The sequence below is a fragment of the Oncorhynchus clarkii genome, chromosome 7 (assembly GCF_045791955.1).
Source record: "Oncorhynchus clarkii lewisi isolate Uvic-CL-2024 chromosome 7, UVic_Ocla_1.0, whole genome shotgun sequence".
In the NCBI taxonomy this organism is placed as follows: domain Eukaryota; kingdom Metazoa; phylum Chordata; class Actinopteri; order Salmoniformes; family Salmonidae; genus Oncorhynchus; species Oncorhynchus clarkii.
In genome coordinates this window covers 61,323,746-61,384,693 of record NC_092153.1, presented here as the reverse complement: position 1 = coordinate 61,384,693, position 60,948 = coordinate 61,323,746, and the positions used below count along the sequence as shown (strand labels likewise).

Below are 60,948 nucleotides of genomic sequence, written 5' to 3'. Positions count from 1 at the left end.
ATTACATGCTTTGATTCACACATCCTATTGGAACTCCAATGTTTTAGCATAGCCTAAGCTATGATGATGTTTTTGGGAAGGGCAAAGGCTGAAAATCATGTTTTTGTGGAAGAAAATCAACGTGCATGAATCCAGGCAATGTTGAGGCAAAAATAATCCCCTTCTAAACTGAAATTATCTGTAGTTGAGACAGCTAATTGATATCAACTAAAATGGAGTAACGTTTTCACATTCACCAACATGGCAGACGTGTATACCCATTTTCTCCAATCGCATAGCAGGATTCTCCTCAGGGAGCACATCCGGTGGCGTTTCCTGTGTTTGTAAACTGAAAGAAATTGGAACTCGGGTGACGAGCCACGACAGACGAGTAAAATTAAAGGTAAATAACAAAAAACAACGGTTGAATATCACCAATGTTTTGTATGTTTAGTCGTGCATCAGACGATATTTGCGAAATTCGGCCTCCGCCTCTAAGCAAAAAATAAGTGACACGACTTGAGTTAGCGTAGACAACAGGGGAGGGGGAGAACGTTCGCTAACTACAGTACGCATCGACCATTCCCTATTTATCGCGAAATCTTGCTGTAACTGCTCAGTCTTGTGCCTCGTTTGATAGCAATCCTCGAACTGTTATTTTGTCTAACTAGCTGTATTTATCCGGATCCGGATTAGCGATATCATATTTCGATGTTTAGATGGCAACTCAAGTTTGTACGATTTGATGTGCGTGGAGGCCAACGGTAACGCCGTTATGTTAGCCCGAAACAGCTAGCTCGTATTCGCTCTGTTTTGTTTCCGTGAGTTATGAGGAAATACTTTCATTTTTTGGGTCAGTCAATTAAATATTACATCAAGTAGTATTTCTACCGTGACAGATAACTAGCATGTTTTTCACACTACTTGGTCAATAACCTTGCCCCGTTAACGTTATCTAGCTGCAGTGCAGCCAGGGAAAATAGCCAGCTAACTTTACTATTTGTAATAATCTGTTATGATAATCAGCTGCTAGTGTATCAAGAGGTTGCTGATGCAGTGGTTCTGGTAGAGCACCTGCGAAATTACAAATGTTTATGTAGTGTTGGGAAAATATAGTTGAGGTTTTTCTTGGATCATTAGCTTGCCGGCTATGGGTGCCATTGGTAAAATGTTTTTCAATTATGTGGCTATGGGGTCGTTCCATATGATTAACATCACTTTCTGACTGCACCCCTTTTGATTTGAACAAAACTTTCCATATATATTTGCCCATGGTGTATATATAAGTGGTCAGAAAGTGACTTATTGACCCTGAATGACAAACGATTCAGGAGATGGCGGTGCTTAAATATCCAATGCATTCGTTTTTGTCAATATCAAATATTTTTGGGGTAACGATTACCTTACTGTGATTGTTTTCAAATAAAATGTCCAAAAAGAAAAATAGCTTCTAGATATAGATTAGTCTGGGAGTGCTCTGAGTAGGGAGGGAAAAACTAGCAGTTATTGGCAGAGAGGGTTGGAACTCGCTTATTGGTCTATGATCTAATTTTAACAGGCCAAAACTCCAACCAACCGACATTTCAGGCAATCGTTTTAAGCAGCTATTGTACTTAAAGGGCAGTATTGTCATCTTCACAGTATTATTCCAACCTCATAGTTTGGAAATGTATCTACGGGTTGGCCGAAAACGTGACGACAATGACGTTCCCGGGTAGGCGTGCGTTATGATTTTAGATGGTCAGATAGCTAGCAACAACGACAAGAAGCTGCCTTGTGGGGAATCGTAGGTGGCTCGATTCAGCTCATTGAATATTTAAGCAGCACGGCCAAAATCCCCAAGATGCTTTATTGCTATTATAAACTGTTTACCAGTGTATTCAGCGCAGTAAAAATAACTGTTTATTCATAAACTAGGTGGTTCGAGCCCTGAATGACTGTTGACTGATAGCCGTGGTAAATCAAATAATTTATTTTTACTGCTCAAATTACGTTGGTAAGCAGTTTATAATAGCAATAAGGCATCTCGGGGTGTTGTGGTAAATGGCCAATATACCACGGCTAAGGGCTGTATCCAGAAACTCTGTGTTGCGCTTCAGAACAGCACTTAGGTGTGGTATATTGGCCATATACCACACCCCTCAGGCCTTAATGGTACCATGCTTTGAGGCGTTTTGACTGATGTCTATGCTAATATGACAAATTCGCTAACTAACCCAACAACTGTACAATATATTTGAGATGGGTGCTCACTGTGCAAATGTGTTGGTTTTCAATGAACATTTGGAGACCAAATATAGTTTACATGTTGTCAAAAGTCTATGACTGTCTGTTTTGCCCCACCTGTTGGTTTTGTTGCTAAACAACCAACCCTTCTATTTAAAATGCAGACAAATCTAGTTTTTGACAGCAATTGGCCTTTAACATTAACTCATTTTGCATGTCCCACCCTACAACGAAACCCATGTCTTAATCACTGAAACGGTTGAGATTGAAATAATTTGAAAGCTTACAAACAGGGTTGTCTAATAAAATTGACATTTTAAGCTATACCGTTATGTTTTTTACGTGTCCCTATATACTGAACTAAAATCTAAATGCAACATGAGACATTTTTTTTTTTTTTTTTTTTACTGAGTTACAGTTAATATAAGGAATGATGTCAATTGAAATGAATTCATTGGGCTATAATCTATGGTTTTCACATGACTGGGCATTGGTGCCACCATGGGTGGGTCTTAGAATGTGGTAACACCCACTGGGGAGAAAGGCCCAGTCTATCAGAAAGAGTTTTTACCCACAAAAGGGCTTTATTACAGACAGAAATACCCCCCCCCCCCCCCAGATGATCCCGCAGGTGAAGAAGCCGGATGTGGAGGTCCTGGGCTGACTTGGTCTGCGGTTGTGAGTCTGGTTGCTAAATTCTCTGTTGGGGGCAGCTTATGGTAGAGATATGAACATTCCATTCTCTGGCAACTTCTCTGGTGCACATTCCTGCAGTCACACACCAATTCCACGCTTCCTTAAAACTTGACATCTGTGGCCTTGTGTTGTGTGACAGATCTGCACATTATAGAGTAGCCTTTTACTGTTACCAGCACATGGTGCACCTCTGTAATGATCATGCTGTTTAATTAGCTTATTGATATGCCATACCTGCCAGGTGGATGGATTATCTAGGCAAATGGAAGAAATTCTCACTAACAGGGATATAAAAACATTTGTGCACACAATTTGAGAGAAATAAGATTTTTGCGCATATGGAACATTTCTAGGATTTTCATTTGTATCAGCTCATGAAACATGGGGCCAACACTTTACGGCCCAGTACATCACCGGGGCCAAGCTTCCTACCATCCAGGACCTCTATACCAGGCGGTGTCAGAGGAAAGCCCTAAAAATTGTCAGATTCCAGCCACCCAAGTCATAGACTGTTCTCTTTGCTATCGAACGGCAAGCGGTACCGGAGCGCTAAGTCTAGGTCTAAAAGGCTTCTTAACTGCTTCTAACCCCAAGCTATAAGATTTCTGAACAGATAATCAAATGGATACCCAGACTATTTGCATTCAAATCAAAGTTTATTTGTCACATGCGCCAAATACAACAGGTGCAGCCTTACAGTGAAATGCTTACTTACTAACCAATAGTGCAAAAAAGGTATTCCCATTGCCCCCCCCCCCCCCCAGCTCAGCTGCTACTCTGTTTATTATCTATGCATAGTCACTTTAGCTCCACCTACATGTACAAATTACCTCGACTAACCGGTGCCCCTGCACATTGACTCTGTTGATTTGGTTTATTTCACCTTTATTTAACCAGGTGGGCTAGTTGAGAACAAGTTCTCATTTACAACTGCGACCTGGCCAAGACTAGTGAGGTGACTAGTGAGATTTACCTGCTGGAGCGCGTGCTACGGGTGAGTGTTGCTATGGTGACCAGTGAGCTGAAATGAGGCAGGACTTTACTTAGCAAAGACTTGTAGATGACCTGGAGCCAGTGGGTTTGGCGACGAGTATGAAGCAAGGGCCAGCCAACAAGTGCGTAGAGGTTGCAGTTGTGGGTAGTATGTGGGGCTTTGGTGACAAAACAGATGGCACTGTGATAGACTGCATCCAATTTGTTGAGTAGAGTGTTGGAGGCTATTTTGTAAATGACATCGTCGAGGATCGGTAGGATGGTCAGTTTTACGAGGGTATGTTTGGCAGCATGAGTGAAGGAAGCTTTGTTGAGAAATAGGAAGCTGATTCTAGATTTAATTTTGGATTGGAGATGCTTAATGTGAGTCTGGAAGGAGAGTTTACAGTCTAACCAGACACCTAGTGTAGGTATTTGTAGTTGTCCACATATTCTAAGTCCGAACCGGCCAGAGTAGTAATGCTAGACGGGCGGACAGGTGCCGGCAGCGATCGGTTGAAGAGCATGCATTTAGTTTTACTTGCATTTCAGAGCAGTTGGAGGCCATGGAAGGAGAGTTGTATGGCATTGAAGCTTGCCTGGAGGGTTGTTAACACAGTGTCCAAAGAAGGGCCAGAAGTATACAGAATGGTGTTGTCTGTGTAGAGGTGGATCAGAGAATCACCAGCAGCAAGAGCGACATCATTGATGTATGCAAAGAAAAGAGGCGGCCCGTGAATTTAACCCTGTGGCACCCCGATTTGACACACTGAACTCTATCAGAGAAGTAGGTGGTGAACCAGGCGACGCAATCATTTGAGAAACCAAGGCGGCTGAGTCTGCCGATAAGAATGTGGTGATTGACAGAGTCGGAAAGCCTTGGCCAGGTACAATACGGCTGCACAGTATTGTCTCTTATCGATGGCGGTTATGATATTGTTTAGGACCTTGAGCGTGGCTAAGGTGTGCCCATGACCAGCTCTGAAACCAGATTGCGTAGCGGAGAAGGTACGGTGGGATTCGAAATGGTTAGTAATTTGTTTGTTAACTTTGCTTTCGAAAACCTTCAAAAGGCAGGGTAGGATAGATATAGGTCTATAGCAGTTTGGGTCTAGAGTGTCTCCACTTTGAAGAGGGGGGATGACCTCGGCTGCTTTCCAATTTTTGTGAATTTCAGACGATATGAGAGGTTGAACAGGCTAGTAATAGGGGTTGCAACAATTTCAGCAGATAATTTTAGAGAGGGTCCTGATCTGTACCGGTACCCCCTCTTTACCGGTACCCTGTATATAGCCTCGCTATTATTTTACTGTTGATCTTTAATTATTTGTTACTTTTATTTTAAATTTTTTACTTAACACTTATTTTTCTTAACTGCATTGTAGAGGTCGACCGATTATGATTTTTCAACGCCGATACCGATTATTGGAGGACCAAAAAAAGGCGACACCGATTAATCAGACGTTTTTTAATAAAATAAAAAAAAGTTATTTTTAAAAATGACAATTGCAATAATACTGAATGAACACTTATTTTAACTTAATATAATACATCAATAGAAATCAATTTAGCCTCCAATAAATGAAACATGTTCAATTTGGTTTAAATAATGCAAAAACAAAAGTCTTGGAGAAGAAAGTAAAAGTGCAATATGTGCCATGTAAAAAAAAAAAAGCTACCGTTTGAGTGCCTTGCTCAGAACATGAGAACATATGGAAGTTGGTGGTTCCTTTTGACATGAGACTTCAATATTCCAGGGTAAGAGGTTGTAGGTTGTAGGTTTAGGTTGTAGTTAATCTAGTATTTATAGGACTATTTCTCTATACCGTTTGTATTTCATATACCTTTGACTATTGGATGTTCTTAAAGGCACCATAGTATTGCCAGTGTAACAGTATAGCTTCCGTCCCTCTCCTCGTCCCTACCTGGGCTCGAACCAGGAACACAGCGACAACAGCCACACTCGAAGCAGCGTTACCCATCGCTCCACAAAAGCCGCAGCCCTTGCAGAGCAAGGGGAATAACTACTCCAAGTCTCAGCGCGAGTGACTTTTGAAACGCTTTTAGCCCACACCCCGCTAACTAGCTAGCCATTTCACATCGGTTACACTAGTCATTAGGCTGATAGGCTTGAAGTCATAAACTGCGCTGTGCTTGCGAAGAGCTGCTGGAAAAACGCACGAAAGTGCTGTTTGAATGAATGCTTACGAGCCTGCTGCTGCCTACCATCGCTCAGTCAGACTGCTCTATCAAAGCATAGACTTAATTATAACATAACACACAGAAATACGAGCCTTTGGTCATTAATATGGTCGAATCTGGAAACTACCATTTCGAAAACGAAACGTTTATTTTTTCAGTGAAATACGAAGCCGTTCAGTATTTTATCTAACGGGTGCCATCCCTAAGTCTAAATATTCTTGTTACATTTGAACAACCTTCAATGTTATGTCATAATTACGTAAAATTCTGGAAAATTAGTTCTCAATGAACCAGGCTGCCCAAACTGTTGCATATACCCTGACTCTGCGTGCAATGAACGTAAGAGAAATGACACAATTTCATCTGGTTAATATTGCCTGCTAACCTGGATTTCTTTTAGCTAAATATGCAGGTTTAAAAATATACTTCTGTGTATTGATTTTAAGAAAGGCGTTGGTGTTTATGGTTAGGTACAGTCTTCCAACGATTGTGCTTTTTTCGCAAATGTGCTTCTGTTAAATCATCCCCCAGCGTTGCATCGATTATATGCAACGCAGGACACGCTAGATAAACTAGTAATATCATCAACCATGTGTTATAACTAGTGATTATGATTGATTGTTTTTTATAAGATATGTTTAATGCTAGCTAGAAACTTACCTTGGCTTCTACTGCATTCGCGTAACAGGCGGGCTCCTTGTCGAGTGCAATGAGGTAGGTGGTTAGAGAGGTGGACTAGTTAACTGTAAGGTTGCAAGATTGGATCCCCCGAGCTGACAAGGTGAAAATCTGTCATTCTGCCCCTGAACCAGGCAGTTAACCCACCGTTCCTAGGCCGTAATTAATCGGCCATTCCGATTAATCGGTCGACCTCTCCTGCATTGTTGGTTAAGGGCTTGTAAGTAAGCATTTCACTGTACGGTGAAATATTCGGTGTATGTGACAAAATTTGTTTGAAATGTTGTTTATATTTTTGTTCAGTGTGTGTTGTAGCTAAGACCCTATATGACATAATCCGAGTTGTTTGTTGTGCCTGCCATTAGTTGAGACGCAGTATACTCTTGAATACAGGGTGGGCCAGTGTCATGTTTGGGTTGATAGATTGACTCAAATGTGTATAAAGTTGACATTCCAACTTTCAAATGTTACCACAAAGATGGTTGGAGGTCCACCCATCATAGAATGTTGACTTGAGTGGGAATATCCGTTATAAATTAAATGTTTCAATCTTTCATAGGAAACCTATTGAAATCATAGAAATAGATAATAGAATAGACAAACCCATTCAAGTTGACATTTGACAGTGGGTGGAGCGGCGTCCATCTTTCTGGCACTACTTGGAAGTTTATAGTTTCAATACAATTTAAATGTCAATGCTGTATCAGCTAAATTTCAGGTGTCTGAAGAGAGTGGTCCAGTTTAGGAATTCATTTCTATGTTTGCAATGACACCCACCCTGTATTCAAGAGTATACTGTCAACCAATGACTGGCACAATACAAACACTTGATGTTGATGATGTCAAATAGGGTCGAAGCTACAACATTTGTGAAAATGAGAAATGTAATAAAGCTTAATTTTTTTTTTAATTGTTCAAGATATCAGACTATTTTGAAAACCCGGATTTGTAAGCTTTGAAATGATATCAACCGTTAATTGTTTTCAGTAATGAAGACATGGACGTCTCATGGTATGGTGGGGTATGCAAAATCGGTCGACTTTGAGCACCTCGCTCAATGTTTTGGCATTCTGTTGCAAAAAGTAACTTTCTGGCTACTGTTTCCACCATGGATAAACATGTATGAATTGTTTTGTTCAAATCAAAAGGGGTGCAGTCAGAAAGTGATTAAAATCATGTGGGGGCTGATACTTGCAGTATCAGTCATTTCTTTGTACCAAATGTATTATATATTTATTGTGGTCACACCTGTTCAACAGCTAGCTAACGTTAGCTATGTTTATGTACACAATTGCTATTGTTCTGTATTGGAATTGCTTGAGAATCCCATTTTGGGTATTAGCTAGCTTGTTGTGTTGGTGTGACACTTGAGCGGTTCTTTCAAAATCTTAATTCATAGCCAAGTGACCAAAGGGTTATCCTACGAAGCAGTTATGAGAAGTTAGCGAGGTAACTTTGGTCAACTCTTGAGTTTAACTCAGGATAACGCTTCATAAGAAGGTGGCTTACCTTTTTAGCCAGGTACATTTCTATGGCAACAAATCCTTCAGAACTAACCTGCTCCGGGGCACGCTAACTCCACTTCCTGAAGTGACTGAGCCACGAATTCAGGACCATAAAATCAGATTCCCTCCCTCTTGCAAATATTGTCGTCATCCCCTTCATTTGAGGATTTTAAATATTTTATTGACCAAATGTTTGTTAAAAAATAATGTTAATGTCACATTACACATTTAGTAATGACAGAATGCATTTTAAACTTCACGCACAGAAACTTGTTTGTGTGACTTGATTATTTTGTCATTAGGAGTGGGGGGGAAAGGGGGGCTTGTGGTTGTGCATTGATAAGCACACAAGTCGCCATTTAACAATAAGTAGTAATAAAATAAAGACAGCACTTCTAAAAGCCTATTTCACACCATAGCCTGCTAAATTTGCAAGATAACTTTTCTTTCATTTTGATTTCGGCACATATGAAATTGTGGCATTGACTCGCCCATGGATTGATGTTACGCATTGTGTCATTTAAGATTTTGGCGTCCGACAAGCCGAGTGCTACATGCATGCGCAGTTACAAGCCTGCTTGAGTTAGTGGAAGGCGGACGAGCGATATGCACCGTCGTAATACAGATGAAGCCTGAGATGGAATGTGATGCTAACTGAAGCTGGCTAGCTTTAGAAAACCCTGAGTAGATCTAGCTTGCAATGTAGGATACCCCTTTGGTGACAAAGGCAAACAAGGAGTTAACCAAAGGACTGTCTACAGTTATTATGGGGATGCTTGTTTTTGAGTAAGAATTGGGTGTTGTGTGATTTGGAGTAGTTACAATTTGATTCACTGCGGGTTTTAGCGTTAAATTATTTTATTTTAAAATTATTATTGAATGCGTTTTCATGTTTTGTCCACATCGTCCTCTTCTTCAGTTTTAGTGCTAGATGAGTGAGGTGGGTGTGGCCTCCCATCAGACTGACCATCCTGATTGACGGATTCCTGGATGACCTTGTCCCTGCCCCCGTCCCCGCCCTCACATACACCGTTCCCACTGCAATGTCACATCTGCCCAGCAGCTCAGTCCGCGATCATATGAAATGGGTTTGTTTTCCAACAAAAAATATAACATTTCTACAACCAACATGCCTACTATTAGGCTACATTTATCTTTTGTCACTCAGGATGTTGTCGTCATAAAAGGTGCTGTGTTTGAAAAAAGATTTGATATCTTTTATTGTTTCATACCGTTTCTGGTGTAGCTAACTCAGCCTCTGGAAGTCTTGAGTTTTTGTTTTCTCCTTTGTTTAGCTCCTCTACACCCAGACTGGTTCTATTTGTACAGTGAGCTCTGAACGTATTGGAACAGTGACACATGTTGTTTTAGCTTTGTACTTCAACTCAATGACTGAGGTTAAAGTGCATACTGTCAGCTTTAATTTTCATCCATATCGGGTCAACCAGTTAGAAATTACAGCACTTTTTGTACATATCATCTGTTATCATAACAGATGATAACAGATTGACCTGAAGAAGCGCAGAATAATGAGTGAAAGTTAGATGCACAAATATATCATACCCCCCAATATATCATACCCCCACCAAAAATGAAAACCTCCCCTGTTATTGTAATGGTGGGAGGTTAGCTTGTCTTGGGGGTATTATATTTGTGCGTCTAACTTTGGGACCAAATATGAAACTTTTTACTACTTTATACACAAGTGAATTTGTCCCAAATACTTATGGTCCCCTAAAATGGGGAGGACTAGGCACAAAAAGTGCTGTAATTTCTAAACAGTTCACTCTAATATAGAAGAAAATGCCCTTAAAATAAAGTGGACAGTCTGCTCTTTAACCTCATAGTCATTGTATTATTTCAAATCCAAAGTGTTGGAGTACAGAGCCAAAACAACAAATGAGATGTATTTTCTAAATGTCTGATAGTGGATTTTTTTATTTTTATTTTTTATTTTTTTTCTGTTCCCAGGCAGGGTTGCTTGGCTGTGAGGCTGTTCTCTCAAGTATGGCCCTGATGCAGGCCAGCTCCATGGCCGGTCCGCCAAAGAAGATGATGGCTCCGCTCGGACATGGACCACCGCCCCAGAGGGATGGCCCTGACCGCGGTCCTCAGAGCCACATGATCCTGCCATCTGGAATGAGCTGTCCACCCCTGGTTAGGAGGCGCCGGGGCACTGCAGAGGGGGAGGAGGGGACTTTGTTGTTTGTCATTGTCACTCGCTGAAAGAACAACAAATGAGAAATTGACATATTTCGCATTGGCTAGGTCTCAGCAGTAACTTGCATTTATGTAGGTCAAGCACTTTCTTACTGTTGGCTGCTAATATACCTAAATCATAGTCTTCAGTAATGATTTAAAGAGGCTGCCAGATATGTACAGCAATTGAAAAGTAGGCATGAAGGGAGGTTACCTTCTGTCTTTTGACAAAGCTTTTTTTAATTTTTTTACTCTTATTATTATTATTTTCCCAGCATAATCCCATAAAGAATTCTTAACAATCCTGTCCTTCACATTTATTTTATTTAGAAAGCAAGGAATATATTCTTGTTTTATTTCTGTACGGTAATTCCTATTTGTACGTTTCAGGCTATCAAAAAAAAAAAGTCCAGTCAGGCTGACTCAAAGCCCTCTCTCCCTCTTGTCTGTGCACCCCAGCTTATCCGGAAGGAGGGTGACTTCCACACCCCCCGCCTGCTGGACGAGAAGGAAATGAGGGCCAACGAAGACATGCAGCTGAAAAAGAAGAACAGGAAGTCAGGAACGCCCTGTAAAGTGAGAGAGCAAGACGGGAGGGGAGGGAAGGTCAGTGCCTCTGAATTTTTAAAGCAAAATTGACTTTTTTCTGTGTTTCCGAGGGATTGTGTTATAAAAACAAACTGAAAGTGTGTTTGTGTGCATGTCTGTGGGCGTTTGGTTCTCTGTGTGCTTCTATGTGTATAAGACTGACTTTTGTCTCTAGCTGAGTTGGTGCCTTTGAGTGCACATATTTTGTTTGTGTGGGGGGAGGAGTGGAGAGGAGATGGGGTTCTCTGGAGAGGAAAGAGGGGGAGGGGAACACAACTGTTATTGTGTGAGAGAGGGGGAGCAGTAACATATGGGGGTGGGAGGGGTTAACCCTTCTCTAGGTTTTGGGTACTTTGTCATTTAAATGGCCAAAATGGTCACCTCTAACTTTTTAAAATTTTTATAAGGAGCTAGAAATAATGTATTAATTACCTTTTTAACCAGGACTAGTTGGACAGTACTAGCTTTTCTCATACTGAATAAACCAATGAATCATACATTTCCTTCTATACAAAAGTGAAGTCCAACTTGTAGTGATGATTTAGCAGATTTGTGTATCTGAGTTTTTGTCTGTGTGGTGTTAGGCCTACAATTTTTTTTGACGGGCCTCTATTCTGTCCTATCCTGCATAGGTGGTTGTTGTGGATGAGAATGGTAACTGTCCAATATCTAAAGTGCAGAAAAACTTCATCTGCAATCATTGTTATGGAGCATTTAGGAGTGGATATCACCTGAAGAGACACATCCTCATTCATACAGGTATGTGTCAAGACCACAATTGCCAGCTAACTTCTGGAGGTTCTCCATTACCAGTTAGGGAGATGTTTAAAATGCCTGGCTAATACAGTTAGAAAATACATAAGGCCAGCAGAAACACCAGTTTGGATTAAGTGACTGGTGTTTTTAAGAATATGAGATGGCCTCCTTGTCTAGTGTCAGATTTTCTTTCACCGTTTTTGGTGTTCTCTGTGGGGACCTTTCACTAAAATTGGTACTCTTCGATTTAGGGGAGAAGCCGTATGCTTGTGGCATATGTGACATGAGATTTATTCAGCGTTACCACCTGGAGAGACACAGCCTGATTCACACGGGTATGCGTCCTCTTACCATACCCATCTTTATCTAAACAGGCTACATCTGTAGTGCTGCACTGGAACCCCAGTATAAAGGTGTTTCAGTGTTTGTCATTTGGACAGTAATTTCCAGCAAAGCTCACACTTCCTTTCACCTCAACTATATGAAGGAGAGGGGTTATCATCACAAATGTTCAAATGGTTCTCCCAACACCAGTGAGAGTACAAATGAAAGGTCTGCTTGGTACAAATGTTTATAGATTGTGCAGCCTTCTGTGGTCAAAGGTCCCAGTTTTAGGACAATGTTGCTTTATCTAGGTGAAGGTGTTGCAAGTTACCAAATCAAATCAAATTTTATTTGTCACATACACATGGTTAGCAGATGTTAATGCGAGTGTAGCGAAATGCTTGTGCTTCTAGTTCCGACAATGCAGTAATAACAAGTAATCTAACTAACAATTCCAAACTACTGTCTTGTACACAGTGTAAGGGGATAAAGAATATGTACATAAGGATATATGAATGAGTGATGGTACAGAGCAGCATAGGCAAGATACAGTAGATGGTATCGGGTACAGTATGTACAAATGAGATGAGTATGTAAACAAAGTGGCATAGTATAGTATAAAGTGGCTAGTGATACATGTATTACATAAGGATACCGTCGATGATATAGAGTACAGTATATACGTATGCGTATGAGATGAATAATGTAGGGTAAGTAACATTTATATAAGGTAGCATTGTTTAAAGTGGCTAGTGATATATTTACATCATTTCCCATCAATTCCCATTATTAAAGTGGCTGGAGTTGAGTCAGTGTCAGTGTGTTGGCAGCAGCCACTCAGTGTTAGTGGTGGCTGTTTAACAGTCTGATGGCCTTGAGATAGAAGCTGTTTTTCAGTCTCTCGGTAGCTACCAGTAGCTTTTTGTTTGCAGTATGATATTCTGAATAGAATTTACAGCATGGATATCAAGAAGCTATTAGTTAGGGAGGCAGGGTAGTTTGGGGCGGCAGGGTAGCCTAGTGGTTAGAGCGTTGGACTAGTAACCGGAAGGTTGCAAGTTCAAACCCCTGAGCTGACAAGGTACAAATCGTCATTGAAAATAAGAATTTGTTCTTAACACTTAACTGACTTGCCTAGTTAAATAAAGGTAAAATAAAAGCTATGATTTTCTGAGATATTAAGTAATCTTGGTAAGTAAACTATTTGATGAGTGGCCTGCAGCATCTCCTAAATTGGAAAAGAAAAATATGCTTTCCAATTTTGCATTTTTATTTTGAAATAAACTATTTGCTTTCGATTCTAGTCTTTTCGTTTGATCAAAATCCAGATACATTTTGTACTTAAAAGGTTTTCTAGGTTTTCATCCAATTGGCGACAGATTTTCATGAGAATATAAAAAAAACATCAGCATAAATATAATATGTACATTTTCCCAACAGAGATGTTTCCATGTACCAAATAAAATAAATAAAAGTTAAATGGGTTTCCATTGCATTTTCAACTCTACTGATGGTTTTCTCACCAAAAATCTTCCATTATATAGAAGGGGGGCCACTCTGGTATTGGTATTTAGCAACGTATAGCCTAAATCAGTGGTTCAAACTTTTAATAGTCCCGTACCCCTTCAAACATTCAACCTCCAGCGGCGTACCCCCTCTAGCACCAGGGTCAGCTGTACCCCCTCTAGCACCAGGGTCAGCTGTACCCCCTCTAGCACCAGGGTCAGCTGTACCCCCTCTAGCACCAGGGTCAGCTGTACCCCCTCTAGCACCAGGGTCAGCTGTACCCCCTCTAGCACCAGGGTCAGCTGTACCCCCTCTAGCACCAGGGTCAGCGTGCACTCAAATGTTTTTTGCCATCATTGTAAGCCTGCCACACACACACACTATACGATCCATTTATTAAACATAAGAATGAGTGAGTGTTTTTGTCACAACCCGGCTTGTGGGAAGTGACAAAGAGCTCTTATAGGACCAGGGCACAAATAATAATCAATCATTTTGCTAATAACCATCTTACATATTAAACCTTATTTGTACATCGAAATACACCTGTGGTGAGTTAATCACAATTTAATGAGAAGGGTGTTCTTGAAAGGATGCACATAACTCTGCAATTTCGGGTTGTATTGGAGAGAGTCTGTCTTAAATCCTTTTCCACACACAGTCTGTGCCTGTATTTCGTTTTTAATGCTAGTGTGGGCCGGGAATCCACTCTCCCATAGGTATGTAGTTGCAAAGGGCATCAGTGTCTTAACAGTGCCATTTGCCAAGGCAGGATACTCTGAGCGCAGCCCAATCCAGAAATATGACAGTGGCATCTGATTTAAATAACATTTTCACAGAACCGCTTGTTGCAATTTCGATGAGGCTCTCTTGTTGAGATATCTTTAAGTGGACTGGAGGCAGGGCTTGTAAGGGATAACGAATCCAGTTGTTTGTGTCATCTGTTTCAGGAAAATACCTGCGTAATTGCGCACCCAACTTACTCCTGTGCTTCGCTGTATCTCATTTGACATTGCCCGTAAGCTTGAGTTCATTTGCATACAAACAAATCTTACAATGTTGGAAAGACCTGTGTGTTGTCCTTGTTAATGCAGACAGAGAAGAGCTCCAACTTCTTATATAGTTACGGAGTCCCTATAATCCTAGATTCAGATCATTCATGCGAGAGAAGATCCCTTGTCAGCAAGAGCCTTTCCGTGGATGCTGCAGCGTACCCAAGTGGCGTCGGGAGCAACTGCTTGCACGCGCGTTACCACACTGTATGTGCGACAGGTAGCCTAGAGGTTAGAGCGTTGGACTAGTAACCAAAAGTTTGCAAGATCGAATCCCCGAGCTGACAAGGTAAAAATCTGTTCTGCCCCTGAACAAGGCAGTTAACCCACTGTCCCTAGGCCATCATTGCAAATAAGAATTTGTTCTTAAATGACTTGCCTAGTTAAATAAATGTAAAATAAAAAAGTCTACCTGTCATGGCTTTTACGCAATCAGTACAGATACCAACACATCTTGACCACCAAAGTCCATTTGATGTCACAAAGCTGTCCAGTACTTAAAAAATATCCTCTTCTGTTGTCCTGGTTTCCAACGTCTGTTGACTCATCCAGTTGTAACGCATATAATTCACTGGCTTGTATGCGACGCAGTAATTGTTTCAAAACATCTCCTGCCATGTCACTGATGCATTGTGAAAGTGTTGTTTGATGAAGGCATTGTCTGTATAGTGTTTTTGGGCCTTCTCTCCCAGCATTGTCCCAGCCATATCTGCGGGAGCAGGAAGAATTAAGTCCTCCACAATAGTATGGTGCTTGCCTGTCCTAGCCACTCGGTAGCTCACCATATAAGACACTTCTAGCCCCTTCTTATGGTATCTGTTGCTTTTATACATATCTTACTACTTGAAAGTCATCTTTATTCTCTCTCAAACTTCCGTGGCCTATTTTTTTCAAATTTTGTTTCTAAATGTCTGCGCAAGAGTGAAGGTTTCACCGAGTTGAGAGAGAACCGTTGCACATATAACACACTGTGGCTGAGGAAAGGCACTACTCCAATTATAAGTGAAACCCAAATCAATGTAGTTCTCATCATATTTGCGCCTCTTTGATGGTCCTGAATTAAAAATGGGTTAAATCAACAACAACAAAAAACTCACCCATCAACACACAATTCCCCATAATGAGAAATGGGTGACACTACATTTTGAATTATTATTATTATTTTTTAAATATTTTTTTTATGTGAATCACAATTTTATTTGGAGTACCCCCAATGCCATTGTGCATACCCCAGTTTGGGAATACCTGGCCTACATGATGATTATGGACAAAAAAGTGAGATTGACAAATAAAAAATAAACGGCAGCCAAGACTCGATCATCATGTCACCAGAATAAGACCCTCTATTGGAAAGGAGCATCAAGTTCATCACCTTGCATTTTCACCACCCTGTGAAGTTCATAACTTATTTCATCAAGTTTTAATGTCACATGCACAAGTACAGTGAAATGCCTTTCTTGTAAACTCTAATCCCAACAATGCAGTAATCATAATTTATTTAATCTGTAGCCTAATAAACTGCATGCTTTCTCAAAAAAAAACAAAATGGAAAGACCACACATGTCATCGCGTCACTCCACATTTCCTTCAATATGATGGTTATTATATCAATATTTGCATATAAAAGCATGTTTCCATTAGGCCTGTTATGATATTTATCTGACTTTACGTGCATAAAAAGGTAGGATGGAAACCTGGTTAGTGTCAAGTATTATGTGTGTTCATTTGGCCGTATGTTTATCCTTGTAAATCTAACCAATCTTACTCTAGTTTGAATTGACAGAAATTTGCAATTGGTATAAAACCTTTTTTCATTCTGTGCAGATTGAATAGCTAATATTTTTATGCTCTGTGTGTATAGGGGTGAAGCCGTACGCTTGTTCCATGTGTGACATGAGGTTTTTCCAGCGTTACCACCTGGAGAGACACAGCCTCACTCATACGGGTATGAGTCCTCTTTCCGTACCCATCTCACATAAAACAAGCGACCCATTTTACTCCTGTTTGTCACGGAGCAGCCTCTCAGTAGAAATGTATTGAGTGTAAAATAAATATGTATTTCTTACATGACAGTCTGCCAGCCTCAGGAGCTCACAATGAGACAAATCTTTATGCTAGGACAAAAATTGTGGCATTCATATACACTACATGGCCAAAGGTATGTGGACACCCATTCAAATTAGAGGATTATACTATTTCAGCCACACTCGTTACTGACAAGTGTATCAAATCCAGCACACAGCCATGCAATCTCCATAGACGAACATTAACAGTAGAATGACAATTACTGAAGAGCTCGGTGACGTTCAACGTGGCATCGTTATAGGATGCCAGCAGTCCAACAAGGACGTTTGTCAAATTCCTGCCCTTCTAGAGCTGTCCCGGTCAACTGTAAGTGCTTTTTTTTGTGAAGTGGAAACGTCTAGACGCAACAATGGCTCAGCCGCGAAGTGGTAGGCCATACAAGCTCACAGAATAAAACCGAAGAGTCCTGAAGCGCGTAGCGTGCAACAATCGTCTGTCCTTAGTTGCAACACTCACTATCGAGTTCCAAACTGCCTCTGGAAGCAACGTCCGCACAAGAACTGTTAGTCGGGAGCTTCATGAAATGGGTTTCCATCACCGAGCAGCTGTACACAAGCCTAAGATCAACATGCGCAATGCCAAGTGTCGGCTGAAGTGGTGTAAATCTCGCCGCCATTGGACTCTGGAGCGATGAATCACTTTTCACCATCTGACAGACGAATCTGGGTTTGGCGGATGCCAGGAGAAGGCTAGACTGCATAGTGCCAACTGTAAAGTTTGGTGGAGGAGGAATAATGGTCTGGGGCTGTTTTTCATGGTTTGGGCTAGGCCCCTTAGTTCCAGTGAAAGGAAATCTTAATGCTACCTCATACAATGACATTCTAGATGATTCTGTGCTTCCAACTTTGTGGCAATGCCACCATGCAAAAAGTGAGGTCCATACAGAAATGGTTTGTTGAGATCGATGTGGAAGAACTTGACTGGCCTGCACAGAGCCCTGACCTCAACCCCATCGAACACCTTTGGGATGAATTGGAACGCAGACTGTGAGCCAGGCTTAATCGCCCAACATCCATGCCGACCTCACTAATGCTATTGTGGCTGAATGCTGCGGGGACTTGCTTCCTAAGTACCAACATCTAGTAGAAATCCTTCCCAGAGGAGTGGAGGCTGTTATAGCAGCAAAGGGGGAGGAACTCTATATATTAATGCCCATGATTTTGGAATGAGATGTTCGACAAGCAGGTTTCCACATACTTTTGGCCATGTAATGTGGGTAGAAATGCAGACATACTATATAGTGATATGTATTTGACCATTCTGACACTTAAAATGTTTGAAACTATTAGACTTATGTGGAAAAAGTCTCTTGCCCACAGAGGGAATGGTCTCTCACTCTCTCTCGATGTCTAATCCTTGTACATGATTTACTGGTAGTTGTTCATGGCTAGGTAGCTCAAATGTAATTGATAATGGCTTGAAGTTGGTACAGAATGTGGCTGATGACTATTTTCTAAGTTTTGTAGATAAAAACAAGTTCTTAGCCAAATAGCTTATTTTAATGTGAGTATTAACTGCCTAATTTATAGCTAACGTTTTTGTGGTAGAATCCTGACGTTTGTTGCTATTGAACCCAAATTGACCTTTGGCTTTTGTTAATTGAGCATAATAACATTTTGTTTTTACCTTAAATGCATGCTTGATTGTTTGTCTCCAAAGGTTAAGACTTAATCGGGAAGTAATTGCTCTCTATAGCAACAAACATTTACACCTCTAGCAATATACCTTATCAGTCCTTACATTTTAATGAAATGTATGCTCGTAGTTTGGGATTAGCGAATTGGTATGTGTTCCACTTTATATAATAAGAGCACTAGCTAATATATTGATACTCTGTGTGTGTGTGTGTGTGTGTGTGTGTGTGTGTATAGGGGTGAAGCCGTATGCATGCAACATGTGTGACATGAGATTCTTCCAACGTTACCACCTGGCGAGACACAGCCTCACTCATACGGGTAGGCGCCATCTCACCATAGCCCTTAGAGTAACATTGTAGTGCTAACCAGGTTTCCTCAATGAAGTGAGTTAACATACAGTACCAGTCAAAAGTTTGGACACCTACACATTCAAGGTTTTTCCTTATTTGTATTTTCTAAATTGTAGAATAATATTTTTTGGTTACTACATGATTCCATGCATGTTATTTCACAGTTTTTATGTCTTCACTATTATTGTACAATGTTGAAATAAAGAAAAACCCTGGAATCAGTAGGTGGGTCCAAATTTTTGACTGGTACTTTACATGACCATAAACTCAAGTTTGGGTAATCTTGGTAATCTCAGGCGCTTTGTACAATACTTCATGATTTTAAATGAATCTCCATGTATTTGTCAAATTGTATTAAGTGTCTTCAGATAGAGTCCTGTAGCTGAAAGCCATGATCATACTATTATCATGCTAGAAAAGTATATTCTCTTACAAGGCTTGACATCATAGTGACAACTTGGTGCATTTTTTAAAAACCAAGACGTTGGCAGCTAGCTAAAATATTGATGTTCTGTGTGTATAGGGGTGAAGCCATACGCTTGCAACATGTGTGACATGAGGTTCTTCCAGCGTTACCACCTGGCGAGACACAGCCTCACTCATACGGGTATGAGTCCGCACACCATGCCCTTTTTATTTAGTTATTTATATTAATTTTTTTACAATGGGCTGGAAACACTGATGTTGCACCAATTCACAAGTTTCTAATGTTCTTGCGCACACTGGCGTGTAGCCTCAACAAACTAAAGTTTAAGAACCGCTAAACAATTTGTGGCTTTCAGTTAATATCTCTGTATTCACTGGATTAGTATCTTGGCAATATCGTTGAAAATTGCCCAACCAACCCTTTAGTGAGAGTGCATTAATTAGCTATATTTCTATACTGAAATGACTGCGGTATGCTCGTGTTTTGTTTTAGATCACTTTATAGCCATTTACATATTTTGAATGGAAATCAACTGTGTTGAACACTTATGTCAGTGCAAGTTTGCATGGCTGTGACGTTTAATTGCTGCCAATGTTCTGGCATGTCTGGCTTTCTTTGAGTGTGTTAAGGGCTAGTTTATCAAAGGGCAAGATGCAGACTTTTCTAAAGTTGGTGTTCTGTGTGTGTATAGGGGTGAAGCCGTACGCTTGTTCCATGTGTGACATGAGGTTTTTCCAGCGTTACCACCTGGCAAGACACAGCCTCAAACATACGGGTATGGGTCCTCTCACCATACCCATCTCACATATGTTGGCTACGGATGGAGACCAAGAAGTTGTTTATAGAAGTTCTTTGGACAAGTTGCACCGCTGCCACTACTTTAAAGCCTCTACCTTTACTAGGCCACTGAGTTCCAACTTTTTCATACATATATTGGTGTCTGGCACAATTCAAACCCAGTTAACACATGTTCTTAAAACAAGCCTTTCTATATTCACATGACTGGTGCAGGTACACACACTCTTGGTTTAGATTTATTCTAAAGTTTGGTGCTCTGTGTGTGTATAGGGGTGTATTGACTGGTGCTCTGTGTGTGTATAGGGGTGAAGCCGTACGCTTGTTCCATGTGTGACATGAGGTTCTTCCAGCGTTACCACCTGGCGAGACACGGCCTCACTCATACGGGTATGAGTGCTCATTTACCATCTTACTCTCAGTGCTTTTTTACTGGAGCTGCTGACTCAAAATTATTCAGTTATGAATATTTGTATGGTTAGACTACTAAGTTAGACAGAAAATTCATTGTTGAATGTCCTTGTGTTGGTAAACCCTTCTCAATCTCAGTGAATGGAATAAAGAGGCTTTGTTGGAAACTACTGTCCACTATAAAGAAAAATTCCCATGTTATCAAATATTAGAGTGATGTCATTATGTATTAAGAATGTATTGTTTCATTATTTTTTTTGGTCAGTGATCTCTAACCAAGTTCCTCATAATTGACTATTTGTAACAAGGGGAGAGATTATCACCAGATGACATTGTTTTTTAACTTTAGAGAAAATCATTGTATGATATGAGGAATGTAATTGCTAGTACTCTTAAGGGTAAGGACACTCTTTATCGAAGTATGGTTTTTCATTGTATGTGATTGTTTATACTATTTAAGTTGTAAAGCAGGAAATTGAGCATGCAAATGTATAGAATAGATTAAAACTGCAACAGAAAGATGGCTAATATTTGTATGCTCTGTCTGTTTAGGAGTGAAGCCGTATGCTTGTTCCATGTGCGACATGAGGTTTATTCAGCGTTATCAACTGGAGAGACACAGCCTCACTCATACGGGTATGTGACCTCACTTTGAATCCCTCCCTCTCGCGTCAATCTGGCCTCAGATGCCATGCATGAGCCCCACTGCATTGTGGTTAAATGAGTCGCCCCCCATGTGATGTTGGGGTAAAATTGAATTTAATTGATACATATGGCTGCATCAAACTCGAATTTGTATTGTTAAAGGCATTTTATTTAGAAATTAGACTGCATTTATGCTTAGCCATGTTTCCTTTCAGAACAGGTTTTCTGAGAGAAAGATGTTGAATATTGTTCTACATAGGCAGATGATTTCCAAGGTAACCAGTTACAGAGGACTGATGGATTCTTCTCCAACCCTTAAATCATTGCACAGCATTAGTTAACCAGCATCATATCATGTTTAGAAATTAGGCTTGTTAGTGAAATGAACCCATTTAATCAAGCCCCAGGTCTGATATAAAATCTTTAAACCCCCATCTTGGAGTTGAGCTAGAGTCTGGCTAAGAGCAAACATTTTAGGCAGCAACATCGGTCTTTCAAAAAATGTCCAATGGGAGCCATCTTTGATGTAGGGCTGGTCGGTATACCGTATTTTACTATATTACCGGTATTGATGCACGGACCTGTTTGGGTTTTACTTTACCTAATATAACTATTTTTCTACGTTTGGTTTGTTAAATGTAATACGCAACTCCCAGCGCGTTTCCACCGCTGTGCTACTTTATTCGTCTTTCTCCCTCCTGCTGCACTACGCTTTCCACACTAAGCCCTGCCCACTCACTCGAGAGGGTAGCTGCTCGACCACGTGAGTCACAAGCACTTTCTTGCGGTTAACTCAGTACTGCAGTCTGCATGGTTAAATAGCAAGTTGTGGCTAAAATAAATCTTGTTAGCCGCTAATACTAATATAGCTAGTTAGCTGGCTAGCTAGCGTGCTAAATGTACTAAGAGTCAGTACAAATGTAGCCATCTAATACAGCATGGTACCAGTGCTGGTGTAGGCCTAGATAAGCATGTTTTGAACAAACTATATCTTTTTAAATCGGAGAGGAAAAGGTAAAGCATGAATATGTTTTCTAAGCTACATGATTGAAGAAAATAACATGTAATGTAACATCTAATTAGGGTCAACTGGAAACACTGACTAGTACTTTGGTTCCTACCCTTTCAATAATTCCTCCCTGGTTTATTCTTTGTCGTGTTAAACAACAATATATTCAATTTGCTGCCCACTATATTCTAACTATACAATTAGAACATTAATTCTATTTCCATTCCAACAGTTCACCAATTAACTAGGCTTTGTTTTTTTTCCCCATATCATGCAGCCCTGCATGGCACAATGTGGAAATTAACAAAAAATGCAATGGATTCAACCATATAAAACAATAAGAATAGCGAAAAGCCCATTGAAATCACGTATGCGTTTTCACCCTAGGGTCATGAACTATACTGAACAAAAATATAAACGCAACATACAACAATTTTACTGAGTTAGAATTCATATAAGGAAATCAGTCAATTGAAATGAATTCATTAGGCCCTAATCTATGGATTTCACATGACTGGGGAGGGGTGCAGCTAACTGAGCCATGCCCAGTTCTTCCCTACAAAAGGGCTTTATTACAGACAAATACTGTCCAGCTGTCTGGGTGGCTGGTCTCAGAAGATCCCGCAGGTAAAGAAACCAGGTATAGGTCCTGGGCTGGCATGGTTACACGTGGTCTGCGGTTGTGAAGCCATTGGACGTACTGCCAAATTCTCTAATACAACGTTAGAGGTGGCTTATGGTACAGAAATGAACATTGAATTCCCTGGTGGACATTCCTGCCGTCAGTATGCCAATTGCACACTCCCTTATCTTGACACGTCTGGCATTGTGTTGTGACAACTGCACAATTTACTATGGCCTTTTATTGTCCCCAGCACAAGGTGCACCTGGTTTATGATTATGCTGTTTAATCAGCTTCTTGATATGCCACACCTGTCAGGTGGATGGATTATCTTGGCAAAGTTGAAATTCTCACTAACAGGGATGTAAACAAATTTGTGCATAGCATTTGGGAGAAATAAGCTTTTTGTACATATTTTATTTTAACATTTTACATGTTGTTTTATAGTTTTGTTCAGTGTAGGTACTCATAAAACATTTAGAATTGTTATTATTCAAAACTTAAAATGCCGTCATGTGAAAAATATATGATAGTTTGGCCATATCGCCCAGCCCTACTTTGATGGATTTCAGGATTGAGAGTCGGACGGCTTCAGGAGTTTGTGACGTCACAATAGCATGGCAAAAATCACATGGTTGTGTGAATGTGTGTGATGTTTAAATATGTACCAACTGCCTAAAATTTTCACATCTAATGTTCATATGAACAGCATGACGTGAAGCCATCTGTCCACCAGTATTTTCACCCAAAATTCTAACCTGACTCAGAAATTGCAATTGTTATTAGCTAAACCATTGACAGCGAGTAGCCACGCTTAGGCTACAGCAGATGTTTTGTGGTGTATTATTGCAGTGTATTAGGGCACTACCTTTCTTAGCATTACCCTTTGAACATGGAAACGGCCCAATATGGCCTACTCTATGGGCACTGAAATCGTGTCCCAATTGGATTAGTAGATTGCACCTTTTTGACCAACCACTGAAACAACATTTTCTGTCAAAGTAATTTGTCTGGTGAACAAGACCAAAACTTTGCTAAGCTTATTGAGCTACAGTAAAGTTAAGATCGATCATTTTTGGCAGTTGACATTTTTTATACTGAAGTTGGTGCTCTGTGTGTATAGGGGTGAAGCCATTTGGTTGCACCATGTGTGACAAGAGGTTCTTCCAGCGCTACCACCTGGCAAGACACAGCCTCACTCATATGGGTATGCACCTGCTCACTGTATCCCTGTAATTGAACCCTAGTATACAGGGTTTGCAGGTTTTATGCACAAAAAAAGATGAGCACAATTTTATTTGCAGGTTTGATATCAAAGTCCATAATTCAATTTACCTTAAGGATGAGAAGGGTTAGTTTTGCCACCAGGTGACATCATCAGCTCGTGTTGTGGACAAAAGCTTTGAAAAACACATTTAAAAAATATCTCACTTATTTGGGGGAAACATTTTTTAAGATTTGTTAATCGTGAGTATATTATGGCAAGTATAGTGGTAAACTACCAATCAATTTAACTTCCAAGTATATTCATATCTAAACCTAAAATTCGAGGCTCTGAAATGATGTATTGATGCTCTGTGGGTTTAGGTGTGAAACCTTACGCTTGCACCCTGTGTAACATGAGGTTTGTTCAGCGCTACCACCTGACAAGACACAGCCTCAAACATACGGGTACAGTCCGCTCACCGTACCTATCACACATACAAGCTAGTATAGGATGTTAGTAAAAATGTCACAGGCACACGTTCAATAAAGATGTAAGACTTTGCAAAAATAGCAGTTGATTTGATCAGGTATTTATGATAAATGAGTTAAAGATGAAATAAAAAGTACAATATATTTAATTTTCAAGACATGCTGGACTAGTGATGACTGAAGACGGGCATTTCTATACATAATGATTGTGATTTGCAGTCCTTTACAAGTGAACTCCTTTGATGAAAACGGTAATATTGCATCATTGCTATGTTGTACTTGCGAAGTTCCCAGTAGCACTAGGTCATAAACTGCCACTAAAACCACTTTCTTTTTGCAACTAGGTAAATTGAGCGCTTTAAAAAAGCTTTGAACTACCAGTAGATAATGTCATCAGTTCATCTACTGTGTTGTATCATTAAGTGCAATTTCCTTCATTCTGAAGTCTGGATGGACACCTTGTAAATTGTGGTTCATCATAAATGAATGATGTTTTATTGGCCAATCCAAAATTTGCTCACTATACCAACACCTTTTTGATTAACCCCCAAAACAGCAAGCTTTTGAGTTGGTAGTGTAATCGGATTCTTCAGGATGAATAGCAAGGAAGTCATCGCATGGATCAACATCAGGGTTTTATAAGCTATCAGTTTATGATAATGTATATGCCTGAACTTTAATATTGGAACACTTCAATTTATGAAGAGTGCGGCATAAAATAATAATGTTCTGTGTGTATAGGGGTGAAGCCGTACGCTTGCACCATGTGTGACAAGAGGTTTTTCCAGCGAGACCACCTGCGGAGACACAGCGTCACTCATATGGGTATGGGTCCCTTCACCGTACCCATGTCATTAATCCACACCTGAACCCTAGTATACAGAGTTGGAAGGGTTTAGCCTATATGCTAGCTACTGCGTGAATAAAGGATGGCCAAGAATTTGTTTATGATGAAATAACATTTTAGATTGTTGGATAAATCATGGTTCTAGGGATGTTAAGGGGGGCTACCAACTGAAAACCTAAAATTCTGCTGTTTGAAAGCAGCATGTTGATAAGAATGTTGCGCTATTGATAAATTGTTGATGGTACTGAATGTGGTGTAGTTTATGGTATTAGATCATGAACTTCTCATCATCCAAGTGCAATTTCTTACATTCTCAGCTCCGTGGATGGACGCCTTGTAAAATTGTCTCATCCTAATCGAATTATGTTTAATTGGCCGTCCTTAATTTGCGCACCTTACTTTTTTGATAGACCCCAAAAATGCAAGCTATTGAGGTAGTAGTGAAATCGTATTCTTCAGGGTGAATACCCTGGAAGTTATGGTGCGTTGGAGTGCTGTTGGAAATCCGAAAATATGAGGTCCGGACTCTGAAATAACCATTTGAACGACATTCCAAATTGTTAGAGGTGGGAAACTTGGGCCCCAAATGTTTTGTTTTAGACCAAAATATGGTAAAACAAAGCCATTTACAATGTAGCTAGCTTGACACATTGTCAATGTAAGCAAGCTAGCAACATTGGTTCTTCGCCATTAAGCTTAAATCTCATTGGTTGAAAAATTGTGAGCGCCAACTAAAATAGCACTTGAACGCACTCATGTCATAACGATGACTTCACCAACTGGGAAATACGAGATTCTGAGGACCAGTCAAACACACCACCATTGACATCAGTGGTTTATCCAAATCTATTTAGTATAAATGTATATGCCTAAGCTTAATTTTGGAAGACCTCAGTCAATGGAAAGTGAGACATAAAGACATTTTGTATTTTCTGTGTGTACAGCGGTGAAGCCGTTCGCTTGCACCATGTGTGACAAGAGGTTTTTTCAGCGCCACCACCTGCAGAGACACAGCATCACTCATATGGGTATGGGTCCACTCACCGTACCCATGTCTTTAAGATCAGGGTACACCTGAACCCGAGTATACATAGTTGGCGAGGTTTAAACACTTTAACTCAATAATATTTGAATTAAGCAAGTGTTACCATAATTGGTTTTCTTGCATCTCAAAAACACCTTTAAAAACACTCAATCCTTCTGCTTGAAATTACCACGTTGATAACAATAACAGAGCTAGGTACATCTTTTTTTATCGTTACTGTATTTGGTGTGAAGTTAATGGTAAAAGATCAAACTTGTCATCAATTTCTTACATTCTACATTTTATTGGCCACCCTTAATTCTTGCACCTTGTCAACACCTTTTTGATAAAAAAAAAATAAAAAAAAAACGCACGCTATTGAGGTGGTGGAGTATTTAGATTCCTCAGGATGAATACCTTGAATGTTAACGACATCAGTGATTTTTATACGAAATCGATGTAGTATAAAAGTATATGCCTGAACTTAATATTGGAAGACTTCAATCGATGGACAGTGAAACACAACATAATCTGCTGGTGTGTGTGTGTGTGTGTGTGTGTGTGTGTGTGTGTAGGGGTGAAGCCGTACGCTTGCACCATGTGTGACAAGAGGTTTTTTGAGCGCCACCGCCTGCGGAGACACAGCATCACTCATATGGGTATGGGTCCGCTCACCGTACCCACATCATTAAGATCAGGCTACACCTGAACCTTAGTATACATATTCTCAAAGCACCAGACCCCCCCCCCCCCCCCCCCCCCCCCCCCCCAAAGCTCAGAAGATCTGGTATATACCTGAACTTAATATGGAACACTTCAATCGATGGAGAGTGCAGCATTAATATAATGCTGTTCTGTGTGTATAGGGGTGAAGCCGTTCGCTTGCACCATGTGTGACAAGAGGTTTTTTCAGCGCCACCACCTGCGGAGACACAGCGTCACTCATATGGGTATGGGTCCACTCACCGTACCCATGTCTTTAAGATCAGGGTACACCTGAATCCTAGTTTACAGGGTTGGCAGGATTTATATGCTAGTCATGCACAAAGAAATGTATAGATATATATATATATATATATATATATAATTATTTGTGGATAGGTTGGATAATTTCCCATAAGTTTGTATGGACAGCAGTGGCTTATAAACAATTAATTTAGTTTAACTGAATACACATAATATTGGAAGACTTCAGTGGATTAATTCTGAGAACCAAAGTAACGTATTGTTCTGTGTGTATAGGGGTGAAGCCGTACGCTTGCACCATGTGTGACAAGAGGTTTTTTCAGCGCCACCACCTGGCGAGACACAGCGTCACTCACATGGGTATGTCATTAAGGCTATTGGTGAAATGTTTGCATGTTAGGTTTGATATTCAAAACGTCCATAATTCCATTTCTTCTAAGGACAAGGGCTTATATTACTACCAGATGATGTCATCAGCTCATGTGATGTGTTTTGCTATTTTGGGAAAAACAACTACACCGACTGTTCGATAACTCGCACCTCAATAGCATGCGGATTCGGATCTCTTCCAAATTGTCTTCTATTTTCAAACCGAGACTATTTCAATTGAGCAGGTGTTATCATACTTTTTTTCTTGTAACCTTAACAAGCAGTAGTTCAAGTAATTCTACCATCCAAAAACGGGTCCATTCTGCTGCGTGAAAGCAGCACGTTGATAACACTGTGGTTATTATTAGCTCTATTGTAATTCCGTGTCAAGTGGTGTTTTGGGTATGAGAGAAATCACACTTGATGACAAGTTCACGTTTACATTCTGAACCCAGTGGATGGAAAGCCCTATATTTTCTACCATTTTAAAAGTGAGTTCTGTACAGATGACGTTTTATTGCTCAACCCCAATTCCCACGTAAAACCAAAAAAACGTGTGCTTTGTTCGACTCCAACGACCACCGCGAGTTATCGAAGTGGCGGTGTAATGACATTTTCAGTGTTAATCCTCTGTTATAATTACATAGGTTTACAACAGTGATTAATAAACAATCAATCAAGTATAAACTCATACACATGCTATTCAATAGATTCACACATCTTTGAAGGATGGAGTGTGAAACAGAAAAATAATAAAACATTCTTTGTGTATAGGAGTGAAGCCGTATGGTTGCACCATGTGTGACAAGAGGTTTTATCAGCGCCACCACCTGGCGAGACACAGCGTCACACATATGGGTATGGTTCTGCTCACCGTACTTCTGTCATTATAGGGATAGTTCACCCAAATTACAATATTACATTGGTTTCCTTACCCTGTAAGCGGTCTACGGACAAGGTATAACAGCAGTACATGCTTTGGTTTAGATTCCCTGGCACTGTGTCCAAATACTGGAGTTTTAGCATTTGTGGCACAAATCACATTCAAATCATGGTACCGATATTATCATTTTCAGGCATGTTCACATCATCGGCGTGACTGAGCTGCACAATACATTTTTGACACTTGGATGATTTGGACATGTGCGGAAAATGCTAATATCGGTACCATGACTTGAATGGGATTTGTGCTATAAATAGTAGCATTTTGCGTGCGCAGCGGTCTAAGGCACTGCAGTGCTTGAGGCTTTACTACAGATCCGGGTTCGATCCCGGGATGTGTTGCGACTGGGAGACCCATGAAGCGGCGCAGAATTGGCCCAGCGTTGTCTGGGTTAGGGGATGGTTTGGCCGGCCGGGATGTCCTTGTCCCATCGTGCTCTAGGGGCTCCTGTGGCGGGCCAGGCACATGCACGCTGACAGGGTCGCCAGTTGTACAGCGTTTCCTCCAACACATTGGTGCGGCTGGCTTCCGGGTTAAGTGAGCAGTGTCAAGAAGCAGTGCGGCTTGGCAGGGTCACGTTTCAGGGAACGCATGGCTCTCGACCTTCGCCTCTCCTGAGTCGTCTGTATGGTAGTTGCAGCGATAGGACAAAACTGTAACTACAAATTGGATATCACGAAGTTGGGGAGAAAAAGGTGTAAAAAAAGACATTTTATTAAAAAAAAGAAAAACAAGCACTATTAGCATTTGGAAACCGTGCCAGGGAAATAAAACCAAAGCATGGATTGCTGATGTACCTTGTCCATAGACCGCTTGCAGGGTACGGAAACCAATGTAATTTTGCAATTTGGGGAAACCATCCCTTAAAGATCAGGACACACAAACCCTAGTATACAGGGTTGGCAGGATTTATACGCTAGTCATGCACAAAGAAATGTATTGGTGAATATATAATATTTTGTAAGTTATGTTTGATATGTAATTACCCTTGAGAATTAAGCTAATGTTAGGCTAATATTACCACCAGATGACATCAGCTCATGGGATGTGTGCAAAATGTATTACCAAGAAATTGGCAAAAAAACAAGTACATTGACCACTCCGTAACTCATGCATCAATAAGATTAAAAACGTAGTTGTGGAGATGTCTTCCAAACATGTTTGTATTTTCAAGCCAGACAGTTATGATAATTGTTATTGGATGTTATTGGAAACTGCAGAAACGGTTACAGATGTCTACAATCTGAAAACACCCAATCCTGCTCAGTATTGCCAACTTGGACACTTTACCTTAGTCACTAGATCTAGCAACATTTTGGACCCCTGAAAGTGACTAGGAGTCAGGACGAATTCAGCAATTATTTAAAGCATTCTCGAGCGTTTGCCTCAAGAGTTTTCAGAAATTTGCGACAGGCTATGTAATGATCACATGCCTTGAAAATGTGTGTAATCTAACAACTTCTATTGACAATGTGTAGACAATAGGTTTTTTTCCCCCCCAAAAAAGTTGGCAACACCAGCCCTGTTGCGTGAAGGCAGAATGTTAATAATAACAGCACTTAGTGCATATTGTCAGTCCAGCTGTTATTGTGCCTGATGTTTATGGTAAACCTAATATTGGAAGATTTCAATATGGAGTGTGAGGCATTACAGTAATGTATTGATATTCTTGTGTGTGTGTGTGTGTGTGTATAGGGGTGAAGCCATACGGTTGCACCATGTGTGACAAGCGGTTTTACCAGCGTTACCTTCTGGCAAGACACAGCCTCACTCATTTGGGTAGGGGTCCGCTCACCGTACCCACCTTACCCAAGATCAGGCTACACCTGAACCCCAGTATACAGGGTTGGCAGAATTGATATGCTAGTCGTGCTCAAAGGAATGTATTCAGTGCCTTCAAAGTATTCATACACCTTGAATTATTCCACATTTTGTGTAACAGCCTAAATTCAAAATGGATTTATAGATTTTCTTGCCCATCTACACGCAATACCCCATAATAACAAAGTTAAAACATGTTTGCAGATTTATTGAAAATAAAATACAGGTATCTAATTTACGTAAGTATTCACACCCCTGAGTCAACATTTTGTAGAAGCACCTTTGGCAGTGATTACAGCTGTGAGTCTTTCTGGGTAAGCCTGAGCTTTACACACCTGGATTGTGCAAATTTGTCCATTTCTTTAAAAAAAATATTCTAGCTCTGTCAAATTTGTTGTTGATAATTTCTAGACAATCATTTTCAGGTCTTTCCATAGATTTTTCAAGTAGATTTAAGTCAAAACTGTACCTCTGCCATTCACTGTCTTCTTTGTAAGCAGCACCAGTGTATATTTGGCCTTGTTTTAGGTTATTGTCCTGCTGAAAGGTGAATTCATCCCTCAGTGTCTGGTTTTCCTCTAGGATTTTGCCTGTGCTTAGCTCCATTCTGTTTCTTTTCTATCCTAAAAAACTCCCCATTCCTTAACTATTACAAGCATAACCATAACATGATGCAGCCACCACTATGATTGAAAATATGGAGAGGGGAACTCAGTAATATGTATTGGATTTGCCCCAAGCAACACTTTGTATTCAGGACAAAAAGTGAATTGCTTTGCTACATTTTTTGCACTATTACTTTAGTGCCTTGTTGCAAACAGGATGCATTTTTTTAAAAGTATTTTTTATTTTGTACTGGCTTCCTTTTCACTCTGTCAATTAGGTTTGTATTATGGAGTACAATGTTGATCCATCCTCAGTTTTCTCCTATCACTGCTATTAAACTCCGTAACTGTTTAAAAGTCACTATTGGCCTCATGGTGAAATCCCTGAGCGGTTTCCTTACACTCCGGCAGCGGCGTTAGGAAGGACGCCTGTATTTTTGTAGTGACTGGGTGAATTGTATATTACTTATATATATATATATACACTGTGTATATGTAAATATATATCTCTACCAGTAGCTGCCCTTCTTTACGAGGCATTGGAAAACCTCCCTGGTCTTTTGCGGTTGTTTGAAATTCACTGCTCGACTGAGGGGCCTTACAATTATCTGTATGTGTGGGGTACAGAGAGAAGCTAATTTTTACTCCTGAACTTATTTAGGCTTGTCATAACACATACATTTTAAATTTAGGCTGTAACACATCCACATTTGGAGGAAGTCAAGGTGTGTGAATACTTTCTGAATGCAATATAGGTGAAATATATTCTCTACATTTTAGGTTTGAGCCCCCAAAAAGTTAATAATGTAATTTCACTTAAGGATTTGAAAGGCTAGTTTTACTACCAGATTACATTTGATGAGATGTGTGGTGGATATAAGCGATTAAAAAAATGCATGAAACTTAATTGTCCAAAAAATGATCACTGAAAACACAAGACGTAATGCCTCAATAAGTTTCAAATTGGAATAACTCCCAGTTGTAATGATGTCTTCCAAAATTGTATGTGTATTTTAAATCCAGACAGTTTATGATGTATTAGTTAAATGACAGATATTGGAACCTGCAGAAAGGGTTAAAGATGTCTACAATCTGAAAACACCTTCTCCTGCTCCGTATTTCCAACTTGGCAATGTTGCACTAGTCATTAGATCTTTCAGTCCCCTTCTCATTTTCCCCCCTAAAAGTGGCTAAGGTAAATTCAGCATTATTTAAGGATTATTTTACCTGTTAGTTTTCAAAAATGAAGCGACTTTCCTGCAGTGATTTGGCCTAGTCAGAACAGCAGCGTACACACACACTGTGCTGATGATGATCACATGCCTTACAAATGTGTGTTTTGAAGTTATCATGGAAATCAATTGTCTACTTTATCTACAATTTTTGTAACATTGTGCTGCTAACAATAGCTGGTTTCTTACCCCACAAAAAGTTGTCAACACCAGTCCTGTTGTGTGAAGGCAGAATGTTGATGACAGCACTTGGTGCATATTGTCTGTTGTGCTGTATTTGTCTGAACTTTATGGAAAACTTAGTGGAAGACTAACAAGAGGCACAAAGTAACGTATTGATGCCCTTGTGTGTATAGGGGTGAAGCCATATGGTTGCACCATGTGTGACAAGAGATTTTACCAGCGATACCACCTCTCAAGACACAGCCTCACTCATTTGGGTAGGGGTCCGCTCACCGTACCCACTGTACCCAAGATCAGGCCACACCTCAAGCCTTGCATATAGGGTTAGCGGGATGTGCAGGAGCAGTCGCACCTACTCATTCCAGGGTTTTTCTTTATTTTTACTATTTTCTACATTGTATAATAATAGTGAAGACATCAAAACTGAAATAACATATGGAATCATGTAGTAACCAAAAAGTGTTAAACAAATCAAAATATTTTGAGATTCTTCACTGTAGCCACCCTTTGCCTTGATGACAGCTTTGTACACTCTTGGCATTCTCTCAATCAGCTTCATGAGTTAGTCACCTGGAATGCATTTAAATTAACAGGTGTGCCTTGTTAAAAGTTAATTTGTGGAATTTCTTTCCTTAATGTGTTTGAGGCAATCAGATGTGTTGTGACAAGGTAGGGGTGGTATACAGAAGATGGACCCATTTGGGAAAAGACCAAGTCCATAGTTTGACAAGAACAGTTCAAATAAGCAAAGAGAAATGACACTCCATTACTTTAAGACATGGTCAGTCCATCAAGAAAAAGACCTTTGAAAGTTTCTCCAAGTGCCGTCGCAAAAACCATCAAGCACTATGACGAAACTGGCTCTCATGAGGACCGCCACAGGAATGGAAGACCCAGAGTTACCTCTGCTGTTGGAGGATAAGTTCATTAGAGTTACTAGCCTCAAATTGCTGCCCAAATAAATGCTTCACAGAGTTCTAGTAATAGACACATCTCAAACACAACTGTTCAGAGGAGACTGAGTGAATCAGGCCAAATTGCTGCAAAGAAACCCACTACTAAAGGACACCAATAAGAAGTAAAGACTTGCTTGGGCCAAGAAACATGAGCAATGGACATTAGAACTGTTGAAAAACTGTCCTTTGGTCTGATGAGTCCAAATTTGAAATGTTTGGTTCCAACCGTCATGTCTTTGTGAGATGCAGAGTAGGTGAACAGATGACCGCCGCATGTCTGGTTCCCACTATGAGGCATGGAGGAGGTGGTGTGATAGTGCTTTGCTGGTGACACTGATTTATTTCGAATTCGAGGCACAATTAACCAGCATGACTACCACAGCATTCTGCAGCGATGCGCCATCCCATCTGGTCTGCGCTTAGTGGGAATAGTATTTGTTTTTCAACAGGACAATGACCCAACACACCTCCAGGCTGTATAAGGGCTATTTGACCAAGGAGGAGAGTGATGGAGTGTTGCATCAGATGACCTGGCCTCCACAATCACCTGACCTCAACTGAATTGAGATGGTTTGAGATGAGTTGGACTGCAGAGTGAAGGAAAAGCAGCCAACAAGTGCTCAGCATATGTGGGAACTCCTTCAAGACTGTTGGAAAAGCATTCCAGGTGAAGCTGGTTGAGAGAATGCCAATAGTGCTCAAAGCTGTCAAGGCAAAGGGTGGCTACTTTGAAGAATCTCAACTATAAAATGTATTTTGATTTAACACGTTATTTCGTAGTTTGTAGAAAATAGTATAAATAAAGAAAAAACATTGAATGAGTAGGTGTCCAAACTTTTGACTGGTACTGTATATGATAGTCATCATGCACAAATAAATATAGGTGAAATATATATTGTTAGGTTTAATATCCAAAAAAGTCCAGAATTTCCATAAGTTTGGATGAGAAGGGGTAGTTTTACTATTAGATTACATCATCAGCTCATGTGATGTGTTGTGGTTGTGGACTAAAGCATTGAAAAATACATTTAAAAAAATAGTTGGAGAAAACATCTCCCTGGTTCTTCCACCTGAATCCCCTGTAAGTCATTGCATGAATTGAAATTAGTGGTAAAAATCAGTTTAGCGTAAATGGATAAACTGTACTTAAACTTCCTATTGGACTTAAAATGGTGCGAGGCACAAACATAATATCTCAATGCTTTGTGCATTTAGGTGTGAAACCTTACGCTTGCACCATGTGTGACATGAGGTTTGTTCAGCGCTACCACCTGACAAGACACTGCCTCACTCATACGGGTACAGTCCGCTCACCGTACCTATCACACATACAAGCTAGTAAAGGATGTTCGTAATATATTTTCACACACGTAATGAAGGACTGCTAGAAAATAAAAATTTCTCATCTACATAGTTTTGTAGTGATAAATTAGTAAATTGTTGATTTTAAGTTTAAAATACTGCAGCAACACAAATTAATATTTGTAATACATTCTAGTACAAGTTCCATTTTTTATTGTTTAAAGCTAGACCCCTAAAGATCTTCAGCTAATTTAGCTATCATGTGGATGTTGAGATAATAAAAACATTTATTTGAACAATAAATCTATAACAATCTATTTCCTGCTATTCCAAACATGAATTGGCCAAGCACCAAGTAAAACGATATCATATTGTAAGCTTGTTGTGAGACATTGTCTGCAGCTAAGTAGCTATTGCTATAATGATTTTAGTGAAGAATTTAGTTAAAATTTGAAACTACAACTATTTTTTACATTGTCTAATGATTATTTTAGCTAGTTATTTTTGCAGTGGGATTATACGTTCTGCGAAGGCTTTGACACACAATTACAGATTTTGTGCTCGGTGCTTAGTTCACAATTAGTTCACAATTGCGTGTGTTGATTGTTGTTAATTAGCTAGTAGTGTGATGAAAAAAAGTAGTGTTCATTAGAGCTTAATAAACAAGTCAGATTGCCACGTCTTCTCATCCTTGTGATCAACAGCCCCCATCTTCAGGGTCCACATCGTGATATGACACGTAAAGCACTCTTACTGTAATTGTTACATGCTTATGGTAGCAAACAATTATCTCACAATAGTATTTGTAGTGCTAACTTGATTTTTGTGTTGTACTCTTTGGAGTGAGAGCTAATGCATTGCTCTGTGTGTGTAGGGGTGAAGCCGTATGCTTGTTCCATGTGTGACATGAGGTTTATTCAGCGTAACCACCTGGAGAGACACAGCCACACTCATACGGGTATGCCCCCATTTACTGTACCCTTATCCCCAATAAAGTCTATTTTAACCAAAACAAATATACGATCACAACAAACTCGAGTTTGGATTGTCATGTCATTTGATGAGCTGTTGAACCAGCCTCAAACTATCAAAACTTTTCAGTGGCATCGAGTTGGTTTGATTTAAAAAGCAAAAACAAAATATCAGTTTCCACTTTTATCTACACATAATGAGTTGATGACAAGACATCTTAAAATGTTACCACAAGTTTAGTTTCTTATCCTTAATTCCTGTCCAGAAACTGGCTCATATTCAGTAGTTTGTCTTAGTTTTGATGTCAGAAGATCTAAAGAAACAGTTTCCCATCACTTTAACAAACATTTGTAGATTAGTTATTGTAGCCAGTAGACTTTTTTAAGAGTAAATCATATACAGTTTGTTGTGGTTCGACTCTGTGGATTTGATGTGATGAATCTGTTTGTGTGCTCTTTTAGGGGAGAAGCCGTTTGCTTGTGACATGTGTGACATGAGGTTTATCCAGCGTTACCATCTGGAGAGACACAAGCGTGTCCACAGCGGAGAGAAGCCTTATCAATGTGAGCGATGCCAGCAGGTAAAATAACTTAGACACAGACGAGGAACAGAGAAAGAGGCACACACATACCCAGGCACGTACATATACACACCTGCATTGGAGAGATGCCATCTGTGTGAGCAGTGCCAACACGTAGAAGAACTTGCCTTGCGTGCTGGCACTGAGGAACACATACACACCCAGACATGCTCACGAAGCAAGGAGAGAGCGTCATGCCCTCTTACGTTACAAAACATCTGCCGCAGGGTGAGCAGTGGTTACAAAACATCTGCCGCAGGGTGAGCAGTGACCGCACATTGGAGAATGGTGTCACAGAGGCACATGTACACGCTGATAGACACGTAGCAAAGACATGCCCTACCAGGTTAGAATTTTATTTTTTAGGGTGAGCAGTGCCAGCACATAAGAGAATGTATTGCATTGGTCATGCACACACACACACGGATATACCAACATACAGATGCCTGCCCACGTTAAAAATAAGTCTTCTCCTTGAGCTGTGCCCACAGGTAAGAGAATGTATGCACATACTCTGACATGCAGTCACGTTGGTAGCCATGAAGTGCTTTGAAAGGTTGGTCATGGCTCACATCAACACCATCATCCCGGAAACCCTAGACCCACTCCAATTCACATACCGCCCCAACAGATCCACAGATGACTCAATCTCAATTGCACTTCACACTTCCTTTTCCCACCTGGACAAAAGGACCACCTATCTGAGAATGCTGTTCATTGACTACAGCTCAGCGTTCAAGACATTGCAGTGCCAGGACAGCACACTCTCCCTCAATGTGAGCAAGACAAAGGAGATGATCGTGGACTACAGGAAAAAGAGTGCCGAACACATCCCCCTTCACGGGGCTGTAGTGGAGCGGATCGAGAGTTTCAAGTTCCTTGCTGTCCACATCGCCAACAAACTATCATGGTCCAACCACACCAAGACAGTTGTGACGAGAGCACGACAACACCTTTTCCCCCTCGAGACTGAAAATATTTGGCATTGGTCCCCAGATCCTCAGTTCTACAGCTGCACCATCGAGAGCATCCTGACCGGTTGCATCATTGCCTGGTATGGCAACTGCTCGGGATTTGACTGCAAGGCGCTACAGAGGGTAGTGCGTACGGCCCGGTATATCACTGGGGCGAAACTTCCTGCCATCCAGGACCTATATACTAGGCAGTGTCAGAGGAAGGCCCAAAAAATTATCGCTCCAGTCACCCTAGTCATAGACTCATAGCTACCGCACGGCAAGCGGTACCCAGAGCGCCAAATCTAGGTCCAAAAGGCTTCATAACAGCGTCTACCCCCAAGCCATAAGACTCCTGAACAGCTAATCAAATGGCCACCCAGACTATTTACATTGACTCCCTTTGTTTTAACACTGCTGCTGCTCGCTGTTTATTATCTATGCGTAGGCACTTTACCCCTACCTACATGTACAAATGACCTTGACTAACCTGTACCCCCGCACATTGACTCGGTACTGGTACCCCTTGTATATAGCCTCATTGTTATTTTATTACTTTACATTATTTAGTCTCTTTTCTTAACCTACAATGCAGTTCTAAGAAAATAAAGTTAAGGGCTTGTAAGTAAGCATTTCACGGTAAGGTCTACCTGTTGTATAAGATTGGATTTGACCCACATGCACCAGAAAAGCCCATTGACCAAACGGACACAGTGGGCTTAATTTTATTGGGCATGTGTACACACTCATCTGTTTAAATGAATGCTGCATAAATCCTCCATGTATGTGTTGTAGAACTTCTCGCGGACGGACCGGCTGCTGCGACATCGGCGGCTGTGCCAGGGCCGTGGTGTAGCCAAGGTGGAGAACCAGCCGTGCTGCGAGCCCCGCCCTTACTCCCAGGAGCCCCCACCCGCTCCGCCCACCTGGAGCCCCCTTCACCCACCCCCTGGTCGACTGGCTGTCTGACTGACATTCCCTTCCATCCTCCCTCCCTCCATACACACACACCATCTCTCAGAGACGGGACAGGCCACCTAGTCTCACTCAACCCTGCACTCAGTGGCGCCACACTCTGGCAAAGACTGATCCTTCATCTCGGGTCCTGAGGTTACTATGACAGCGGGACAGATGTTTTTGTCTTCTTTTGAGAGCGAGTTTCCTTCGATAATCGCTGGTCTATTTTGTACTTAATCTATTTTTTAAAAGTTGTTTTTTATTATTATTTAGATGTATTGTTTGCTGTTGGTGGTACTCTCTGGTAGAGGGGGTGGGTGTTAAATGTTTGTTACACCATCACAATGATGAAGTGGGATATATATATATATATCTATATAACAATAAACAACACAGGACGTTTGTAGAAAATGTAGTTTGTGAAAGAAAAAAAGAGTTGTCAGACAATGGTACAGGTGTCAGAACTAAAACTAAAAAGGGGTTCCATAAAGTTTGATTTTAGGATGATATAGGCAAGTGGAGGATGTCCTAACAGGTCAGAAGTGAAGGGTCAGGTCAGAGGATATTGTGGTTCTTGTTGGATAAATTTGCTGATGACTCAGGAAGTGGAACAGACATGATGATATTGTTAGCAAGTTACATTACACCCTTTAACGGTGTATGTACAGAGGTCTATGGGAGCAGGTCGCAGGCTCTCTTTTACAGTCAGTTCTTATAAAGATGTACGTGGAAAACAACGGCACAAGATGGCAGCTTCAGCAAGTTCCATTACTTTGTTTGTACAGATCCTCATGTTGAGAGCATAGCAGGAGGTATACACAGTCTTGTGGCCTTAGAGCGTGCTTATGTTATTTGTTTAATTTGCCTTTTGTTTTTTTTAGTTCATTGTTTAATTATAATTTTCAGATACGATTATAAGGATGCGCCACTGCCTTTTTAAAAGCTGGGTATGTTTTTCCAAAGCTGTCACCTTTATAGAACACTGCTTACTACAATGGCACTATAAGGCATAGGCAAATATTCCTTAATCTGTTCGTTGAGAATTGATATAGTGCTGGTTATTATTGGTAATAATTTAACCCTGGGTTCCTGAATGATTACGTGAGGGGAGTTTGACAATTCCAGTGAGATGCTAATAGTGCTAACTTCAATTTGTCAGGCAGTGCTTTGGTCAGCTAAAGGCCATACAGATACTTTTTCTGATAGTTAAATGAACACTTGTTTCACTTTGCTACACACTAACAAATGCCTTTAACTGAGATTGGGGTAGGTGTGTATAAAGGATTTCTGTCATGTTCTTTCGGGGGTTAGCCTTAACTCGAATAAGATCTCTCTTAAATAATCATTGTAGTGTAAAATTATATTGTAATGAATGACTGTAACCTGTACTGAACTTTTGAACATGTCTGTGGTTTACCCCCTCCAAGTGTAATGGCTACAGAGCACAGAGATGCTTTCATTAATGTCTATCTACTCTTGTCCTGGTTAATCAGTATTCCTATTGGTGGTGTTCCACAGCAGCCTGTCTGTGGGCTTGTAGAGCAGTTTAGGGAAGGATCTCTGAAACCTGGTACTGAGGACCAGTGTGTGCTGGACTTCACTTAAACCGAGTCATTGAATTGAATGATTCTCAATGTCGCCAGGCTACTACTGTTAGTGAAACCAATGTACTTTTGTTTATTTAGTAATGCCAAATGTATATTCCAGAAATGTTACGATGTACTCTGCAGTAGTTAAGATATTTAACTGTTTTAAAAATGCCTGAGTGATTAAATGATGCAATCCAGCAAACAGGGGTATTCTAGTACCAGGGTTAAGAAACTGCAGCTTACTGTATGATTTGGCAACCCCTTGCCCCAAGAAATGTGGAAAGGATGCCACCTGTAACCACCACTACCCACTAGTGAGGCCACAGGGCAAGGTTGGTTGCCATTAACTGTTAAAGCCCTTTCAGTTCTGTCCTTTTAAGTATTGTTCTCAATCTCATGATGAAAATGCAATAGAATCTTTTGAGTCTGATCAGTTAATACAGTGAGGTTTATTTTCTTCTAAGGGTCAGGTAAAGGATGGTGCGGTTAGAGAAGAGCTCCTTTCTCTCTGCTCTACTGTATTTGACGATTCTGGTAATGTTTCAAGGACCTTTTTTTCTGATAATATAAACACTGGAGTGATAAAAACAAAAGTAAAAAACATGAAATATGGATTTTAAAAAATCAACTGTTCTAGATGTTAGTCTTTAGACAGAGCCTCTTACTACTCAACTTGACAAAGATGGCAGAACCATTTGGATCAGTACTGTGTTGAGAGCCCAGGGCGTTTTAGTAATTTCAAGATTAGAGGTGGTAGTACCTCAAGAAAATGACTGTTTTTATACAGGTCCCCTTCTATTTGTAGTGAATTATATTGATAGAAATATTAGGTAAGCAACAGCATCTACATTAGCTATCACAAGTTAGTATTTTCTTTGTCTTTATTAGTCTTGCATGCAGAGTTATAGTCCTCAGTTAAGATAGGATCTTATATTGATTATTATTTTGTCTAAGCAAAATACGTGCATAAAAATAACTTCTTAAAAAAATGTTACATTTGATCATTGTAAAAATGGGGAAACTAATATGTACCCTTGTGATCCAATTAGTTTTAATTGTAAGGGGAGAGGCTTCCTACCATTATGCTGAAATAAAATACTTTATAAAAGACTTGAGTTTTGTTTCCTCTGTTTACTCCAACAGCCTTGTCTGGGGGGATAATTTAGTGATATGAATATATCAAATTGTATTTGTCACAGACGTGTTTAGCAGATGTTATTGCGCGTGTAGCGAAATGCTTGTGAAAGTGATGTTCTTTGAGGGCCGTCGCGGTATCTGCTTGAGGGGGATATACATAGCTGTGACTATAACCGAAGAAAATTGTCTTGGGAGATAAAACGGTCAGCATGTGTTTGAGGTATTCTAGGTTGGTTGAACAAAAGGACTTGAGTTCCTGTACGTTATCACAATTACACCATGAGTCCTCAAGAGGGTACCAAAGTTGAGAGGAAATATGAGATGTGTGCAGAAAGTCTAGTCAGTGTCATATTGTAGATTCCTGATAATCAGAGTACCAGTCTACACTACCATGCCAACTTCTCATTGTCGTGCCAAACACATTTGTCTTGACAATGAGCACGAACTGATCTGGGACCACTACCTGGCTAGAATGTATGTTCTTTGAAGGTTTATTGAAACATTGCTAAGCTACATACTCATTATTGGGACTGATATATATATATATATATATACACTGCTCAAAAAAATAAAGGGAACCCTAAAATAACATCCTATATCTGAATGAATGAAATATTCTTATTAAATACTTTTTTCTTTACATAGTTGCATGTGCTGACCACAAAATCACAAAAATGATCAATGGAAATCAAATTTATCAACCCATGGAGGTCTGGATTTGGAGTCTCACTCAAAATTAAAGTGGAAAACCACACTACAGGCTGATCCAACTTTGATGTAATGTCCTTAAAACAAGTCAAAATGAGGCTCAGTAGTGTGTGTGGCCTCCACGTGCCTGTATGACCTCCCTACAACGCCTGGGCATGCTCCTGATGAGGTGGCGGATGGTCTCCTGAGGGATCTCCTCCCAGACCTGGACTAAAGCATCCGCCAACTCCTGGACAGTCTGTGGTGCAACGTGGCGTTAGTGGATGGAGCGAGACATGATGTCCCAGATGTGCTCAATTGGATTCAGGTCTGGGGAACGGGCGGGCCAGTCCATAGCATCAATGCCTTCCTCTTGCAGGAACTGCTGACACACTCCAGCCACATGAGGTCTAGCATTGTCTTGCATTAGGAGGAACCCAGGGCCAACCGCACCAGCATATGGTCTCACAAGGGGTCTGAGGATCTCATCTCGGTACCTAATGGCAGTCAGGCTACCTCTGGCGAGCACATGGAAGGCTGTGCGGCCCCCCAAAGAAATGCCACCCCACACCATGACTGACCCACCGCCAAACCGGTCATGCTGGAGGATGTTGCAGGCAGCAGAACGTTTTCCACGTCGTCTCCAGACTGTCACATCTGTCACATGTGCTCAGTGTGATCCTGCTTTCATCTGTGAAGAGCACAGGGCGCCAGTGGCGAATTTGCCATTCTTGGTGTTCTCTGGCAAATGCCAAACGTCCTGCACGGTGTTGGGCTGTAAGCACAACCCCCACCTGTGGACGTCGGGCCCTCATACCACCCTCATGGAGTCTGTTTCTGACCGTTTGAGCAGACACATGCACATTTGTGGCCTGCTGGAGGTCATTTTGCGGGGCTCTGGCAGTGCTCCTCCTGCTCCTCCTTGCACAAAGGCGGAGGTAGCGGTCCTGCTGCTGGGTTGTTGCCCTCCTACGGCCTCCTCCACATCTCCTGATGTACTGGCCTGTCTCTTGGTTGGGCCTCCATGCTCTGGACACTACGCTGACAGACACAGCAAACCTTCTTGCCACAGCTCGCATTGATGTACCATCCTGAACAGTTTGATTTCACAGAAGTGTGATTGACTTGGAGTTACATTGTGTTGTTTAAGTGTTCCCTTTATTTTTTTGAGCAGTGTATATATATATATATATATATATAAAAACTTGTGGCGGTAATTGTCCTTTAGAGACCCTACCCCAGGCGGTAGTTGGTGTCAAATCAAATTGTATTTGTCACATGCGCCGAATACAAATGGTGTAGACTTTCCAATGAAACGCTTACTTCCAAACCCTTTTCCCAACGATGCAGAGTTAATAAAAACACGAGGCATGAAGCTATATACAGGGAGTACCAATGCCATATCAATGTGCAGGGGTACAAGGTAATTGAGGTAGGTATGTACATATAGACAGGAGTAACGTGACTAGGCATCAGGCTAGAGGAGTAGAAAAACAGTTGCAGAAGTGTATGAGTGTGTTTGTGTGCATATGTAGTGTGTACTGTGTGTGTGGGTTTGTATGATATATAGTGTGGGTAGTCTTGAGTGTGCGTATGTAGTGTGTACTGTGTGTGTGGGTTTGTATGATATATAGTGTGGGTAGTCTTGAGTGTGCATATGTAGTGTGTACTGTGTGTGTGGGTTTGTATGATATATAGTGTGGGTAGTCTTGAGTGTGCGTATGTAGTGTGTACTGTGTGTGTGGGTTTGTATGATATATAGTGTGGGTAGTCTTGAGTGTGCGTATGTAGTGTGTACTGTGTGTGTGGGTTTGTATGATATATAGTGTGGGTAGTCTTGAGTGTGCATATGTAGTGTGTACTGTGTGTGTGGGTTTGTATGATATATAGTGTGGGTAGTCTTGAGTGTGCGTATGTAGTGTGTACTGTGTGTGTGGGTTTGTATGATATATAGTGTGGGTAGTCTTGAGTGTGCGTATGTAGTGTGTACTGTGTGTGTGGGTTTGTATGATATATAGTGTGGGTAGTCTTGAGTGTGCATAGGGTCAATGTAGATAGTCCAGGTAACCACTTCATTAACTATTTAACAGTCATGGGCATGGCTTGGGGATAGAAGCTGTCTCGGAGCTTGTTGGTGTAAGACCTGATGCTCCGTTACCGTTTGCCAGATGGTAGCAGAGAGAACAGTCTGTGGCTTGGGTGGCTGAAGTCTTTGGCAGTTTTCGGACCTTCCTCTCCATGTGTTGGCATGAACTCAAAGGGCATTGTTGGTGTAACTGCTCCAAATCTCTTCAAGTCAAATTAAACGGCCCACTTTGCCTTAAATGAAACCGTGTTTGCGGTGATCCAGAAGTTCTTTGGAACGTACAGGTATTTCCCCAGAAACACGGACCGTGGTCCTTCTCTGTCCATTCCACATCCCCCTCAAACCATCAACACTTGCTGATCATAACGGCATGGAGGGGAGGAGGAGAAGAATGTGGAGTTAGTCAGGGGTGTCCTCTAAGGCCTGCCTTTCTATTGTCTAGCTGCCTGTGCTTTCCCAAATGCCCTGTGAATGGTGTGTGTACAAATAGGATAAGACACTGTTTTGTCCTGGTAATGCACCCACCACCATCCAATTGAAATGGTCTTGTGTGTATGGTGCTGTAATAAAGTATGTATGCAGAAGGGTGTTCTGGAAAAAGTATCCACAAATTCAGGATAGTGTTGAGTTAACCTGCAACGAAGCAGGTTAGTTGTGGAGGATTCATTCATTCCCACGGTTTCTAAGTTCATTTGAGATAAATAAATAAAAATACTTGCTAACTCATTGATCCTGCTTATCTTTGTTTCGCTTAAACTCCCCCCAAAAAGATCTTGGTATTTGTTTCAGTAGTCCATTGTTGATACAGCCGGTATGATTGGTTTCCTTTAAGCTTCACTACCTCAGATGTTTTCCTACACACTGACTGCAATGCTACCAGACTTTTTGGGGTCTAATGAAACCATCTCACTGAGGCATCACTCATAGAGGACTTGCTCTCTCTCCATTCCACTGTCTCTCCCTTTTTCGAGGGGTTCAGCCATAGACTAATTTACAGCACCCTGGGGCTCCGAGCACTTAACACAGAGCCATCCTAAGTGAGGGGAGAGTATGGTTGCTGATGGGGTGAAAGGTCACTGCTAGGGTTTGTGCATCTTTTCATAAAGTAGGTGTCTGGGTAGAGTTTTCAGTGTTTCTCTAGATAACGGACACCCGGTAAGGTTGCAGACAGTTTGGTTGGACACATTGCAGTGGGGTAGATTAGGGTAGATTATAGAATTCTGATAAAGCTTTTATTTATCTCATTGATCTTTCAGATGTTTCTGAAATCAGAGAGTTAAACCCTCCTTTCCTTTCTCATGGTTTGAGCCTGGATCCCTCACTGTCATAAATCAGTACAAATTATTTAAAAGCACCCCAGACTCAGACACCCCACTCCTCCCACCATGAGGTACAGGGGTGGCCTGTCATTTAGTGGTTAATTAACAAATGAATCAGCGGCTCTGCAAATGCAGTGATTGACCCTTGGTTATCCACCACAGGATCACCATGGTTACTGTCTGTGGTAATTAAAGATTATATTTAAGGTCGCAGATACATGTCCTGGAGGGTTCTGTGGCTTCATGTCAGCATTTACACACACACACACGCACACACACACACACACACACACACACACACACACACACACACACACACACACACACACGCAATATTGACTAAAAATCATATGTTTGTAATATAATGACTATGAGGTGCAGACCCTGAGCTTTAGGATATTTTCATCCATATCGGCTGAACCGTTTAGAAATTACACCAGTTTTTGTACATTCTAGGGGACCAAAAGTATTGGGACAAATTCACTTATATGTGTATTATGTATTTGGTCCCCTATTCCTAGCATGTAATGATTACATCAGGCGTGTGACTCTATACACTTGTTGGATGCATTTGCTGTTTGTTCTAGTTTGTTTCAGAAGTCACTTTTATTGTAAATAAGAATATAATAGGTTTCTGAACACTTCTACCTTAATGTGGATGCTACAATGATTTGTATTTATTTATTTAACCCTTATTTTACCAAGTAAGTTGACTGAGAACACATTCTCATTGACAGCAACGACCTGGGGAATAGTTACAGGGGCTGAGGAGGGGGGGATGAATGAGCCAATTGGAAGCTGGGGATGATTAGGTGGCTATTATGGAATGAGGGCCAGATTGGGAATTTAGACGCACACATGTCATACCCACAAGACATGCTAACCTCTCACCATTACATTAAAAGGGAGGTTAGCATTTTGGGGGGTATGATATTTATGCCTTTTACTTTCTCATGAATCATTATTCCTGATTCATTCAGGATTATCTATAATCATGGTCGCGTTCACATTAATGTAGAAGTGTTTAGAAACGTATTATGTTATCATTTACAATAAAAGTGACTCCAAAATATATACATTATTTACCATCAATTTATACTGGGCACAAAATAATATGAAACACAACCAAAACAAACAGAAAATGCATCCAACAAGTTTGTATTTACAAGCTTGATGTAGTCATTGGGTGCTAGGAATATGGGACCAAATACTTAACTTTTTACTATTTTAATACACATATAAAGTTCATTTGTCCTAATACTTTTGGTCCCCTATGTGCAAAAAGTTCTGTAACTTCGAAACGATTCGCTGGATGAGAATACCCTCAAATTAAAGATGTCATAGTCATTGTATCATTTCAAGTACAGAGCCAAAACAACAAAAAAGGTGTCACTGTGCCAATACTTTTGGCACAAAACTGTATACTGTATCAACAACTAACCACTCTGTGCCAGATCTAGAAGAAAAAAAATATTTCAGCTTAGTGAGTGTCAGCTTGTTTCCTCAGCAGTGACAATGGATTTTGAGAGGACCGTCTGAGTTGTTTTAGAGGGAGAGTGTGGATTAGCTTCAACTTCAACCATGATTTAGACTGGTCAACACTAGTGTATGGAGGGGGATCAGATAAGTCATCTTAACAGAGAACTGGAATTTCACATGCTTTTAAAGTCTGTAAATTCCTAACAAGGAAAAATGACATACATTGCTGCTTTCCATTGGATTATGTGTTGAAGAGATATAAAAATGACTGCTATTAACACCACCAGACTGGAGAAGTACTACTTTATACTACTTTACTTCTACTACTGTGTGCTACCACATCTACTCGTCCCATTGTGTCTGTGATTACACAACAGTAGTAGGCTTGATTACCAACGATGACAAGACAGCCTACAGGGAGGAGGTGAGGGCTCTGGGAGTGTGGTGCCTGGAAAACAATCTCTCTCTCAATGACAACAAAACAAAGGAGATGATCGTGGACTTCAGGAAACAGCAGAGGGTGCACCCCTCTATCTACATCAACTGGACCGCAGTCGAGAAGGTGGAAAGCTTCAAGGTGTGCAAATCACTGACAAACTGAAATGGACCACCCACACAGATAATGTGGTGAAGAAGGCGCAACAGAGCCTCTTCAACTGTCAGGAGGCTAAAGAAATGTAGCTTGTCACCTAAAATCCTCACTAATCTTTACAGATGCACAATTGAAAGTATCCTATTGGGTTGTATCACCGCCTGGTACGGCAACTGCACCGCCCAAAACCGCAAGGCTCTCCAGAGGGTGGTGCGGTCTGCCCAACGCATCACTCGGGGCAAACTACCCACCCTCCAGGACACCTACAGCATCCGATGTCACATCAGTCAGGAAGTTAAAGCTTGGTCACAAATGGGTTTTCCAAACAAACAATGACCCCAAGCATACTTCCAAAGTTGTGGCAAAATGGCTTAAGGACAACAGAATCAAGGTATTGGAGTGGCCATCACAAAGCCCTGACCTCAATCCAATAGAAAATGTGTAGACAGAACTGAAAAAGCGTGTGCGAGCAAGGAGGCCTACAAACCTGACTCAGTTACACCAGCTCTGTCAGGAGGAATGGGACCAAATTCACCCAACCTATTGTGGGAAGCTTGTGAAAGGCTACCTAAAAAGTTTGAAAGTTAAACAATTTAAAGGCAATGCTACCAAATACTAATTGAGTGTATGTAAACTTCTGGCCCACTGGGAATGTGATGAAAAAAATAAAAGCTGAAATAAATCATTCTCTCTACTATTATTCTTACATTTCAACATTCTTAAAATAAAGTGGTGATCCTAACTGACCTAAGACAGGGAATTGGTACTAGGATTAAAAATTAATTGTGAAAAACTGAGTTTAAATGTATTTGGCTACTGTATCTACATGTGTATGTTATTGTGTGTGTGTGTGTGTGTGTGTGTATATATATATATATATATATGTATGCATGTGTCTGTGCCAATGTTTGTGTTGCTTCACAGTCCCCGCTGTTCTATAAGGTGTATTTTAATCTATTTGTTTAATCTAATTTTACTGCTTGCATCAGTTACTTGATGTGGAATAGAGTTCCATGTAGTCATGGCTCTATGTAGCACTGTGTGCCTCCCATAGTCTGTTCTGGATTTGGGGACTGTGAAGAGACCGCTTGTAGTATGTCTTGTGGGGTATACATGGGTGTCCAAGCTGTGTGCCAGTAGTTTAGACAGACAGGTTGGTTCATTCAACATGTCAATACATCTCATAAATAAAAGTAGTGATGAGGTCAATCTCTGCTCCACTTTAAGCCAGGAGAGATTGACATGCATATTATTAAAATGAGCTCTCTGTGTACATCCAAGGGCCAGCTGTGCTGCCCTGTTCTGAGCCAATTGCAATTTTCCTAAGTTATTTTTTGTGGTGCCTGACCACATGACTGAACAGTAGTCCAGGTGTGACAAAACTAGGGCCTGTAGGACCTGCGTTGTTGATAGGGCTGTTAAGAAAGCAGAGCAGCGCTTTATTATAGACAGACTTCTCCCCATCTTAGCTACTACTGCATCAATATGTTTTGATCATGACAGTTTACAATCTAGGGTTACTCCAAGCAGTTTAGTCATCTCAAGTTGCTCAATTTCAACATTATTTATTACAATATTTAGTTGAGGTTTAGGGTTTAGTGAGTGTTTTTTTCCAAATGCAATGCTTTTAGTTTGAGAAATATTTAGGGTTAACTTATTCCTGGCCACCCACCTTGGAACTAACTGCAGCTCTTTGTTGAGTGTTGCATTCATTTCAGTTGCTGTAGTAGCTGACGTGTGTAGTGTTGAGTCATCTGCATACATAGACACTCTGGCTTTACTCAAAGTCAGGGGCATGTCGTTAGTAAAAAATGAAAAAAGCAAGGGGCCTAAACAGCTACCCTGGGGAATTCTTGATACTAACTGGATTATAGTTGAGAGGCTTCCATTAAAGAACACCCTCTGTGTTCTGTTAGACAAGTAACTCTTTATCCACATTATACCAGGTGATGTAAAGCCATAACACATACGTTTTTCCAGCAGCAGACTATGATCGATAATGTCAAAAGCTGCACTGAAGTCTAACAAGGCAGCCCCCACAATAATTTTTATCATCAATTTCTCTCAGCCAATCATCAGTCATTTGTGTAAGTGCTGTGCTTGTTGAATGTCTTTCCCTATAAGCATGCTGAAATTCTGTTGTAATTTATTTTACTGTGAAATAGCATTGTATCTGGTCAAACACAATTTTTTCCAGAGGTTTACTAAGGGTTGGTAACAGGCTGATTGGTCGGCTATTTGGGCCAGTAAAGGGGGCTTTACTGTTCTTGAGTAGTGGAATGACTTTAGCTTCCCTCCAGGCCTGAGGGCATACGCTCTCTAGTAGCCTTAAATTGAAGATGTGGCAATATCGTCTGCTATTATCCTCAGTAATTTCCATCCAGATTGTCAGACCCCGGTGGGTTGTCATTGTTGATAGACAACAATACATTTTCTCACCTCTTCCACACTGACTTTATGGATTTCAAAAGTAGAGTTCTTGTCTTTCATAATTTGGTCTGATATACTTGGATGTGTAGTGTCAGCATTTGTTGCTGGCATCTCATCCCTAAGTTTGCTTATCTTGCCAATGAAAAAGTAATTAAAGTAGTTTGCAATATCAGTGGGCTTTGTGATGAATGAGCCATCTTTGTTTCATAGTGTAGTTTATTTTGATTTAGTTTAGTCACATGATCTCTTAATTTGCAGTACGTTTGCCAGTCAGTTGGGCTGCCAGACTTAATTGCCATACCTTTTGCCTCCTCCCTCTCAACCATACAATTTTTCAATTCCTCATCAATCCAAGGGGATTTAACAGTTTTTACAGTAATTTTCTTAATGGGTGCGTGCTTATTAGTAACTGTAATAAGTAGTTTCATAAATGCGCTAAGTGCAGCGTCTGGCTGCTCCTCATTACACACCACAGACCAGCAAATATTCTTTACATCATCAATATGAATCACAACTAAACTTCTTGTATGACAACTTATGCACTATATTAGGCCCAGCCTTTGGAACTTTGGTTTTCCTAGATATGGCAATTATTTTGTGATCACTACATCCTATGGATTTGGATACTGCTTTAAAGCAAATATCTGCAGCATTAGTAAAGATGTGATCAATACATGTTGATGATTTAATTCCTGTGTTGTTTGTAAATACCCTGGTAGGTTGACTGACAACCTGAGCCAGGTTGTAAGCACTGGTTACAGTTAGAATTGTGTTCCTGAGTGGACAGCCAGTCAATATTTAAATCACCCAGAAAATATAATTCTCTGTTGATATTAGATTGCTACCACTGTATCATCAAAGGTATTATCTAAGAGTTTCAGAGATATAATATGAATGTCATCTGTTACAAGCAAGTTATTGACTTCATGGACCTTGTTTCTTAGGCTACATATGTTAATATGGGTGTGTAGTTTTTAGCACTTTTCTGGGTGGCTTGGTGTCCTCCGAAGAACACCATTCTTGTTTAGTGTTTTATGTATCGTAGACTCGTCAGAGATGTTAGCATGTTCCAGAGATTTCTGTAAGTCTTTAGCTGATACTAGGATTCTTCTTAACCTCATTGAGCATTCTGCGTTGTGCTCTTGCAGTCATCTTTGCAGGACGGCAACTCTTAGGGAGAGTAGCAACATTGCTGAACTTTCTCCATTTATAGAGAATTTGTCTTACTGTGGACTGATGAACATCAAGGCTTTTAAAGATACTTTTGTAACCCTTTCGAGCTTTATGCGAGTCAACAATTCTTAATCGTAGTTCTTCTGAGATCTCTTTTGTTCGATGCATGGTTCACATCAGGCAATGCTTCTTGTGAATAGTAAACTCAAATTTTGTGAGTGTTTTGTACAGTGGGGCAAAAAAGTATTTAGTCAGCCACCAATTGTGCAAGTTCTCCCACTTAAAAAGATGAGAGAGACCTGGAATTTTCATAATAGGGACACTTCAACTATGACAGACAAAATGAGAAGTAAAAAAAATCCAGAAAATCACATTGTAGGATTTATAATGAATTTATTTGCAAAATATGGTGGAAAATAAGTATTTGGTAAATGACAAAAGTTTATCTCAATACTTTGTTATATACCCTTTGTTGGCAATGACAGAGGTCAAACTGTTTCTGTAAGTCTTCACAAGGTATTCACACAATGTTGCTGGTATTTTGGCCCATTCCTCCATGCAGATCTCCTCTAGAGCAGTGATGTTTTGGGGCTGTTGCTGGGCAACACAGACTTTCAACTCCCTCCAAAGATTTTCTATGGGGTTGAGATCTGGAGACTGGCTAGGCCACTCCATGACCTTGAAATGCTTCTTACGAAGCCACTCCTTCGTTGCCCGGGCGGTGTGTTTGGGATCATTGTCATGCTGAAAGACCCAGCCACGTTTTATCTTCAATGCCCTTGCTGATGGAAGGAGGTTTTCACTCAAAATCTCACGATACATGGCCCCATTCATTCTTTCCTTTACACGGATCAGTCGTCCTGGTCCCTTTGCAGAAAAACAGCCCCAACGCATGATGTTTCCACCCCCATGCTTCACAGTAGGTATGGTGTTCTTTGGATGCAACTCAGCATTCTTTGTCCTCCAAACACGACGAGTTGAGTTTTTACCAAAAAGTTATATTTTGGTTTCATCTGACCATATGACATTCTCCCAATCTTCTTCTGGATCATCAAAATGCTCTCTAGCAAACTTCAAACGGGCCTGGACATGTACTGGCTTAAGCAGGGGGACACGTCTGGCACTGCAGGATTTGAGTCCCTGGCGGCGTAGTGTGTTACTGATGGTAGGCTTTGTCCCAGCTCTCTGCAGGTCATTCACTAGGTCCCCCCGTGTGGTTCTGGGATTTTTGCTCACCGTTCTTGTGATCATTTTGACCCCACGGGGTAAGATCTTGCGTGGAGCCCCAGATCGAGGGAGATTATCAGTGGTCTTGTATGTCTTTCATTTCCTAATAATTGCTCCCACAGTTGATTTCTTCAAACCAAGCTGCTTACCTATTGCAGATTCAGTCTTCCCAGCCTGGTGCAGGTCTACAATTTTGTTTCTGGTGTCCTTTGACAGCTCTTTGGTCTTGGTCATAGTAGAGTTTGGAGTGTGACTGTTTGAGGTTGTGGACAGGTGTCTTTTATACTGATAACAAGTTCAAACAGGTGCCATTAATACAGGTAACGAGTGGAGGACAGAGGAGCCTCTTAAAGAAGAAGTTACAGGTCTGTGAGAGCCAGAAATTTTGCTTGTTTGTAGGTGACCAAATACTTATTTTCCACCATCATTTGCAAATAAATTCATTAAAAATCCTACAATGTGATTTTCTGGATTTTTTCCCCTCATTTTGTCTGTCATAGTTGAAGTGTACCTATGATGAAAATTACAGGCCACTCTCATCTTTTTAAGTGGGAGAACTTGCACAATTGGTGGCTGACTAAATACTTTTTTTGCCCCACTGTATAGGGCAAGGCAGCTCTAACCAACATCTCCCATCTCGTCTCATTGATTGGACTCCAGGTTAGCTGACTCCTGACTCCAATTAGCTTTTGGAGAAGTCATTAGTCTAGGGGTTCACATACTTTTTCCAACCTACACTGTGAATGTTTAAATTATGTATTCAATATAAACAACATAAATACAATAATTTGTGTATTATTAGTTTAAGCACATTATGTTTGTCTATTGTTGTGACTTAGATGAAGATCAGATACAATTTTATGACCAATTTATGCAGAAATCCATGTAATTCCAAAGGGTTCACATACTTTTTCTTGCCACTGCATATAATGTTTTCTAATACTATTCTATGGTTATCTCATTCACTCAATAATGCTTACATATCTTGCATTACTCATCTCATATGTATATACTGTTTTTATATACTATTCTACTGTATCTTAGTCCGTTCCGCTCTGACATCACTCATCCATATGTATATAGTCTTAATTCATTCCTACTTAGATGTATGTGTATTGGGTATATGTTGTGTAATGTGTTCGATATTACTGCACTGTCGGAGCTAGAAGCACAAGCACTTCGCTACACCCGCAATAACATGTGCTAAACACGTGTATGTGACCAATTAAATTTGATTTGATTTGAAGGCTAGTTACTGTATGATTGGCTAATCATGAGAAGGAACGGGATGTTGTTCAATTACCCACCCATACCAAAATGTATGCCCTTATGATTGTAAGTCTCTTTGGATAAAAGTGTCTGCTAAATGGCACATATTATATATTATATTGTGGTTTCTGTCTGCTTCCTTGCAATATTGAAACCATGATATCGTAGCCACTGCAGGTTCGTCATGTTGTTATATTTGTCATTTACTAGGACAATGTAAGAGAACAGGCACTTTCACTGATAGACCTCTTAGCTTAGCTGAGATTCGTCTAACAAAAAGATATAAATCAAAATTATATTGTAAAAAATAATGGTCATCATATTTTAATAACGCATAAATCAATGGTAAACAGGGGTGAATCTCTGAACGAGAATGAGGGTCTTCTTCTCATAGGATGATGAAAAACAGAAGCCATTTTGGGTGGGACCATTAAATAGCAGCAGCTGCTGTGTCAGGCACAAAATGGGGCTAATGTTGGGCCATTTTAGTAAAGAAATGTAATGTCTACATCAGTGGTGAAAGGACAGGGCTGTCTATCCAATGTTAGCATACCTAACCCATGTTACCTTGAAGCTTACAGTAAAGATATGTCATTATTATTTAGGTGTGAATAACCCTTCTATGTGTCTTTATGCATCTCTTGATGACTGTCTCCATCAGGGGTTGGACATAGTGTCTCACCTCAATGTTGTGTAGGTGTCTGTATACGTTCATGTATTGATTATTGTGAGGTCCCTTGCTCTTCTCTACTTGGACAGAGATGAATTGGAGACATGGACCCGCCCCCTCCCCTCTGCTGACAGGTTAGAGTTGCTTGACGCCCATGTGAAGTGTAAAAAATCACTTAACTGTCTGACATGATGGGCTTAAGCTTGGACAGGTCCATTACCACCGTGGCCCCGACATCAATCTGGAGCTACTTTAGCCTCTGATAGTCCCAACATCAGTCAAGGCTTCTGGTCAATGAAGAGCCCCATTGTCTCCCAATAGGGGGCGTCATTCCTACTTGGTCCTTCAAACCGGATTGTCAGTTCACAGCACTCACCGTTTGTCTACTGGACATAATGTCAGAATTTATGAATAGACTCAGGCCTATGGTGGTTAGTGTGATATGGGAAGAGGAAGGATAAAAACAGAGAGGAGGACTAAGGACTAAAGATAGAGAGAGAGAGCTGGAGAAAGGCCCATAGAAACAAAGAGGAATGGAAAAAAAGATACACACCGACAGGCAAATGGATTATTGCTAAACTGCAGAGAGTTCGAGATCAAAAGATGGAAAACCTGACCAACAGACAGATCAAATCAAATCAAATTAAATGTATTTATATAGCCCTTCTTACATCAGCTGATATCTCAAAGTGCTACAGAAACCCAACCTAAAACCCCAAACAGCATGCAATGCAGGTGTAAAAGCACGGTGGCTAGGAAAAACTCCCTAGAAAGGCCAAAACCTAGGAAGAAACCTAGAGAGGAACCAGACTATGAGGGGTGACCAGTCCTCTTCTTGCTGTGCCGGGTGTAGATTATAACAGAACATGGCCAAGATGTTCAAATGTTTATAAATGACCAGCATGGTCAAATAATAATAAACACAGTAGTTGTCGAGGGTGCAGCAAGTCAGCACCTCAGGAGTAAATGTCAGTTGGCTTTTCATAGCCGATCATTAAGAGTATCTCTACCGCTCCTGCTGTCTCTAGAGAGTTGAAAACAGAAGGTCTGGGACAGGTAGCACGTCCAGTGAACAGGTCAGTGTTCCATAGCCGCAGGCAGAACAGTTGAAACTGGAGCATCAGCACGGCCAGGTAGACTGGGGACAGCAAGGAGTCATCATGCCAGTTAGCCCTGAAGCATGGTTCTAGGGCTCAGGTCCTCCGAGAGAGAAAGAAATAGAGAAAGAGAGAATTAGAGAGAGCATACTTAAATTCACACAGGACACCGGATAAGACAGGAGAAGTACTCCAGATATAACAAACTGACCCTAGCCCCCCGACACATAAACTACTGCAGCATAAATACTGGAGGCTGAGACAGGAGGGGTCAGGAGACACTGTGGCCCCATCCGATGATACCCCCGTACAGGGCCAAACAGAAAAGATACAACTCCACCCACTTTGCCAAAGGACAGCCCCCACACCACTAGAGGGATATCTTCAACCACCAACTTACCATCCTGAGACAAGGCCGAGTATAGCCCACAAAGATCTCCGCCACGGCACAACCCAAGGGGGGACGCCAACCCAGACAGGAGGATCACGTCATTGACTCAACCCATTCAAGTGACGCACCCCTCCCAGGGACGGCATGGAAGAGCACCAGTAAGCCAGTGACTCAGCCCCTGTAATAGGGTTAGAGGCAGAGAATCCCAGTGGAGAGAGGGGAACCGGCCAGGCAGAGACAGCAAGGGTGGTTCGTTGCTCCAGAGCCTTCCCGTTCACCTTCACACTCCTGGGCCAGACTACACTCAATCCTATGACCCACTGAAGAGATGAGTCTTCAGTAAATACTTAAAGGTCGAGACAGAGTCTGCGTCTCTCACATGGGTAGGCAGACCATTCCATAAAAATGGAGCTCTATAGGAGAAAGCCCTGCCTCCAGCTGTTTGCTTAGAAATTCTAGAGACAATTAGGAGGCCTGCGTCTTGTGACCGTAGCATACGTGTAGGTATGTACGGCAGGACCAAATCAGAGAGATAGGTAGGAGCAAGCCCATGTAATGCTTTGTAGGTTAGCAGTAAAACCATGAAATCAGCCCTTGCCTTAACAGGAAGCCAGTGTAGGGAGGCCAGCACTGGAGTAATATGATCCAATGTTTTGGTTCTAGTCAGGATTCTAGCAGTCGTATTTAGCACTAACGGAAGTTTATTTAGTGCTTTATCTGGGTAGCCGGAAAGTAGAGCATTGCAGTAGTCTAACCTAGAAGTAACAAAAGCATGGACTCATTTTTCTGCATCATTTTTGGACAGAAAGTTTCTGATTTTTGCAATGTTACGTAGATGGAAAAAAGCTGTCCTTGAAATGGTCTTGATATGTTCGTCAAAAGAGAGATCAGGGTCCAGAGTAACGCCGAGGTCCTTCACAGTTTTATTTGAGACGACTGTACAACCATCAAGATTAGTGGCAGATTCAACAGAAGATCTCTTTGTTTCTTGGGACCTATGTCGTGGAAATTTCCTTAATTACCAAATCATGAGAGAGCAAACCACACACAAGTCAGAGTTATATCATAAAGTCCATCTTTAATCATATATGAGCTTCACCATAGCCCTGTGACTCTCAGATCAATTCAGTGTATATAAATGAATCCTCTGGGAGTGCTTACAAAACAGTTCTTAGTATCATTTATAGCCAAGACACACCCATCTCAACTCACATGACAAATAACAGATCTTACGAACATTACACAAAGAACCTTTTACTTGAAAGAGGAGTATCCCATAGCTAGATAGCATTAGCTATAAATGATTGTTCAGTTTGGTCTCCTAAACAAAGTTCTTATCTAGTTCTTGGTACCACTTAGGACCAAAACATTACCTCATCCAATGGCATATATCAATTGTCAATTCTAGATACTTCCATCTCAAATACACCCCCTCCTGGACAAGATCAGAAGACAGTGAGCCTCTTAGGTCATATACTAGATCAAGATAAGGGCAACCTCAGAGCTGACATACGATAGTTACAGACACATTACCATAAGAAGACAAGCCTGACCTCTCCCCTCTCTGGGGCCCAAGTAAGTTTCCCACATAAGCATACTTATGAAAATTGATAAAACATCTTATTTATCAATGTTACCTAAAGCATTCTGATTCTGCCACAACACCTAGAACAAGCATCTCTGTTTTGTCCGAGATTAAAAGTAGAAAGTTTGCAGCCATCCACTTCCTTATGTCTGAAACACAGGCTTCTAGCAAGGGCAATTTTGGGGCTTCACCATGTTTCATTGAAATGTACAGCAGTGTGTCATCCGCATAGCAGTGAAAGTTAACATTATGTTTTCGAATGACATCCACAAGAGGTGAAATATATAGTGAAAACAATAGTGGTCCTAAAACGGAACCTTGAGGAACACTGAAATTTACAAATTGTCAGAGGACAAACCATTCACAGAGACAAACTGATATCTTTCCGACAGATAAGATCTAAACCAGGCCAGAACTTGTCCGTGTAGACCAATTTGGGTTTCCAATCTCTTCAAAAGAATGTGGTGATTGATGGTATCAAAAGCAGCACTAAGGTCTAGGAGCACGAGGACAGATGCAGAGCCTCGGTCTGACTCCATTAAAAGGTCATTTACCACCTTCACAAGTGCAGTCTTAGTGCTATGATGGGGTCTAAAAAAGACTGAAGCATTTCGTATACATTGTTTGTCTTCAGGAAGGCAGCTTTTTGTCAAATTTTTGAGAGGAATGGAAGATTCGATATAGGCCGATAGTTTTTATATTTTCTGGGTCAAGGTATGGCTTTTTCAAGAGAGGCTTTATTACTGCCACTCTTAGTGAGTTTGGTACACATCCAGTGGATAGAGAGCCGTTTATTATGTTCAAAATAGGAGGGCCAAGCACAGGAAGCAGCTCTTTCAGTAGTTTAGTTGGAATAGGGTCCAGTATGCAGCTTGAATGTTTATAGAGGCCATGATTATTTTCATCATTGTGTCAAGAGAAATAATACTAAAACACTTGAGTGTCTCTCTTGATCCTGAGCTTTGGAGGAATACACAGATGTAAAGAGAAGTTTTCTTTCTGATGATCATGATCTTTTCCTCAAAGAAGTTCATTAATTTTTTACTGCTGAAGAGAAAGCCATCCTCTCTTGGGGAATGCTGCTTTTTAGTTAGCTTTGCGACAGTATCAAAAAGACATTTCGGATTGTTCTTATTTTCCTCAATTAAGTTGGAAAAATAGGATGATCGAGCAGCAGTGAGGGCTCTTCGATACTGCACGGTACTGTCTTTCCAAGCTAGTCGGAAGACTTCCTGTTTGGTGTGGCGCCATTTCCTTTCCAATTTTCTGGAAGCTTGCTTCAGAGCTCGGGTATTTTCTGTATACCAGGGAGCTAGTTTCTTATGACAAATGATTTTAGTTTTTAGGGGTGCAACTGCATCTAGGGTATTGCGCAAGGTTAAATTGAGTTCCTCAGTTAGGTGGTTAATTGATTTTTGTCCTCTGACGTCCTTGGGTAGGCAGATGGAGTCTGGAAGGGCATCAAGGAATCTTTGTGTTGTCTGAGAATTTATAGCACGACTTTGGATGCTCCTTGGTTGGGGTTTGAGCAGATTATTTGTTGCGATTGCAAACGCAATAAAATGGTGGTCCGATAGTCCAGGATTATGAGGAACAACATTAAGATCCACAACATTTATTCCATGGGACAAAACTAGGTCCAGAGTATGACTGTGACAGTGAGTAGGTCCAGAGACATGTTGGACAAAACCCACTGACTTCGATGATGGCTCCGAAAGCCTTTTGGAGTGGTTCTGTGGACTTTTCCATGTTAATATTAAAATCACCAAAAATTAGAAAATTATCTGCTATGACTACAAGGTCCGATAGGAATTCAGGGAACTCAGTGAGGAATGCTGTATATGGCCCAGGAGGCCTGTAAACAGTAGCTATAAAAAGTGATTGAGTAGGCTGCATAGATTTCATGACTAGAAGCTCAAAAGACGAAAACATCTTTTTTTTTTTGTGTAAATTGAAATTTGCTATCGTAAATGTTAGCAACACCTCCGCCTTTGCGGGATGCACGGGGGATATGGTCACTCGTGTAACCAGGAGGTGAGGCCTCATTTTACACAGTAAATTCATCAGGCTTAAGCCATGTTTCAGTCAGGCCAATCACATCAAGATTATGATCAGTAATTAGTTCATTGACTATAACTCCCTTTGAAGTGAGGAATCTAACATTAAGTAGCCCTATTTTGAGATGTGAGGTATCATGATCTCTTTCAATAATGGCAGGAATGAAGGAGATCTTTATCCTAGTGAGATTGCTAAGGCGAACACCTCCATGTTTAGTTTTGCCCAACCTAGGTCGAGGCACAGACACGGTCTCAATGGGGATAGCTGAGCTGACTACACTGACTGTGCTAGTGTTAGACTCCACAAAGCTGGCAGCCTGCTGCCTGGCCTGTACCCTATTTCATTGTGGAGCTAGAGGAGTTAGGGCCCTGTCTATGTTGGTAGATTAGATGAGAGCTCCCCTCCAGCTTGGATGGGGTTTGTCACTCCTCAGCATGCCAGTCTTGGTCCTGTTTGTGGGTGAGTCCCAGAAAGAGGGCCAATTACAGTGCCTTGCGAAAGTATTCGGCCCCCTTGAACTTTGCGACCTTTTGCCATATTTCAGGCTTCAAACATAAAGATATAAAACTGTATTTTTTTGTGAAGAATCAACAACAAGTGGGACACAATCATGAAGTGGAACGACATTTATTGGATATTTCAAACTTTTTTAACAAATCAAAAACTGAAAAATTGGGCATGCAAAATTATTCAGCCCCCTTAAGTTAATACTTTGTAGCGCCACCTTTTGCTGCGATGACAGCTGTAAGTCGCTTGGGGTATGTCTCTATCAGTTTTGGACATCGAGAGACTGACATTTTTTCCCATTCCTCCTTGCAAAACAGCTCGAGCTCAGTGAGGTTGGATGGAGAGCATTTGTGAACAGCAGTTTTCAGTTCTTTCCACAGATCTCGATTGGATTCAGGTCTGGACTTTGACTTGGCCATTCTAACACCTGGATATGTTTATTTTTGAACCATTCCATTGTAGATTTTGCTTTATGTTTTGGATCATTGTCTTGTTGGAAGACAAATCTCCGTCCCAGTCTCAGGTCTTTTGCAGACTCCATCAGGTTTTCTTCCAGAATGGTCCTGTATTTGGCTCCATCCATCTTCCCATCAATTTGAACCATCTTCCCTGTCCCTGCTGAAGAAAAGCAGGCCCAAACCATGATGCTGCCACCACCATGTTTGACAGTGGGGATGGTGTGTTCAAGGTGATGAGCTGTGTTGCTTTTACGCCAAACTTAACGTTTTGCATTGTTGCCAAAAAGTTCAATTTTGGTTTCATCTGACCAGAGCACCTTCTTCCACATGTTTGGTGTGTCTCCCAGGTGGCTTGTGGCAAACTTTAAACAACACTTTTTATGGATATCTTTAAGAAATGGCTTTCTTCTTGCCACTCTTCCATAAAGGCCAGATTTGTGCAATATACGACTGATTGTTGTCCTATGGACAGAGTCTCCCACCTCAGCTGTAGATCTCTGCAGTTCATCCAGAGTGATCATGGGCCTCTTGGCTGCATCTCTGATCAGTCTTCTCCTTGTATGAGCTGAAAGTTTAGAGGGACGGCCAGGTCTTGGTAGATTTGCAGTGGTCTGATACTCCTTCCATTTCAATATTATTGCTTGCACAGTGCTCCTTGGGATGTTTAAAGCTTGGGAAATCTTTTTGGATCCAAATCCGGCTTTAAACTTCTTCACAACAGTATCTCGGACCTGCCTGGTGTGTTCCTTGTTCTTCATGATGCTCTCTGCGCTTTGACGGACCTCTGAGACTATCACAGTGCAGGTGCATTTATACGGAGACTTGATTACACATAGGTGGATTGTATTTATCATCATTAGTCATTTAGGTCAACATTGGATCATTCAGAGATCCTCACTGAACTTCTGGAGAGAGTTTGCTGGACTGAAAGTAAAGGGGCTGAATAATTTTGCACGCCCAATTTTTCAGTTTTTGATTTGTTAAAAAAGTTTGAAATATCCAATAAATGTCGTTCCACTTCATGATTGTGTCCCACTTGTTGTTGATTCTTCACAAAAAAATAGAGTTTTATATCTTTATGTTTGAAGCCTGAAATGTGGCAAAAGGTCGCAAAGTTCAAGGGGG

The 60,948-nt window shown here is 40.9% G+C and overlaps 1 protein-coding gene across 50 annotated transcripts; it reads left to right on the top strand.

Moving 5' to 3' along the window:
* The first annotated feature begins 298 nt into the window (after positions 1-298).
* Positions 299-40,768, top strand: LOC139413591 (zinc finger protein 740-like). Of its 50 annotated transcripts, XM_071161118.1 has the most exons (26): positions 301-382; positions 9,178-9,346; positions 10,230-10,415; positions 10,917-11,063; positions 11,678-11,804; positions 12,053-12,136; positions 16,545-16,628; positions 18,640-18,723; positions 19,279-19,362; positions 19,874-19,957; positions 20,284-20,367; positions 20,941-21,024; positions 23,788-23,871; positions 24,252-24,335; positions 25,101-25,184; positions 26,151-26,234; positions 26,806-26,889; positions 27,097-27,180; positions 27,473-27,556; positions 28,340-28,423; positions 30,204-30,287; positions 32,523-32,606; positions 34,521-34,604; positions 35,482-35,565; positions 36,041-36,159; positions 37,908-40,762. In XM_071161118.1, the coding sequence occupies exons 2-26, from the start codon at positions 9,302-9,304 to the stop codon at positions 38,079-38,081; spliced, it is 2,394 nt and encodes a 797-aa protein (XP_071017219.1). In that variant the 5' UTR covers positions 301-382; positions 9,178-9,301; the 3' UTR covers positions 38,082-40,762. The 50 variants fall into 50 exon arrangements, with proteins under 50 accessions (XP_071017222.1, XP_071017234.1, XP_071017235.1 ...); XM_071161121.1 differs by lacking the exon at positions 12,053-12,136 and having other exon boundaries at positions 299-382; XM_071161122.1 differs by lacking the exon at positions 34,521-34,604 and having other exon boundaries at positions 37,908-40,768.
* Positions 40,769-60,948: the final 20,180 nt, after the last annotated feature.

Bases quoted from the DNA above. Each gene is read 5' to 3' on its own strand.
- LOC139413591 (XM_071161118.1), top strand. From the start codon at position 9,302: ATGTCACATCTGCCCAGCAGCTCAGTCCGCGATCATATGAAATGG. The intron at 16,629-18,639 runs GTATGAGTCCTC...GTGTGTGTATAG, and splicing joins ACACAGCCTCACTCATACGG to GGGTGAAGCCGTATGCATGC. The intron at 34,605-35,481 runs GTACAGTCCGCT...CTGTGTGTGTAG, and splicing joins ACACTGCCTCACTCATACGG to GGGTGAAGCCGTATGCTTGT.